At 36.9% G+C, this 72,089-nt stretch overlaps 1 protein-coding gene and 2 long non-coding RNA genes across 4 annotated transcripts; 2 read left to right on the forward strand and 1 right to left on the reverse strand.

Annotated features, from left to right (window-relative positions):
• Positions 1-22,913: 22,913 nt before the first annotated feature.
• On the reverse strand, positions 22,914-25,940 carry LOC141623730 (uncharacterized). Of its 2 annotated transcripts, XR_012533555.1 has the most exons (6): positions 25,728-25,940; positions 25,531-25,628; positions 24,956-25,110; positions 24,689-24,758; positions 24,535-24,595; positions 22,914-23,192 (listed from the first exon to the last, which is right to left on the reverse strand). It is a non-coding gene; the product is annotated as an uncharacterized LOC141623730 (long non-coding RNA). The 2 variants fall into 2 exon arrangements; XR_012533554.1 differs by lacking the exon at positions 25,531-25,628 and having other exon boundaries at positions 25,728-25,932.
• Positions 25,941-26,988: 1,048 nt separating this feature from the next.
• LOC141621660 (uncharacterized) lies at positions 26,989-28,691 on the forward strand. The gene is made up of 3 exons (XR_012532549.1): positions 26,989-27,188; positions 27,324-27,586; positions 28,268-28,691. It is a non-coding gene; the product is annotated as an uncharacterized LOC141621660 (long non-coding RNA).
• A 17,545-nt stretch (positions 28,692-46,236) lies between these two features.
• On the forward strand, positions 46,237-47,910 carry LOC141618822 (protein FAR1-RELATED SEQUENCE 5-like). The gene is made up of 2 exons (XM_074435891.1): positions 46,237-47,394; positions 47,683-47,910. The coding sequence occupies exons 1-2, from the start codon at positions 46,237-46,239 to the stop codon at positions 47,908-47,910; spliced, it is 1,386 nt and encodes a 461-aa protein (XP_074291992.1).
• The last annotated feature ends 24,179 nt before the right edge of the window (positions 47,911-72,089 follow it).

Below are 72,089 nucleotides of genomic sequence, written 5' to 3' on the forward strand. Positions count from 1 at the left end.
TTAGCTAGGAAGCTTAAGCTGACCCGTTTTGCTATCACAGACATGACAGTTCAGATGGCTGACCGAACTGCGGTCGAGCCTATAGGAGTCCTATAGGACATACCCGTCCAAATAGGGAAGTTTTTCTTCCCTGTTGACTTTGTTGTCCTTGACATGCCTGAGGATGCCCATATACCGATCATCCTAGGTAGGCCATTTTACGCACACCTTCTTTGGTGCGAGTCATTGACGTTGGCTCGGAACTTTGACCTTCAAAGTTGGGAAACATTCTATCATTTTCGCCCAACTTTGCTAAAAAAAGAAGGACCCCATGTGGCCTGTTACATGTAATACGGTTTCTGAAAAGAAATCGTACTTTGTACTTCCTGAATTGCCTATCTCTATTACTACTCCTGTGCTAACCCCTCCGCCCCAGATTGGGAGCAAAATGGAGGAAGAATCTGTTGTTTTAGACATTGTAGGAGCTGGTTTGGGGAAGGATGAGCTGCAGGTCACTCTTGTCGCGACAAAGCCTATCATTCAAAGAGGAGGTCTTGGTTGTCTAAGCTATGGGATTGATGAGGAAGTGGAAGATGAGCCAGCCAAGGTGAGATGGGCTGATTTGGATTCTGACGATTCCAAGGAAGTCCTTGATTGGGGAGATGACAAAGTTGATCCATCGAGCTCTCCAACTGTTGAAGCTGAGAAGGGTGCAACTGATAAGATGAGCACCATTGAGGCTACCTCTAGTAGCCAGAAGCCGACGAAGTGGGCCATACCTTGGCCTTTCTTGATCAACTACTAGTTGATCAAAAGCTTTACAAACATTTTATTGCCTTCGAACAACTTTTCTTGCTTTTGTGTGCGTGAAAACTTCGCATTTTCTTTTGTTTATCTAGGATTTTAAGCACTTAGACTTTTTTCCGGGTTTTGCGCAATTTTGGGCGCGTATTATTGTGTACTTGCAGGTATTTACAGCTTGTTAGCTCAAATCATTGAGCAAATACGAAGAAATAAGGAGTACAGCAGTACTTTCAGTCGATCGACTGGCCATCATGGTCGATCGACTGAGTTGCGCTTTCTAGGAGCTTCTGTTCCTGTTCATCTAGTCGATCGACTGCCCGTGTAGGTCGATCGACCATAGACACTGCTGTATTTGTTCACGACCTCTCCCCTGCTGTGTTTGGTCGATATGCGGACTTAAGGGAGTTTTCTACTCCACTTTATCTTCCGTCGTTTTATTTATTTCTTCTGATTTTCCCATTTGTGCACAATTTTACCGCTTCATGATTGTCTTTCTCGGTTTTTTGCGTGGTTTTTGTCTGTCTTTCAGGTACTTAATGGTAGCACTGCTGGCTACTGAAACCCCCTAGCTCACGCTGGTTTGGGGAGGTTTCCTTTGCTGCGCTTAAAGTCTTGTGAGTTCCTTGCGTCTACTTTAAGTCATATTTTTATTTCATTTCTCGCAAATTCCCATTTCTCTTTTCTTCATTACATGATTTTGCACAATGGGGACATTGTGCGATTTGGTTTGGGGAAGGGTTTTGCGTCGCATATCATTTGCTTGCATTCACGTTTACATTTTGTTTTGCATTGTTTCATTTCATTTCTCTTATACACATCAAAATTCAAAAAAAAAAAAATTGAAAAATTTCAAAAATTCCTATAAAATGCACGTTTATTTTAGCATATAGGTTGAGTCGGAACGGTAGTATTTCCATGATGATATTGCATTTTCAGCTGTTTTCGCCTAAGCCTTGCTAGATTAACATGTTATTAGTAGAATCGTAAATGCATATCTACGAGTTTTCGTTACATTCTTGCTGAACTTGAGACTTGACTTAGAAAATTGGCAAGCTACATCATACATTCTGAGATTCAGAGCCTATAACTGGTGACATCTATGACCGGTTTATTTAGGAATGTGAGTAGTACTCCTTATGAGACATGTTTCCTTAATTTGCATAAATATGAACTTGATCTACTTAATACCTGTATGCATTCGGTTTGTGGTTTGTTGACATATGTGGTAGAGGTTTTCCTTTATTCATTATGCCCATAAGCTCCACACTGCCAAAAATATCCCTTTTTGTCCCATTTACTACATCCTACATTTAGCCTGTCCTTTGTCAAGCTAGTAGTTTAGTTTTTGGGATTGTTACTCATTTTTGGTGGCATATGCTCTGTTGAGATGATGATTGGAAAATGAAGGAGAAAGAAATAGAAAAAAAAAGAAAAAAAAAGATGAAAAAGATTCGAAAAAGAAGAAAAAGAGTTCTCAGATTGTTCATAGCGATCGATCGATCGCTTAATATAGTCGATCGATCAAGTTCGAGAAAGAAAAAAAAAAAAAAAAAAAAGAGAAAAAATCAATTCGCATAATTCAATCCTTATCTTTTGGCGATTTTTGCTCCCATGATTCATTTATATCTTATGGGGAGTTTATTGATTTAGTATTTTGGAGACTGTGAGATTTGTGCTTGATATAGCACTGTTTCGTTTGATTATGAGCAAGAAGTTGGATGTTGCCACTTGGTTCCGTTTTGGTACTAGCTTGATCACTTGTACCTCCACTTTACCGTGAAATGTTTTGCCTCTTCTTACCCATACCTCACATATCCCATATATACCTCGGCATGTGTCATTGGTCATCTGTTTGGTTGGAATGCATATGTACGGTCATAGAGATCATTTTCATATTCTATTGCTGGCATGTTTTCATAGGTCGTAGTTAGGTGAGAGTCACTACAAAATTAATTCTTTCTATCTTACATATTTTCACCTGTACTTATTGAGTGATTTGAGCGACCCGTGAGAGTCCAATTTGATAAGTCTCTGCAGTGGCGGTTCAGTATGTCTTTGACGACTACATAACTCGTTTGCATGATTCACATTACTAATTGATTGTTGGTTGTGCATTAAATTGGTTTAGGCTTAACAGTTTACATTTCGCTCTGAGATTAAACTCGTTCCATTAGGTCATTAGATCGAGTCTAGTTCTTGCTTGGGGACAAGCAAGGGTTTGGTTTGGGGAAGTTTGATGCGTGTCTTTTATATGATGTTTTGCATCCCTTTTTACACGCATTTCAGAGCTCATTCATGTAGTTTATGCTGCATTTCTCCCTATTTCCGTCTACTTCCGTATTTTGTACATTATTGCAGAAATGTGAAGAATCCAGCGGAAATCAAGCTAAATCCGTCCCCGAGTATCCTGCATTGCATGTGACGAGAAGTATTTGCTTAAGGAACGAGCTTGGTGCGCATTTCAAGGCCCAGAAGACAAAATCCACGAGTCTATAGAAGTCAAGTAGCAGCTCAAATGATCGATCACCGGTCAATCGATCGATCGACCAATGTTCGGGTTCCAGAAGCTACTGTTCACTGCCAAGCAGTCGATCGACCAGTCCTATCAGTCGATCGACCAGATTGCTATTTCAGACGTGAATTAAAAGACCGTGAATCTTGAAGCCCGTGAAGTTTAGGTTTTGGAATAATTGTTACGCTTGTTTGCTATATAACGTAACACAAACTTTCAGTTTAGGGATCTGAATTTTTATCTAAGTTTCATACAGTAACCTTCAGTTTTTGTTCATTCGAGTAATTAGGGTTTGGAACATCGTTTTAGCATTGGATTTCTGTTCTTGTTCTTAATCTTTCCTCTGAAATCTCGGTATTCTTTCTGCCCTAATTACAGTTTATTGCTTTATTTTCATCATTAGTATAGATTTGCTAGTTAGTATCCCAAAGCCAATTATCGCATTATCGCTATTCGTTATCTACTTTAAGCATGAATTCAGTAATCGTTATTAGTTTTATTGTTGTTTTTACCCTTAGCATGAGTAGCTAATTCTATAGTGCTAGGATGTAGGCGATTTATGGCATAGGCGGCAATAGATCATACACGGACTGTCTCGCGTGTTGGTCGATCGACTGACATTGTAGGTCGATCGACTGACCTCGTAGGGTTTTATATTCGTTTTAGTTGTTTTAATGTTGTATTTAACAAATCGAATGCATGCGACCAGTTAGATACCTAATTTATGATTGACCCATTAGATCGAAAGATAGGGAAAGTTATTTGACCATCAACTAAATCGACTAAACTGTGCTAAGATCGAAAGATAGGTATAGTTTAGACCGTTAGTCACTTTTCAGGACGAAAGTTAATATTAGTGACGTTAGGGACCTATAGCGAGATCGAAAGATGCTATTTGTTAAGAGTGGACTGAGAGGACCTCTTTATCTCCCGCCTTACCTGTGTTTGATTCAGACCGACTTAGTTTCTTTGCCCTTGAAGCTATAATGAACCGACCATCCTAGTACCCTTCTTTTATCTGTTTAAATCGTTTATTTAGTTTATTATCTTTATTCACTTTTAGTTGTAGACCAATTCAATTCAACCCCCACAATAGTTACCTCAGACTGAACATAAATCAACTAAAATTTACATCTGCCTCCTTGTGGTTCGACCCTGTTACCACTAGCCTAGGTTAGTCTTAATAGGAATTATAAATTTTATCTTTGGTACTCACAACGACGGGTATCAGTATAAAACCATAAGCCACAACATATAAATTGTAAAACTCTATTGCCTCCTCCAACTTTACAAACATTAATCCCAGGGGAGGCTTGAAACCATTTTCTACCACCCTACTCCACTCCTTACTACCACCTAAAGTATATCTCAATCCAAGATTATGGATAGTATTTTCTCTTGTTTCGGATGCACTGTGGATGTAGACAAATTTGCTCCATTGGTATTATTAATTTCAATGTCTGAAAACATTAAAACATTGAACATATCTTAGATTCTATACAAAGAAAAACAATACAATCTATGATACAACAATTATTTTAAAATTGTAATGCAGTTATTGTATTATAGAAGTCCGATTATTCAATCAAAAAAGGGACAATTTTTACTGAAATTGGTAGTCAAGTCCACCACAATGCGCCCACAGTTATTTTAATGTAATAGTAAAGTTATTTCACTATTAACTAGTAGTTATTTTAAAGATATATGTTAGATCATATAAAATAATCTTTGTGATGGAAAAAAATAATCTCTGTTGCAGCAGTTATTTTAAAACTATAATACAGTTATTGTATTATACAAATCCAATTATTCTATCAGAAAGGGGAGGTTTTTTTACTGAAATTGGTAGCCTAGTCTACCACAATGCACCCACAGTTATTTTAATGTAATAGTAAAGTTATTTCACTATTAACTACTAGTATATTGGCAGGATATATGTAAGATCCTATAAAATAGTCTTTATGATGGGAAAAAAACAATCTCTATTGCAGCCGTTATTTTAAAACTGTAATGCGGTTATCGTATTATACAAATTCAATTATTCTATTAGAAAAAGGGAGGTTTTTTTACTGAAATTGGTAGTCAAGTCCACCACAATGCACACGCAGTTATTTTAATGTAATAGTAAAGTTATTTCACTATTAACTGGTAGTTTATTGTAAATTTGTAATGATATTTTTCAGATCCTATAAAAATAGTATTTATGATGGAAAAATATAATCTCTGCTGCAGCAGTTATTTTAAAAATGTAATGCAGTTATTGTATTATAAAAATCCAATTATTCTATCAGAAAGGGGAGGTTTTTTACTGAAACTGGTAGCCTAATCCACCACAATGCACCCACAGTTATATTAAAACTGTAATGCAGTTATTGTATTATACTAATCCAGTTATTCAAATACTAGATATTGACTGATATCATGAATGAAATGTACATGCAATTATTATGATGTTATGTAGTAGTTATTATAACGACTTTTCTAAACAACATAATGAGTAACAGTATGAAAGTAATCAATATAATGAGCAAAAGTTTGAATATCAGTAATATTAACACATAACTCAGCAACCTAATAACAGCATTTCTTATATCAGCATTATTACACAAATTTATACCTGAATTCATCGATTTTTGATTATCAGCAATATTATCAAGCTGAGTAAGAGTTTGATCGTCTGAATTCATCATAGTTTAACCTGAAAATTACAAAAAAAAAAACATAAAAATCATATTAGAATTTGTTATTTGATTCAAATACTGCAGTTAGACGATTATTAAATAAGAAATCGTAAGAAACATTCATACCTTCGTTTTGACTTGAAGAATTAGGGTTTTCCGGAGTATTAATTGAAGAAAAAATTGATAGTTTTAATTGAATCAATCGTAATAGTGAATGAGTTTTTGTGTAATATTGTTGATTTACAAAAAAAAAAATGTGAATAATCGATGAATTTGTTGATCAATTTTGGCGAAATATTGCGTGATATTTTTTTGATCGTAATAGAGTGTTCTTTTTATTGTTATAGAGAGAGAAAGAGAGGAAGAAAATAGAGAGAGAACAATTTAGTTATGGGAACATATGATTGTGAACAATAAGTTTTGTTAGGTTAATTGCTTATATACGCGGAGGTAACTCACGAAAAGTGGCAAACTCACCGGATCTCGTCTCTCTCTCTCTCTCTCTCTCTCTCTCTCTCTCTCTCTATATATATATATATATATATATATATATATATAGAGAGAGAGAGGCGGGATCTCGTGAGTTGGGGTCTTATGGTGAGTTGTGAGTTGGGGAAATCAAGGGCTGAGATTAAAAGAAATCAAGGGCTGAGATTGAATGATAAATTAGGAAAAAAAAGGGGAAAAATCGAAAAATACAAAAGCTGCTGAAACATGAAAACAAAACTTCATTCAAACGATATTCTCTCTCTCTCTCTACATCTCTCTACAAATCAGAAACAGAGAAACACAAAAATCAGAACGCCGACTATAGAAATCTCATAAAAAACCTAATAAGATTACACAAATTCGTTAATTTTTAGCTGCAATCGAATTACAGGTAATGTAAATTCGTTCATTTATAGTGTATTCAATCGTATTTTCGAAATTAATGTAAAATTCGTGAAATTCGTTGATTTTAATTGAATTGAATACTTGAATTTACTATTTTTAGGTATAAAAGATGGACAATGATATTAACAACAATTGTAGCGAAGAAAACAACTCGACAGTAAATATGGAAACAGGTAATACTGTTATTGATTCTTATCTCTTTATCCGCCGTTGTTTATAAATCAATTATTGATTTCTATGTGTTTCTCAGCTGTTATTCTGATATTATTGTACTGTCTGGCTTGTATTAGAGTAGAAAAAGAGAACTGTTATTCTGATATTAATGTACTATTATTGTAACAGTACATTAAGATGATTATATTATTGGACTGTTATTATGATATTATTGTAATATTATTGTGCAGTACCATGAAAATATATGGCTTGCAAAAGAGTAGCATAAAAAATTCAGTATTATCTGTATGTAATAAAGTAGAAATAGAGAACTGTTATTCTGATATTAATGTACTATTATTGTAACAGTACAGTAACATGATTATATTACTGGACTGTTATTGCGATATTATTGTAATATTATTGTGCTATTATTGTGAAGTAGCATGAAAATATATGGCTTGCAAAAGAGTAGCATAAAAAATACAGTATTATCTGTATGTAATAACGTAGAATCGTAGTAATCTTGTTATTTCGATATTATTGTACTATTATTGTAAAAGTAGATAAACATGATGATATTATTGTACTGTTATTCTGATATTATGGTACTATTGTTGTGATATTATTGTGCATTAGCATGAAAATATACGGCTGATAAGAGAGTAGCATAAGAAAAACACATTTAGTGTTATTGTGATGTTATTGATTGTCGTCTGTTTCCCAGCTGCTTTTATCATACTGTTATTGTCCACATTACTGCAATGTTGATCTCTCCCCCATGCTACTGTTATTCTGATGTTATTGTCATTTTGTTGTCCACTGACTATACTCATTATAATAATTTACTGTACCAGATCTTTCTACTGTCTCTATTGTTAAAGACAATGCAGTCTTAACTATTGGGGATTTTCTAATAACAATATATTCACCAGCCCAACCTGTTCAGACGAAGAAAACGATGAGTTTGTTCCAACTCTTCATTACAGATGTACACCCGGGGGTACTGAGCAGTGGGTAAGGACTGTTGAGAGTGATTTTACGCCTAAACGTGGCATGTTCTTTCTTACCTTGGACGATGCAGTACAGTTCTACAACATATATGCATTGGCTTGCGGATTTGATGTGAGAAGGTACACAAATGCGAAGTATAAAGGGGGCATCAGCGTCAAATCATTGGTCTGTAACAGACAGGGGTATAGAGATATGAAAAGAAAACTGCGACTTGAAGCAACAAATCACGAAGCTGGTAATTTGAGTACAGCAGAGAACAAAGAGCGAAGAATTAGACAGCCAAAGAAGCATGCTCTGACAAGGTGTGGCTGCAAGGCACACATGAGGTTGAGAACCTGTGAAAAACCAGACGACAGACCGGCTGGATATATTGTGGACGTCTTTGTAGACGTTCACAATCACTCTCTTTACTCTGTCAAAAACAGAGAGTTTCAAAAGCTCTCAAGGGACGTCCATGACTACATTAAGAGGACCATTATTGATCATACTAAGCTCAACATAGGTCCAACATTGAGCTTCAGAATTCTCAAGGAATACTCAAATGGTTATCACAACATCGGTGCCTCTTTGCTAGACTTCAAAAACTTCAAACGAAATATCAAGTGTTACATTGGGGATAAGGATGCTAAAATGTTCATTGGGCATTTCAAAATGCTGGCTGAAACAAACGGGTTCTATTTTGCATATGAGAACAAATGCTTGACGAAGGTTATTTGGGCTGATAAGGAAGGGATAAACAACTACAAGTTATATGGAGACACGATCTCGTTTGACCCTACTTATGGGACAAACAAATATTTCATGGTGTTTACTCCGTTCACCGGAGTAGACCACAACAAGAAGACGGTAACTTTTGCAGCTGGGTTACTTGACTTCGAGAGTCAGGATTCATTTGAGTGGATTTTTAAAAAATCCCTCGAAGCAGTGGGGCAGCAGCAACCTCAGGGTATAATTATAGACCAATGCCCTGGAATTAAAAAGGCATGCTCAAATGTCTTCAAGCATTCTGTGCACAAGTACTGCATGTGGCATATCATGCAGAAGATGCCTAAGAAGGTAGGAAGGGCAATCTGCAACGACACAAAATTTATGACAAACACAAATGCCGTTGTTTGGGATGTCGACTTAGAACCAGAAGAATTTGAACAAAACTGGCAAACCGTTATTAAAGCACATGGTATGCAAAGCAACCGATGGTTGAAGTATGTATTTGCAATCAAACAAAAGTGGATACCGGCTTACTTTCGCGATCTGCCTCTAGGTTGTTTGCTGCGGACAACACAGAGATCCGAAAGTTCAAACAGCTATTTCAAACGGTTTGAAAGCCACTTTGGAATCCTTCTCGAGTTCTGGATGAGGTACAATTCTGCAATAGAACAGAAAAGGCATTCACAAAGGAGGTTGGACACTGCCAATGAGCATAGTATGCTCGAGAAAGTAGGGCCGATGAAGGCAGAGATGCATGCCTCACTTGTCTACACACATCCTATCTTTGCAGACTTTCAGAACGAAGTCAAAAATGCGATATGCAGCATGGGAGTCGGGGGTTTGACAATAGTAGGAACAGTGGAGTACCATGACGTTCGTGATGGACTGAAGCACAGAAACTTCCGAGTGGAATTTAACACCAAAACTAACGAGAGCAAATGTGCATGTAAGCTGTTTGAGAGGCATGGCATTGTCTGTCGGCATATACTGTGGGTGTGGAATGGTAGGCAGGTACACAGGATACCTGAGCCTTATGTCCTTGCTCGATGGACAAAGAAATCCTACAGGCCAATTGTCCGAGATGAAAATGGAAAGGTCATAAAAGACATTGACGAAGCTGACATCAAGAAAGCTGAGATGTCAAAGGTTTGGTCTGAGATTTATGCAACTGTCGGGGTGATGGACAATTATGCTACGGTTAAACAGATGAAGCAACTGCAGAAAACCCTGACACAGTTCAGGGAGAACATCACAGGACCAATTGAACCGAAAACTAAAAACCAGGAAATCGAGGCTCTTCTTGGCATCACAGCTTCAAATGATATTGACCTTCGACCGCCAAACAAGGCCAAGAATAAGGGTAGTGGCAAAATATTGAGGTCGTCGAAAGAAAAGGCCAAGAGTAAGCCACAAAAGAAGAAGCGAAGATGCGGTAACTGCAAGAAGTGGGTGAACCACAACAGTAGAACTTGTAATCTTCCATTTGCTGAAAGTCCCCCTTCTGATGACGATGATGAAGAAGAATCAGAAACTGAAGAGGTATGAATCTGAACTATTACTCTCCTATTATTCTAATGTTATCCTCTTATTCTACTGTTATTCCCCTATTATTCCGGTGTTACTCTGCTATTCTGCTGCTGTTGTGTTATTCTACTGCAATTCTGCTATTAATGTGTTGTTATTTTTGAATAGAAAATGGATATTCTTTGTGGAAATGGATAGTGTTCGTAAAGCTTAATTAAACTAGTGGAATAACACCGGAATAAGTGTAGACTAATAGTACAATAACAGCAGAGTAGCTGCTTATTATGCGGAAAATATGCAATAACAATGAGAATAATGGTAGAATAACAGTGGAATAAAAAGCAGTCTAAACGACTGCTTTTACACTTGACTAAAATTACACTTGAATAAAAATGAATAGTTTTAACAAAATAATGCTGGACTAATAGTGGAATAACAGCAGAATAAACTAGTCCTTTTGTGGAATAATACTGCAATAACAGCAGAATAAACTACTTGTTATCCGGAATAATAATGCAATAACAGCAGAATAACGGTGCAATAAGAATAGAATCACAGTTGAGAAAAAACAGCCATTGACAGTTGAATAGAAAATGAATATTCTTTGTAGAAATGGATAGTGTCTGCAATAATAGCAGAGTAGCTGCTAAATTTGCTTTAATTATTATTCTACTTCAATTAATGTTATTCTACTGTTATTCTGCTATTAATGTGTTGTTATTTTTGCTCTAATTGTTACGTTACCTAAATGACAAATACTAAGCAAACATTGCAGGAATATGAATCAGATGCATGAACTAACAAAGACAAAAGAGACGCAAAAGACAGCGGCTACGATGAAGACCTCGCCTAAAAATGTCAAAGACTTTTACTATTTGTCATTGTATGAATTACATTTTATCCTAAAATGTTTCTTCTACATAATAAAGTGAGACCTACATTATATGAGAATTAATACTAGTTACTTTAATTTTTTTTGTTAATATTATCTGACTGTTTTCCACAAACCACCCACAAAATAAAACTGCATTTACACACTACAATAATAGTTGAATAATAACAGATTAGTAATATTTATAAAAAGCAGTTCCACTTTTCAGTTTTTACTAAAAACAGTTACCTAACCTAATCTAATATAATTACAGGAAAACTGTTTATATTCCCCAAGCCCCTATAAATACTGCTATTGCGTGTAAAAAAAACACACACACACACTGAATAAGTACAGAAAAACTGTTTCTATTCCAGAAAAAACTCTGCATCTCCTCTGCAAAAGGTAATTTCTTATCTTTTTTTTTTTGGTAGGCAGGTAATTTCTTATCTTTCTATACTTTATTACAGAAAAACTGTTTGTATTCCCCAAGCCCCTATAAATACTGATATTTCGAGTAAAAAAACAAACAGACACACACTGAAAAAGTCCATTCCAAAAAAAAACTTTATCTCCTCTGCAAAAAGGTAATTTCTTATCTTTCTATTCTTTATTTTTCTTTGATGTTTATTTTTCTTATCTGTCTACATTATACTCGATGCTGCAGAAAAGGTAATTCTCTTTCTTCTGCTTTGGTATGCTTTTAATTTGGTTGAAATATTTTAAACATCTTTTTATAATGCAAAACGTTTCATACTTCCAATACTGCAGAATGAGTGACGTAACTGACGATAACCGAAGGTCCCCGACAAGAGAGGAAATCAATGAAGCGAAACGGAAGATAGAGTCCCATTCGATAGAGTTGATCGAGACAAGGACAAATGTAGAGGCAGCAGAAAACCGTGAAGAGGCCTTAATAAGAGAGGTCGACAATGTTAGGACACAGTTGAAGGTTGCTGAACTTCAAAATGAACGTATGCGTAGACAGTTGAAGGAAAAGAAAAATAGGAACTACACAGAAGCCGATATGGACAATCAATTCATTGCTGGTGTGAATGTTTTGAAGAAGTATTACACTGAAGTCTATCCTTCAATCTCTCGCCGATTGGACACCGGGTTAAAGCCATGGAACTTATGGAAGGATACAAAAATCCTTTTCAGGATGAGTCGGTGGAAGTTGAGAGCATTGTCCAAGGACCTGCGCGCAGGCGTCAGAGAATAGAATAAAGATATAAAAATCTAACGATGATTGTCCAGGGCTGCTGCTTTAAAATATGTTCGGAAAATTCACGTGGTACCCTCGAACTTTGCCATTTTGCACGTGGTACCTAACTTTTTAAGTTTGTGTATATAATATACTCCATGTTTTATTTTCATGTACAACATGCCCTTTTTGTCGCTATAAAAAAAACTCAATTGCGCATAACTCCTAGACCGGAATTCAGAATCGGACAATTTTTTTTCTTAAAATGATTATCTCTTCATAATCTACGATTTGAGAAAAAAAAATTGTCGATTGACATTTTATAGGGTTTTTTTTAAACGAAAATCTCAAATCAACCACATTTTCGATCTTAAATTTCCGAATGACCATTTTCATTTTATAAATCTATAGATCGCGAAGAGATAATCAATTTGAAAAAAAAAATTAGTCAATTCCGATTTCTGGTCTATGATTTATGCTCAATTGAAATTTTAATAACGATAAAAAGGGTATGTTGTGCTTCAAAATCAAATCTCAAGGATAACATCTGCACAAACTTAAAAAGTTGGGTACCATGTGCAAAATGACAAAGTTTGAGGGTACCACATGAATTTTCCGAAATATGTTTAAAATATTTATTGCTTTAAAAATAATGGCTTTAATATTTTAGGACGTTAATGTTTATTAAGTAAGAACTATCTTTAAGTACTATTTACTACTATGTTTAAGTAATGTTGGAATAACAGAAGTCTTTACCAGAATAATAGTGCAATAACAGCCTAATAACTGCTAATTATGCAGAATAATACTGCAAAAACAGCAGAATAATGGTAGAATAACAGTGGAATAAAAGCAGTCTAAACCACTACTTTTACACTTGACTAAATTTACACTTGAATAAAAATGAATAGTTTTAACAAAATATTCTTTGGACTAACAAAGTGGAATAAATGAGAATAAACTAGTCCTTTTGTGGAATAATACTGCAATAACAGTAGAATAAACTACTTGTTATGCGGAATAATAGTGCAATAACAGCAGAATAATGGTGCAATAAGAATAGAATCACAGTTGAGAAAAAACAGTCATTGACATTGAATAGAAAATGAATATTCTTCGTAGAAATGGATAATGTTTGTAAAGCTTAATTAAACTAGTGGAATAATAGCAGAATAAGTGTAGACTAATAGTACAATAACAGTAGTGTAGCTGCTTATTATGCGGAATAATACTGCAATAACAGCAGAATAATAATAGAATAACAGTGGAATAAAAATAGTCTAAACCACTGCTTTTACACTTGACTAAATTTACACTTGAATAAAAATGGATAGTGTTTGTAGGAAACAAAGGTAATAGGAAAGCTTAATTAAACTAGAATAACAATCGAATAACTGTAGACTAATTGTGCAATAACAGCAGAATAACGGCTCATTATGCTGAATAATACTGCAAAAACAGCAGAATAACAGGGGGATTAGAGTAAAAATGGATGGTGTTTGAAAAAAGTACAAGTAATATGAAAACTCAATTAAATTAGAGTATACACTGGAATAACACCAGAATAATACGGGAATAACAGCACAATAAACTAGTTATTATATAGAATAACAGTGCAATAAGAGAATACTAATTGTTTAATAAACAATTTACACTAACTTAGTCTGACTTTCCTGGATACACAACAGTCAAAGGTACAGCATTCACTACGACGCCTGATTCTTCACTAGCAGCAGATGATTGGGGTTTCAATTCTTTCAACATGTTCCTAGCTGACCCCAAACCCAACGTCTTCGACCTTTGATTGTCACAAGCCGTCACTTTATCAAGAAGTACTTGCCTATAAATATTAATATCCGCCAAGATCAGGGAAGCCGATATTTCAACACAGAAGCTTGGACGAGCAATCTTGCTGTGAAGATTGGACTCAAACACGCTTCCACCATATTCGACCATCGTGTACAGCAAGAAACACCCAGACTCGGAATTCAACAGTTCCTTCTTTTTCCATTTAAAAGGAACATCGACGATTTCGAAATTGCGGCAATCTTGATACTTCATAACATTACGACCCTCCATAAAAACATACATATAGTTTGCCACAATCTCGGCCAATCTTCTGTACTCGCCTAATTTTTTGGCATCGTGAGTCATGTTGTCCAAAAAATCAATCGATTCATTAATAAAATTGATGCAGAAACAAGAGCAGTGATCATTGTACAGAATCGGCACAAACACAAGGTCCGAGTTCAGACGACATCTTCCATTGCAGGAATCGAAAAACACATTCCAGAATTTCAACAGCTTCTTACCCGGACAGTCAAGAGGGCTTGAGGAATCAAAGTTCTCTAAGTGTGAATAAAGAGCATCCTCCTAAACAGAAAGCATAAACAACCAAAAATAGCGCATAAGTGTTAAATTTATATCACTACTTGTGAGTAAATATGTAGCTAATAACGCAAAATAGCAAAGGAAAAAACAAAATACCATATGACGAAGTCCAAAAAACATTGAGCTTGGTTCTGAACGTTCCTCAAACTCAAACGAATTCAAAAGAATCGACCAAACATCGACTACTCTTGTTGACATCATAGCAGCTGCATCTACAATGGAAACAATATCCCCCCTGTCCAAAAACACGCCGACGTCGTCGTTGTACAACACTAACATCTCACTGCATTCACAAAAAATAACATATGATAAGAATAGTGGGATTACAGTGGTATAACAACAGAATAACAGTTCAATAACAGAACAATAACAGTAGAATAATAGTGGAATAACAACGGAATAATAGTGGTATAACAGTAGAATAACAAAAGGTAATTAACAGTGGGATTACAGTGGACTAACAGCGGAATAATAGTGGTATAACAAAGAGAATAACGATTCAATAACAAGTGAGAATAACAAAAGGAATTAACAGTGGAATTACACTGGACTAACAGCAGAATAATAGTGGTATAACAGTAGAATAACAGTTCAATAACAGCAGAATAACAAAGGGACCTAACAGTGGAATTACTGATACTAGTTTGACAAAATAACAGCATAATAACAGCAGATTAACAACAGAATAACAGTGGGAAACATAAAGACTAACTGAAAAGGAACACCACAATCAAAGAAATGAAAATCGACACATACTCTTCTTTCAAGTGAGCGTCTTCACGAAGAACAAAGTCCACCACTTGCTTCCGCACCTTCAGCATCTTAGAGAACCGTTTTTTGTTTTCCGAAACAAATCCGACACCGCAACAAAACTACTGTCCTCTGGCCCGTAATCCATAGAGCAACCCAGCCCATCGTCTGCCTTACCCCTTTTACGGCTACCCAAAGCCGACTTTGGACTCACGGTGCTATCCACATCCATGCTTCCCACTTGACGGCTGGCAGTAGAGGTGTTTGTAGAGAATTCAGTGCTATCAATGACAGTAGGAGAAGCGACAGGCTCGACAACAGGCTGCGTCGTCTTAACCTTCTTACCAACAGTTTTCACCCTGCCAGAACCACGACGTTTCTTACCGCTTTGAGAAACCCTCGCTTCCGTATCCTCAATACGCCGTTTCTCTTCAAGCACACTCAGGGTTTCCTTTCTCATCTTGTTCAACTCCTCCAAAGTTTTCAACACATCTTCCCTGGACTCGTTCATATCGACAAAGACCAACAAGGCAGCGATCTCGGTAGCGGTAAAGGACTCTTGAATCAGAATTACCCAAGTCACAATCAAAAACAGTTCCACGGTAAAAGAACATGTGCAACATTGTATATACACCGCAGTCCAAATTTTCAATCGCAGCGGTTTGCCAGGTAAAAGGGACGTTGACAATTTTATAATCTTTAACCTCCCCGCCTCGGGCAACTCCTTTTTTTACCAGGAAATCAGACATCAAGCTCACCTTCAAATAAGCAAGGAAAAAGAAAACATAATTAGTAACAATACTTAAACAAACTAGGCTAAACACCAAGAGAAAATTAGGCACAATAAATGACTTACAGCAGTTTGACAATACACCAAACGTACACACAGTTGTTGATCATCAGCAAACATCGCCTCTTGAAATACATTATCAAGATATTTAACCCTCTTCGCATTGAAGTTGATGCACAAACAGCTGAAGTGCTCATACAAAAGAATTGGGATGAAAATCTGGGAAAATATTTGGCCAAAAAAATTGTTACTAATTATGTGGTTTTTTTTAAAAAAAAAAAAAGCAGAAACACAGCAGAATAACAACAGAGTAATAGTAGAGTAACAGTAGAATAATAGTAGAATACACACAAGTACAGAAACATACCATATCAGAATTAAGATCACAATCTCTCTTGTTGTTATTTACAAACACAGTAAATGACAATATGACTTCCGCACATAAATCACTCCTGGAAGCCTTCTCATGTTTTGACGGCATACAAATTCGCCCCAATGGACTCTAAACAAAAAGTGGAGATAAGAGTTGAAACGTGATGCAAAATGAAAAATAAAGTAAAAGACACGATAAGATAGAATAACTAACCGTTGCACCCATCCCAAAGAAAAGTCGACTTGGACTTCCTCTTATACAAGTATCATTAAGAAAGAGGGACCACTAGTCCACAACACCAAGCATTATCATTGAGTTTGGAACCATGGATTCTATATCCTCTCGATTCAGGTAACTATGAACACCCCAAGTGACAAGATTCTCCCTTCAAAACCGAATAAACAGGAAAAATAAGAGTCACATAAATATATTTTTGAAGAACAAAAAGCAGTATAATTTGTTAAACAGAACGCGGAAAATTTTTACAATAAAAACGAGCTCTTACCCTTGCGAAATGTTATGATCATTCAAGAAACAGTAGTCTGCAACCTCTTTCCGCTTGGATAGCATTTGGTTGAAAACATGTCCCATTGTTATCATTGATTTTGACAGGACAACTAGCTGAGGATCCACAGTACCACAATCATAGGTGCATCCGAAATTCTCAGGCGCAACGGACAACATCAGCTCCTCCTGTGCAGCAGAGTGCAACAAATAACTTGTACCGATATTAGGAGCATTCAACCCAGCAATGCCATTGTCCTCTACGACAGCCTCACCAACAACAGTACCAGCCTCCAACACAACCTCGGAATCCTGTTTATCAGATTTATCTATCTCAGACGCAGCCCCAAGCAACAAGTCTGCATGACAAGACATCACCACATCCGCTACTTCATCTTCTGCAGTCACAAATGATTCACTGCCAATTTGAGTGGAATGTTGAGTGTCATTAGGCAATGAAATGTCAGCACCGGTATTCGTCACCTCTGTCTTAGGCAAATAAGCATCAGTCTTTGGAATTTGAGTTGCTTGAACCTCTACCGGTGTACACTCAACAGTATTAGGCACGTCCTCTGGCGGATTATCAACAAGATAGTCTTCAACTTGAATGTTCACGTCCTCCACATCATTTTTAACATCCTCCACGTCAATGGTAATGTCCCCCACATCAACTACTTTCTCACCAACATCATCTGGCTCTCCATAACGAAACTGAATGTCAGCACAGATATCTGTCGTAATAGAATCTAAACCGAGCGGTGACAATTGTGGAGTCCCCACCTTTGCACTTTGTTGAATGACGGGACTATGTTCAACACCCTTGTTTTCAGCTATAGTCGGCTGCACATCCGAAAGCCCGACACACTCCTCATAAAATTGAGAAAACAGATTAAATGATGGAGGTTCAATGATGACATCTTCATGTCTATCTTTTTTGGAAGCTGGTTCTTCAGGAACAGTTGATCGCGATTTATTTGCCGCTTGTATAGCCAATACATGCTTAACCCGTTCGTCCAACTCACGGATAACTTGATCCGTGAAGAAAGATGGGGTGGCAACCAAATTCTCTGACCCTTCACAATGAACTTTTTATGACTGTTCAGTCGTGCTTTCTTTAGCAGCTCGTCGGGTTACTTGGCTGGGCAACTTAGCAGCAGGTGCTTGACCCATAGCCTGCTGGTTCTTCTTCATCATCTTCGACTTTATAAGTTCCGCCCCTTCCAAGTATCGACGGCATAAAATCCGAGAGTCCCTCTCATTAAGCAGTATAAGTTTATGAACATCCTGTCAAGATAAAATCCCAAAATTTTACTTAAAACTGAATTCCAAAACATAATAAAAGTACAATAATAGTAGAATAACAGAGGAATAATAGTACACTAACAGTAGAATAGATAACAGTGGATTAATAGTAGAATAACAGTAGCATAACAGTGGAGTAATAAAATAACAAAGGAATAACAGTACACTAACAGCAGAATAAATAACAGTGGAGTAATAGTAGAATAACAGTAGAAGAACAGTGGAGTAACAATTAGAATGAAAAATAGAATAACAGTGGAATGACAGCAGGAAAACTGAGGAATAATAGTGGAATAATCGTAAAATAATAGCAGTTGGACAACTAATACATTAAGACAATAACAGAATAACATTTTAGAATGATTTGTTTGAAAACAATCAAACAGGTGCTTACGTCGACCGCTGCGGACTGTACTTGCTCATCCGTAAGAATATCATCAGGTAGATCCAGCACAAGACATCGACGGTGACTACGTTGACCAGAGCCAACGATGTTTGGACGAGAAAATGGGAAAGCAACGTCTGAACGTTCCCCAGTGCCCAGAGCACCAGCAGCTGCCTCACGCTGCAACCTCTCACTGAAAGACTTAAAATCCCAATGTTTAATGAGCGGTAGCTCATTATTCACCTGATCACCGCTAAAGAAATAACGGTGAAAATAGGTGATAGCCAACAGCACTAGACAACAACGAATATTTTTCCTCCCGTTAAGGGTTTCACGCACAGAAGTCACCAAGTCTGAGAAGACAAACTGACACCAATTAACTTCCTTGATCCTAGAAACATCTTCCACGGCGCTTAGAAGTCTAAGATCAACCACAAAACCCGACACAGGAGCAACGAAACACGACATAGCAAACATAACAAAAGTCTTCTTAAACTCATCATCCGCAACCAAAGACTCTAGCAGGGTCTCCTAAACTTTATTAAGTGGTATCCCACTTTTGTTATTGGCGATACCATACTTCTCACGCCAAGCACGCTTCAAAGCTTCTCCATCAGCGTCTGCAGAACCCGGAAACCCAGTAATAACCAAATTCAATTTTGGTCCAGAATTTGGTAAACCAAACACATCGTGCACATCATCTGCAGTCAACTCGTACTTCTCCGTTTCAGATATTTCAAAAAACTTCCCACTTCTAAAAGCATATATAATCTCCCGGAACATGGTATGGGGGAGGGAAGAAAGCTTCAACTCAAGTAAACCTCCGAATCCCATTTCCTTAACAGCCTCCTTCTGCTCCTCGGTGAGGGCTTCAATAACTCTGAGAAGAAAAGCAGGCCGACAGCAGCTAACAAATGGATCGGCACTGTGCACACAAAGGGGAAAAAATATGCAATGCATTAAAACATTTAAGATAACAAAAGCAAAGTAGCCGAATAATAGCAAAATAACAGGAGAGCAGCAAAAAATAACACGAAAAGTAACATATTAATAGCAAAATAACAGCAAAATAAAAGTAGAATAGCAGTAGTACATACACTGGGTTATTTTCTGCGGCATCTCCAGACTGAGGTTGGTTGCTACTTATCACAATTCCCTTATCATGCTTAACTTTGCCAGCCAACTTACTACTAGTCTTTGGTGGACTAGACGACAACTTCGCAACTTAGGTCTCAGCCTTTCGTTTGTTTTTTTTAGTGGGTGGTTCGATTGTAAATATTTCTTGACTACGAGTACTCCTTCTCTGAGAAGTAGTGCTCTTTGATGGAAGTGTGACAGGGGATTTGGATGGAGACGGGCCCGGAGAATTTGATGATGACGGTTGAGTAGACTTTGATGAAGCGCCGGATTTGATTTTTAACTTCATTTTCAGTTGTACTATCCAGAAAATAAAAATAAGGATCACTTTCAATGATAAATAGGTATTCAGCTGGACTTTTTAATAATGACGGTAGAATGAGAGTACCGTAACAGCAGAATAACAGAACACTAACAATTAGTCAAACTAATAACATAGCCGTTATAATACAGCAGTAAAAACACAAAAAGAACAACACGGAAGTGTAAAGAAAAACACAAAGAGAATCAAAAGAAAGCCTCTTTGAATAAAGAGTCAAAGACAGTTTCAAAATTACATACGGCTTACATAAGCCTTCATAAAACAAAATAACGTATTAAATTACAACCAGAGGCAGTTTCAAATTACATAATACCCAAAATACATTCTTTCCGAGAAAGAACCAAAATGTACTTCCGAAAATACATGACATAACGTAAAAAGTCAGTCAACGTCAACAACATCGACTGACTTATAATACAATTCGTAAGCAAGATCATAAGAAGCAGGATAGTCCCTAAGTGTTTCAAAGTACTCGTGAATTAGCCTGATCCGTTCAGATACAGGTGCATCAAGGATCGAGTCATGATCGTGTATATAACGGCAAGCATGCAACACCGCCTTTGCTGGCTCACTTGCAAGCATGTAGCACTTGCATCGTTTGGAAACTACTTTCGAGCCCCTTGACAAAATCTTAAAACCTTCACTGTGACTTGTTGTTAGAACTTTCATTTATTCGGCGTGAACACCGGGCGCACTTTTATGAAATAGGAACATTTGTGACCATTTCTTACAAACAAGACACATATTGCTCTTGTCCAAAGTAGTCTCTACATGATCGAATACTCTTTCCATTAGGTCCTGGCTATTTAAAACTGCTGACATTGATTGATTACGACGACGAACTCGTACATTAACTTCAAAGCACTTATCACTCTTATCTTCCAATAACCAACCCAATTTTTTTTCTTTTCAGTAGCTAACTCTCTAGCAAATAACAATTTATCTTCATTCACTATATTTATTGCCCATCCCTCACAAACTAAGTCCATTAGTGATGCTGAAACCTACAAACAAACAAAGCCAAACAAACAAAACCACAAGAATAACTGCAGAATAACACAAAAAGAATAACAGAAAATAAAAACAGGAAAAACACTACAATGACAGGAAGAGTAACGCTGCAATGACACCATAGGACCAGTATAACAACGGAATTACAGAAGTACTGAAAAGTGAAGACAACACGAACAAACACAAAAACCCTAGAAAAACACATTAAACAATTAAAACATGACAAATAACTTGACAACAAACTAAGCGATAGAATAATGTTGAGAATAACACAAAAAGTAAAGTGTGTAGAGATCAATAGTAAAGTACTCAACACAACTCGTCAACTAGAACATGCAAATCACTTCAAAACAATAGAAAACTGCAGAAACGACTAGAACATGCAAATCACTTCAGGAAAAATCAGAAATTCAAAAATGCAGCATAATATTACAATGAAGAAACTGCATAAACGCAATAACGACATTAAAGTACTCGATTAAGTAAACCTAACGATAATTAAACTGAAAAAAGGAATAAAAAAGCATACAAAAGCATGAAATAAAACAATATAACAGAATAAAAGAGGAAAACGTCATGAAATTACCTTCAATCGGAAGAAAGATGATCAACGGCGAAGAGAAAACAGGAGAAAACACGAAGATGACGAACGGTTGAAGAAGAATAACACTAGAATAATAGAAGAGAGAGAAACGCTTTGCAGTTAAGAATGAGGATATAAACGGTTTTGCAGTAATAGGGAGTATTAATTAGAGAGGGAAACAGTTAGACAGTAAATGACGGAAAGAAGAGAGAGAGAGAGAAAGAAAAAAAATAAACTAAAAAACAATGCTTTTATATGACAACTAAGATTAATCTTGGCCACTCATCTCTAATTTAATCTAATGGTTGAGATTCCCCCAACTCACAACTCACCATAAGAACCAAAATCACCAAATCCAATCTCTCTCTCTCTCTCTCTCTCTCTCTCTCTCTCTATATATATATATATATATATATATATATATATATATATATATATATATATATATATATATATATATATATATATATATATATATATATATATATATATATATATATATATATATATACTAGTTTAGAACCCGTGCAAAGTTGCACAGGTATATATTTAGGCCTTGTGTAATTTCTTGTTTTAATATTATCTTATTTTAAGTGTATAACAATGAGCATTGGCGTGAGAAATTAAAGTTAAAAATATGAGAGATTTTTTTAAATTGTTTTGAGTTTACGTTAGGTCATTGAGTATATAAATAAGTAAGGTAACACGAAAAAAATTCATTTTAATATTTAGGTACGATGTATTGCTATCTGATTTAATTTTTTTACGTTTATATTAGGTCACTAAGAACATAAAATTAATTTTAGAGCGCTTACAGCCCGCACTTTTAAAACTCGATAATTGATTTCGCCAACGCTCAAACTACATTCACTCGCATAGCGCACATAGATTTTGTTTAGTTGCATTTTCTTCTTTGTAAACTTTAAAAAGATTCATCAATGGCAATACATAGATAAGATAAACATTGAAAAGTGATGCCCGACATTTCAACAACTTACGTAAAAAAAATAGCCCAAGCATGTAAGTTTAGTAAAGAATCAATTCAAAATTCAATAATTAATTCAACGTAGATCAACTATGATATAAACAACCATATATAATTAAAGAGACTAACTTAGTCTCCTTAGCTTCAACCTTAATTTGTACAATTATTTACATCCACAAAACTGCGAATCTCCTAATTATGCTATGTCAATGGACAGTAGTTATGCTGCACCAAGGGGCCAATAATCAAAGTATATATGCATTGCCTTATTGTCTTTAAATCCTTTCAACCTTTTGATGCATTGCCTTCTAATTACTGCCAAAAACTCAAATTTCATAAAAGGAGATCATTAGCAGATATGTGCATGATGAGCGTAAATATCATAAATGAACTATTCGTATGTAATTAGAACACGAAGAGGAAATTACAGAAAATTAATTCTGAAATACTATGTATAAAGTCAAAGTACACAAATTCTCATTAAAGACGGGCACTATCCGTCACAAGCTATAGATGGATAGTGCCCCTCTCACAATATGCAAGTGACACTATCCATGGGGTGTTACATGTCCCCCTCACTTGCCCTCCCACTTATCTTATTGTAAGAGGGGCATTATCCGTCTTCAGCTTGTGATGGATAGTGTCCATCACAAGCAAGACGCTTTGGTCAAAGTAAGAGTGAAACAAATTATGTTAGTTTCCATTCAGTGCAAGTAAGAGTACTAATATGTCACCATAACTACATGGATGTAGTCTCCGTACAAAGCAACTTGAATAGAAGATTTGATTCAACACTAAATAATGGGAGCTAGATAAATATAGCTAATTCACAATGGCTCAAGATAAATAAAGCAAAAAATGTTCTATCTCATTCTATGTCCCTATTTCTACGGAGTATATAGTCTACCTAATGTTAAACCCTCTTTCATTTAAGGCGATCAAAAATTTGTTAAATTTATATGTAACATAAGTTATTGGACCCAAGGAAAAAGAAATGTCAGCAAAAGAGATAATGAAGTAATTTAAAAAATCATGATTAAGTAAGCATAAATAAAACTCAACTTAAAATAAATAGTAGTAACAAATTGATAATAGACTTTTACGGTTTTACCAAAGCTGTATAACAATGTCAAAACTGGCCTTCTTTAGAGGTGAAATTCAATGCAAGACACGGAACATTTAATAGGAAATAAGTATAAAAAACATTTTGCAGAAGAGAGAACATCGGACAAAGAATGAGGAGTGCTCGAAATGATAGGGGAATGAAAAAGAGGAATTTGCGACGCATAAGAGAGATGGGAACCAAGAATTTCACAAACTTGTGATCCTTGGATGACAAATTAAGAAAGACCAACCAACAAAATTACTCTCGTGACATTTATCATAACATAGATGTTTAGCATTAAATAATTGAAAGAATTGAAAAAAAACCTACTGAGTAAATTGATAAATGATAAGTTCTACGGTCCACAATCAAATCCTCTACTTTCAAGGAGCGCATGCGCAACCACAATTTTGGGTTTCATATCGAACAATGAAATTGTTTTTTAAAATATGGTATCAAAATAAGGAGTCGTGCATGCCTCCTAATCTCCTATATGACCAAATAATATACTCACGAGTAAATAGATAAAAATCAATAGATTACTATACATACCTGGTTATATCATGTATACGCCCTTGAAAATTTCTCTCAAAGAGATGCAAAGTTCGAGCACCTGTTATCATGATTTAAGAAACTCACGAGTAAGACAACACGGGGTAACTTTGTTTAGGATAACGCATAATCATTATTAGGAGTTTAGACATACCCCAACGACATAACATGGCTAATTACTAATTAGCAATAACAAATTCCCGACATCTTTGAATTTCTACATCCTGCAAATCAAAAGTAAGCTATTTTAGAAATTACAGAGTATAATCAGTGACTTGGTGTCCAAATTCAAGGTATCAATAACTGTTTCAAACCTTTTGTGTATGGATATATAGCATGTTGCAGTGCAAAAACTGTGTCATAATTCTAAACGAAAGTATAGAATGAGTAATATAAAAATATCACTAATCAAAACACATACCTTGGTGCAGAATAACAAAATTGAACTTTGGATGAGATAACTAAACTTGACAACAGTACGGCCGATAAATTTAGGGAAAAAACGGCACTGTTAAACTAATAGGGAATTCCTACTTTACAGATTCAGGATCACCAGAGAAAAACTGAAACATACGCCTGCAATTCCAAAACCAAACAAAATTCATGATGAACAAATCAGAACATAAACGACAAACATCAACAAAGCCCACGTATGTAATTCTGCCACATAGTAAACATATAACAAACTCATCGAACTAACACATTAAACCCTCAATTTCCTTCAAATTATAAAGTGATGATATTTGAGAGAAAAAAACTAAAAGGCCAAGTACTTCAAAACTTATCCTGTTGATGAAAGTCGGTTAACTACTTCGAAATTGAATTCGCTGATGAAATCAATTCAGTAATTGAAATGAATGGATTAACATAAAGAAGTTGATTAGGTTGAGCCCAATACCAACATCTTTATAAATACTTGAATCAAATACATGAATTGAGCAACAGATGATAGGAACAACAAATTACATTACATCAAAAAATATTGAAAGAACTTACGACCAAACATGTAATTGTTATATGTCATCAAATCTAAATCTCGATAAATTCGTATCTAAAGATGATAGGCATGTTGCAATTTAGGCATAGTCTTCTTACTGCGAATTGAAAAGATCACCTTTTAATAAATTGAAAACACGCAAACTTTAAATCTAGAAATAGACAAAGATCATAACTCAATAAATTGAAAAGATCACCTTTCAATTAGCAGATTTTGGGTGGAACATTTAATAAATCTCATTTCGAATTAGAGTGGAGGTCGAATTTCCTTTGGGGGAAAAATAATTTGCGATATGAGAACATGTAAATAGGAAATTTCTGGATGAAATATATGAAAAACAATTTATAAAAGTAGCGTATGTTTGTGTATAAAGATGACGGCTACTGCGAATGAACAATAGGAGCATTCATTTAGGGCTTTTGGAGTAGGCGGGAAAAAACTCATGAGAGCAAGACACGTGTATGGTATGACGTGGTATGGTTATTATTTTATAAGTTTACTAGTGTTAGACCCGTGAAAAATCACGGGTTGTGTTTATTCATTTTGTAAGAGGATGATAATTGCATTTTATTTGTTGAACACGTTAATTTTTTTAAAAAATGTTAATAATAAAGTTAAAAAACTCAACAAATATTTTTATAATTAGTCTTATTCATAGGATGACCGCAAATAATTAAATACAAATTAAAATAAAGTTTGATGGTGTTTTCATTAAAAGGTGTTTTAATGTATTAATAAGAAGTGTTTTAATTTTTTAATGTGTTTTCAGTAAATCATTGATCTTAAATTGAGCAAAAGATTATACGTCTCTTAAGAAACTGTCTCTCAATTGTACATTTTTGACTAAAAATGATAATGAAATTAATAAAAAACAATTATAGATCATGATTAAGATTACTTATGTTAGCTAAGTAAATATTATTGGGTCCGTCTAATGGGCTCCGTCTTAGCCCATAGTGAATTCTCCTTTTGCTCCATCTGATAATGGCTAATTGAAGAGATTGAAGAGACAATGAATTTAATCTTAAAAAAAAGGAGAAGTAAAAAACAATATTAATCGAAGGCGAATTGAAAATAATTATATAACCAATTTTAATTACTGAACATGTGTACTATTTAATAATATATATATAGAAATTATAACATTGAAATTTGAGAAATTTGAGATAAGTAAACTAATAAAAGAACACATGATAATGTTAATAGGAGTAAAAATTGTAAGACGGGATTAAAATAAAACAATTAAGACATAGTTGAAAAAGGAAATTATAACTTAAAAATTTAAGTACTTTAAGTTTCTATGTCGTGTTTAGAGGTCGGAAATACCTATGCAACAATTTCATTTTAAACTGGGCCGTGGTTAGGGCCCAATTTAAAGAACCCAAACAAATCTAACAATTTCACCATTTCGTCCAAGTTTCTGGACATTTCATTACACATTGATTAAGCATTGATTATCAAAAAATCTGAAAAAAAAAAGACAACATTTCATCCTCGTCTTTATCGCCTTCTCAAAAATGTCCTCAACCTTCCCTTCAATCTTCATCAAAATGAACAGATCCATCATTCAAACTTTGCGATTGAAGATTATTCAAGATTCTTCTATCCTTCGTTCTCAGAAATGGTGAAAATGGTTGATTTATTATTGAATATCAAGGTTTGTTTACTCTGATTTACAATTTTGTCTATTTTTTTTTTATTTTTTTTTAATTCCGGTAAAGTAGTAATTCTTTTTTATTTTGTACTATAATCGTTTTTTTATTATTGCATGTTGTTGGATATTGTTGCAAAGGAATTCCAGATCTACTAAAATGGAGGATCGGTTGATATTAAGGTCATTATTGTAGATCAAAGTTTGTTTTCTATGATCTACAATTCTTGTCTTAATTTTTTTTTTAAAAAAAAAAAATTGCCGTAAAGTAGTATGGGAAGTTTTTAAATTTGTACTGTAATTGTTTTTTTTTAATTGCATGTTGTTGGAAGTTGTTGAAAAGGAACTACACAACTTCTAAAATGATGGATCTGTTGATATTAAGGTTATTATTGTAGATCAAGGTTAGTTTTTTCTGATTAACATTTTTGCCTTAATTTTTTTTTTTTTTTTTATTTCCGGTAAATCAGTACTGCTTTTGAAAGACACATGATATGTTATGTGCTATGTTAAGGCAAAATGACTGTGTTTGTTAGTGTAAAATTGACTTACATAGGAATAATTGTGTTTGTTATGTTTTGGTTTGATTAGAGAAAGGAGTTAATTTTGAGTGAATTGTTATTTAGTGAAATGATTCCGTCTCACATTGTGATACCGTCTAAAAACAGGCGGCTGGTGTAATGTATTTTTATTTTACTCTTTCTTTCTTCATCTTATATTGTTTGATTTATAGCTGCGGAGTTTAATTATACATTCTTGTTTCAAATTTAATCGATGGTTTTTATTTTTTGGTACTTCTATGTCTGTCAAGGCTTGTTGTTGGTTGAGAGAGCTATTTAATGTCGTATACTTTGTTTTGTGGTGAATTGAGACGATATTAGAGTTGACCCTAACTGTTGACTTGTGGTGGATGATACCTGAGAAAATAGGCCGAAACTGTGTTCTTTCAAAACGGCTGGGGGTATCAAAATGAATATGTGATTTGACTATTTGACAAATTTAGCTATGTATACCGTCAATTGTCCTAACCTTATCAAATTGAAGTAGATCTTGCATCAGCCCAGATAATAACTATGTTGCTGCAGGTTCTGCAGATGGGTCTGTGTATATTTGGTCAATTCAGAAGGGAGACATAGTTGCTACTTTAAAAGAACACGCGGCTCCTGTTTTCTGCTGCAATTGGAGTGGTCTTGGAAAAATATTGGCTACTTCTGATAAGGACGGGGTTGTCTGCGTATGGTCGTGAGTTTGACGGGTTTATCATCGTCAGTTGACGTGGTATTTCTATGCAACCAATTCCTATAAAAAGGTTAGATGGTGTGAATATGATCTCATTTTCTTCTACTCTGTTTTCTGCTAATGTACAGTTGGTTTCCTGAATATTCCGTTTATTTTTTGAACTATATGGCAAGCTTTTAAGTATCTCATTCTTATATCTTCGGATCCTTTTGGGCACTTTGTGTATGTTTATGTGCATCGCTACTAAACTGTTGTGGAATTGCAAATTAACTCATGATACATTGAAATTTGGCCGAGTTGTGAAGGCTTTGAATGTTTCCATGTGAAAACTCATACACAATTGTAGTGTATGAGTTAAGCTGGTCATTTTTAAAGCCAGTTTAATATAAACAATTTGGTCATTGATTTTTAATTGCGTTTTGATTTATTTTCTTCGGAATATCGAATCAATTTACATCTCTAATGCTTGGCAGTTACTCATAGGTGAGTCAACCCTAATTTAAGGAAGAAGTAGTTAGCTGAACTACATTATGACTTAATTGGGTTGCATGATTCCATATGAATTCCTTCAATCAAACTTGCACATTATCTGAATCGGAAGCAGAATCGGAATTGGAATTAGAAAAGCGAAAAAATTTAAAAACTTTGTGCGTACCTAATTTTAGCCTTATACATAGGATGTATTGTAGCCTTATATGGTTTCAAATATACATAGGTTTTTTCCTTTTTGTACTAAAATTACTACTAAAAAATTGTTTGTGAAATAGTTGCATTACTTTGGAGCTGTTATGTCAAATTGAAAAGACTTAACTTGGTAGAAGATGATTATTATTCATGATGAGTAGACTTGGCAAAAGTATACCGAATCCGAAAAACCGATCGAAAATACCCGAATCGACACCTGACCGTACACCCGAAAGGTATAACTGAACTTCACCCCGAAACCTGAATCGACCTGAATTTATTCGAAATCGAACCGAATTTGTAATATCCGAAATAGACCCAAGATCGAATGAACCTGAACTGTTTCAACCTGAATTGTTTTAATCCGAACCGATATATACCTGAACCGATTTTAACCCGTACATTGATTACAGAAACCCAACATTGAAACCCGAAATGACCCGAATGTACCTAAGCGTCACATTTAGGGTGTCTTTTTGTACATGAGTGTCACCTCTTTGACGTCAATAAATTAATATTATATCGTAGTTATGCAAAAAATACATTATTTATTACTTTTTTAAAAAAAATTATTCGTATTATATCCAATCTTTTGAATAAAGACCTAATCCCTTGACATCCGATTCGATAATGACCTGACTCGAATCTCATCTGCTCTGATATTGACCCGACTCGAACCTTATTTGCACCCATATTAACCCAACTCGAACCTGAACCAACCCGAAATATCTACAACCGATTAAAAGTGAAAACTGAATCCAACCTGAATTGAACCGAACTGAAATCGAAAAAAAAGATAAACCGAAATAACCCGATCCGAAAGAACCCGAACCGAAACTGATCCGATTGACCTGTTTGCCACCTCTAATGATGAGCAACGTAGAAGAAGGATACAATACATACTAACAGACCTCCCTTAATCTTCTCCTAAAATATGGCAACTACTCCTAATTATATGACAAATAATTGATAAACTTAACATATACAAAAGATACATGATATATTTAATTATGGTAAAGATCAATATCCATATTAGTATTATTCGTATTCTATTAATTATACACGTAATTATACTTCCAGTTCAATTAAAATTTGTATGAAATAGTTCTAACCTTTTTTAGCTTCATTGCCATTCCTCCTACTTTTCTTTGATACTTGCTGATGAGAATTAGATGATGTCATGGATGAAAGTAACGTTTTTGATGAAATATAATTTTGAAATAACTGAACAGAAAAAAGGATGAGGCAGTATTCTGAGATTTATAGGGGTAACAATAAATAGAATTGGAATAGCCACTTTTTTATTCAATTTAGGTTTTACACTATAATCAAAATAGTATAGATAAACGAAATCTATGAGCCATTTAATTTCTAGTTTTTCGAAATTGAAATAATTAAATTTTAAGAGCCAAGTCTTGGAACTTTAATTTTTAATAATGTTTCATGATTTACACTGTCAATGACAATATGTATAAAATTTTTGATATGTTTTGTAAACCCACCGTGATATTTTTTTCTTATCAAAAATTTACTTGAAATTGATGAAGTTTGGTTTTTTGAAATATATACTGTTTGATTAAACTATAAATTCATAGGGCTAATGAATAATGTGTGGGTATCACGTTTTTATTAGTCAATGTGTCACGTTTTTTATCTAAGCCCTAATAAAAACAAATATTTTTTTTATCTAAGCCCAAAAAATTCTAATCATTCCAAAATACTTTCACAGTTATCTAAAAGACAAATAATGTGGACACTCTAATCTAAAAGTTTATTTAAAACGTGACACATTGACTACATTAAAATTTAAATTTTATTTTCAATTAGTGTTTCTGATTTTAAAAAGTTTGTCTGGTAATACATGGGTGGGTATCAGTTTGTTATTATTTTTTAAGTTAATTAGAATATCATTGTTTGGGAGGGAATTTATCCGAGACAGGTTCTTTGGGCTGTCTAACGTTGATTAAAATTTTAAAAGTGGTACGTAAAATAACCTTATCTGTAAATAGGGTACATGAGACACTGACAATGTATCTTATCAGTAATATATCAGTAATGTATCTTTACCAATTTTCAAAATTTAACAAAAATAAATTTCTGAGTAACTGAAGTAATGTATCTTTACCAATTTTCAAAATTTAACAAATAATCGTCCAACTGCTCTTAAAAAAATTGTGACAATTTTAAGTAGAATAACAATAAATTAGAGGGGTCTTACGTATTTGAAAACAGACATTAAAAATCGAAATTCATCACACAAAACACTCAACTTCAATTACCAAGACATTAAAATCAAATTTCAACACACAAAATCAACCAACAACTTCAGTTACCAAAATCCGGCAACATTCAACTTCTAAGTTCACGTACGTACCAACACATATCAAACCAAAAAGTAGTACTATAAGAAAATAACAGTCTTCCAAAATAGTTCTCAAATTTAATTAAAAACATCTCAAGTTCACTTCTCCGTCTTCACAATAGAGGCCTTCTTAGTTGTAGAGCTTGCATCAATTGTTTGAGAGTCATCATTAAATGGCAGAACCCTTTTGAGAGGAGTTATTGTTTTTGGGCTGTTATCTTCTGGATGGGACTCGTCCTCCTCGCATTCCTGCCAAATATTTCACGTGTTATTACTCAAAATTTACCCATAACATTTGTGAATTAGAAATTTGTAAATTCTAACCTTCGAGCTTTGGCCTTGGATCATGGGTGTATGCCTTGATTTAAATGAATTCATCTCCGCCTAAGAGTAACAAAAAAAAAGGCGTAATAATTAACTATTTTTTCGTATGAAAAAAAGAGGTTAAACTTAATTGTAAATGTAAAAGTACCTTGAAAATTTGTGTATATCTTTGAAGCCATTTGTCGGCCATCTCAGCGTCGTCGGTCATAGTAACAACAGTATAATTCGTAAGACCTTTGATCACATTGTACTTGTGATCTATGTGTACTTTGAACAAAAAGGACCTGTCGAGAAAAATTAGGCTGACCAGAATTGATCCAATTGCTCTTTTAACAGCAAATTCAATTGACATTTTGTCGGTAAACAATTAAAAAAAAAAATCAAAGGGCTGCTCTGAAATATTGAAAGGGTACTCTGAAAATAATGAACTGAAGCTTACTGTTACAAACTCACGAAAAAAAAAATCTGAATGCAAATTTATATATAGGCAACAATAATACGTACTTTTGAATCCACAAACAATAATTCAATTGCTTCAATTGCGTCCACGGGTTTCTTCTTATCGTCGTTATTGTATTTGTTGGCTAAATTGTTTTTGTTGGATAATTCTGGTCTTGACCACTTGTGAGCAACTCTTACGTTCATCTGAGTGGCTCTAACTCCGTATTTGAGATCGCTAATGGTAAGAAAATTTGTCATAGCCATATTTGCAATGGAGATTAAGTTGTTGAGAAATTAAAGAGTTTTTATTTTTTTTTTGTGTTTCACAGGTATTTTTTTTGGGTGTTTCACGTTTCACAGGTTGATGTTGTTGATCCAGGTTTGAAAAATAATTTTATAGGAGAAATTATAAGAACAATAAAAGAGGTGAATGTCGATTGCAATTCTCGATATACATTGAAAATTTAAATTAGGGGTAATGATGTATCTTTAATAGCATTTTTAATTGATTGTAATTTGAATAGAATACTGGTTGTAATTTAATTAGGTTTATTGGTATTAGGATTTTATTTTGTCAAAAAGTTATCCAGGGAAGCAAATAGAAGATCAAAAAAAGAGGTGAATGGCTTTTGATATTTTCGAAAAACCTTGAAAAAAATAAACTTCATTATGGCTTCTGATATTTTCGAAGCAAATAGCAGATTCATTATGGCTTCTGATATTTTCGAAGCAAATAGCAGATTCATTATGGCTTCTGATATTTTCGAAGCAAATAGCAGATTAATTTTTTTTTTTTTTTTTTTTTTTTTATTTATTGGCTGATGTGGAGACCTCCATGAAAGGTAATTGGTTAAAACAAAGATGTTTTGGTGAGATGCATTGTGAGGCCTCCAAAACACTAATTCTTGCACCACATTGCGCCACATCAGCGGTTTTACCTAATTCTTTTATATATATATAGATATATAATATATATATATATATAGAGAGAGAGAGAGAGGTCGGATCCGGTGAGAACGAACACTCGGTTAGAACGGTGAGAACGACCGTATTTATGACTTATCACTCCCGCCATATATAATAATAAAAATAAATAGTACGTAAATATCCTGCTATGTTCACATTCACCAATTAATTTCTCTCTCCACTCAACAAGTCAACAACAGCATATTGTCGATCAATTAAAATTTCCTTTAATAATGTTCGCTCATATTCATCATCTTTAAAGGTCCACTTCTACGACCAAATTTTCGATCAATTAATCAAATTACAATTGTAAATCAGATTCAAGTTCCGAAAATAATTCATCGCATTCACCACCACTCATAGCCTGCCGTAGTCACCGCCTGCAATCATCAGCAACCGCTGGAGAACATCCTAGACGTCGTCGCAACTCGAGCGACACCATTGAAAATCATCAACCCCGACATTTCACCAGCACCATCAATGTCAACCCACTCTCAGCGGCGTCAGGCCTCGCAGCACTGCTTTCTCCGGCGACACCATTGAACATCGAAATTAGTGTATCTAGTGTATATATTGATGTACCTCAAACCGATTTGATGTACCTAGTAACTGATTGTGTGTATCTATGTTAAGATACATTAAAATAGTGGCTAGATACATCAAAGATTAGTGTACATACATTAAAAATTAGTGTAGATTAGATGTCGTCGGTGACTTGTGTGCCATTTGTGTGAACGCCAGTTTATTACCGGTGTGTGGTCATATTTTCGGGTGAAAGATGGAATGTGGGAGGTGGACCCGGGAGAAGATAATAGATCTATTGGCGGCGCGTACTGTGTGCGGCGATGGCAACGAATGGGCGAATCTCCGGCGAGGAAGGAAGAAGTGTTAGAAAATATTAATCTCATTAATTTACATATTCATATATGTGACATATTAATTTAGTCATAAAATTAAAACTAGATCTTATGCATGCAAACTTGAACAAAAGTAGAGAAGAAATCGTCTTTCTTACAATGGGATTTCGGATATTATGGGCACAATGGAGATCTCCTTCTCACTTGTTTTTGAGCTTCCTTATAATGGATGAACAAGGATCCAAAATAGAATCTCTCCCAAAAGTTTATACCCAAGGTAACCTCTTAAAAGACTAATATTGTTAGAACTAGAACAATATTAATCTTACTAAAATTGACCCAAAATATTTGTTTGTTCTCTTGTAATTTCGGCTAAGAGAGGAAGAAATTGAGAGATTTTATTTCTCTAAGCTTTCACAAATTATAGAGAGAATTTCTATTTTCTTACACTAGAAAAATAGTTAAAGTTGTGAATGAATAATTAGAGAGAAAACCTCTCTATAATTCCCCTTTGAAAGCCGGTGGGGAGGGTGGAGGAGAGCCAATGCATGGGCAAGTTTTTCTACCCAAGAAATCATAGGTATTGATACCCGTCGTTGTGAGTACCAAAGATAAAATTTATAATCTCCTATTAAGACTAACCTAGGCTAGTGGTAACAGGGTCGAACCACAAGGAGGCAGTTGTAAATTTTAGTTGATTTATGTTGATCGAGGTAACTATTGTGGGGGTTGAATTGAATTGGTCTACAGCTAAAAGAGAATAAAGGCAATAAACTAAATAAACGATTTAAACAGATAAAAGAAGGGTACTAGGATGATCGGTTCATTATAGCTTCGGCGGCAGCAAACTAAATCGGTCTGAATCAAACACAGGTAAGGCGGGAAATAAAGAGGTCCTCTCGGTCCACTCTTAACAAATAGCATCTTTCGATCTCGCTATAGGTCCCTAATGTCACTAATACTGACTCTCGTCCTGAAAAGTAATTAACGGTCTAAACTATACCTATCTTTCGATCTTAGCACAGTCTAGTCGATTTAATTGATGGTCTAATAACCTCCCCTACCTTTCGATCTAATGGGTCAGGCACGAAATAGGTATCTAACTGGTCGCATGCATTCGATTCGTTAAATACAAGATTAAAACAATTAAAACGAATATAAAACCCTACGAGGTCAGTCGATCGACTGGCAATGTCGTCGATCGACCAACACGCGAAAACAAAGATCCTTTCTAATCTAATGCCGCCTATGCCATAAATCGCCTACATCCTAGCACTAAAGAATTAGCTACTCATGATGAAAGTAATAACAACAATAAAACTAACAGCAATTACTGAATTCATGCTTAAAGTAAATAAGAAATAGCGATAAAATGATAAATGGCTTCGGGATACTAATCTAGCAAATCTTATACTAATGAAGAAAGTAAAACAATAAAATGGAATTAGGGCAAAAGGAATACCGAGATTCAGAGAAACGATTAAGAACAAGAACAGAAAATCCAATGCTAACCGATGTTCCAAACCCTAATTACTCGAATAAACTAAAACTGAAAGTACTGTATTGTGATAAAAACTTGGATAGAAAACTGATCTCAAACTTGATTGTTTATGTTACGTTATATAGCAATCAACGTAACACCTTATTTCCTAAACCTAAACTTCACGGGCTTCAAGATTCACAGTCTTTTAATTTACGTCTGGAATAGCGATCTAGTCGATCGACTGACAAGGCTGGTCGATCGACGGCTCCTCAGCAAACAGTAGCTTCTGGAACCCGAGCATTGGTCGATCGACTGAAGGTGACGGTCGATCGACTGGATGAGCTGCTACTTGACTTTTAAAACACGTGGACTTGTCTTTTGGGCCTTGGATTGCGCACCAAGCTCGTTCCTTAAGTGATTCCTTTACGTCATTTGCAATGCAGATTACTCGGGGACGGATTTGGCTTGATTTCCCGTTGAATTCTTCACATTTCTGCAATAATGTACAAAATACGGAAGTAGACGGAAATAGGGAGAAATGTAGCATAAACTACAAGAATGAGCTCTGAAATGCGTGTAAAATGGGATGTAAAACATCATATAAATAACACTCATCAAACTTCCCCAAACCAAACCCTTGCTTGTCCCCAAGCAAGAACTAGACTCGATCTAATGACCTAATGGAACGAGTTCAATCTCAGAGCGAAATGTAAACTGTTAAGCCTAAACCGATTTAATGCACAACCAACAATCAATTAGTAATGCGAATCATGCAAACGAATTATAAAGTCGTTAAAGATTGCTGAACCGTCAACTGTAGAGACTTATCAAATTGGACTCTCACGGGTCGCTCAGATCACTCAATAAGTACAGGTGATTATATGTAAGATAGAAAGAATTAATTTTGTAGTGACTCTCACCTAACTACGACCTATGAAAACATGCCAGCAATAAAATATGAAAATGACCTCTACGACCGTACATATGCATTCCAACCGAACAGATGACCAATGACACATGCCGAGGTATATATGTGGGATATGTGAGGTATGGGTAAGAAGAGGCAAAACATTTTATGGTAAAGTGGAGGTACAAGTGATCAAGCTAGTACCAAAACGGAACCAAGCGGCAACATCCAACTTCTTGCTCATAATCAAACGAAATGGTGCTATAGCAAGCACAAAACTCACAATCTCCAAACTATCAAATCAATAAACTCCCCATAGGACATAAATGAAACATGGGAGCAAAAATCGCCAATGAAATAAGGGCTTGAAACATGCGAATTGATTTTTCTTTTTTCTTTATTTCGGACTCCAGTCGATCGACCAAAAGGAGCAGTCGATCGACTGCCTTGAACAGTACAGGACATTTTTTTCTCTCTTTTTCCGAATCATTTTTTCATTAATTTTTTTTATTTCTTTCTTTCCTTTCCTCCTTTATCTTATTTCCCAACCATCATCTCAACAGAGCAAATACTACCAAAAACGAGTAACAATCCCAAAAACTAAACTACTAGCTTGACAAAGGACAGGCTAAATGTAGGATGTAGTAATGGGACAAAAAGGATATTTTTGGCAGTGTGGAGTTTATGGGCAAAACGAATAAGGGAAACCTCTACCACATGTGTCAACAAACCACAGACCGAATGCATACAGGTATTAAGTAGATCAAATTCATAATTATGCAAATTAAGGAAACATGTCTCATAAGGAGTACTACTCACATTCCTAAATAAACCGGTCATGAATGTCACCAGTTATAAGCTCTAATCCTCAGAAATATGATGTAGTTTGCCAATATTCTAAGTCAAGTCTCAAATCCAGCAAATAATTTAACGAAAATTCGTAGATATGCATATACGATTCTACCAATAACATGTTGATCTAGCAAGGCTCAGGCAAAACAGGTGCAAATGCAAAATCATCATAGAAATACTACCGTTCCGACTCGACCTATATGCTAAAATAAACGTGCATATTATGGAATTTTTTGAATTTTTTCAATTTTTTTGAATTTTCTGTATATATGAGAAATGAAATAAACAATGCAAGACAAAAATATAAACGTGAATGCAAGCAAATGATATGCGACGCAAAACCCTTCCCCAAACCAAATCGCACAATGTCCCCATTGTGCAAAATCATGTAGTGAAGGAAAGAGAAATGGGAATTTGCGAGAAAATAAATAAGCAAGACACAAAGGAAAGATATGGAACTCACAAGACTTTGAGCGCAGCAAAGGAAACCTCCCCAAACCAGCGTGAGCTAGGAGGTTTCAGTAGCTAGCAGTGCTACTAAAAAGAGTGCCTGAAAGACAGAAAACACCACGCATAAGACCGAAGAAAACAATTTTGAAGCGTAAAAATTGTGCACAAATGAGACAATAGAAGAAATAGATAATTCGACGGAAAATAAAGTGGAGTAGAAGACTCCCTTAGGTCCGCATATCGACCAAACACAGCAGGGGAGAGGTCGTGAACGAATATAGCAAAGAAGAATGGTCGATCGACCACCGAGATCGATCGATCGACCAGGTGGGCGTGAACAGTAGCTCTGTGAAAGCGCAATTGGTCGATCGACCAATGGTGCGATCGATCGAAAAAACATCTGCAGTGCGTCTTATTTCTTCGTAATTGCTCAATGATTTGAGCTAACAAGCTCTAAATACCTGCAAGTACACAATAAAACGCGCCCGAAAATTGCGCAAAACCCAGAATAAAGCCTAAAGTACTTAAAAATCCTGAGCAAATAAAATAAGAGCGAAGTTTTCGCACACACAAAAAGCAATAAAATTATCTTGACAAAGCAGATAAAAAGAAGTTCGTAACGAGATTGATCAACTAATAGTTGATCAAGAAGGACCACGGTATGGCCCACTTTGTCGGCTTCTGGCTACTAGAGGTAGCCTCAATGGTGCTCATCTTATCAGTTGCACCTTTCTTAGCTTCAACAGTCGGAGAGCTCAGCTGATCAACTTCGTCATCTCCCCAATCAAGGACTTCCTTGGAATCGTCGGACTCCAAATCAGACCATCTCACCTTGGCTGGCTCATCTTCCACTTCCTCATCGGTCCCATAGCTTAGGCATCCAAGACCTCCTCTTTGAATGATAGGCTTTGTCGTGGCTGGAGTGACCTGCAGCTCATCCTTCCCCAAACCAGCTCTTGCATTATCTAAAACAACAGATTCTTCCTCCATTTTGCTCCCAATCTGGGGCGGAGAGGTTAATGCAGAAGTAGTAATAGAGACAAGCAATTTAGGGAGCACAAAGTACGACTTCTTTTCAGAAACCGTATTACATGTAACAGGCCACATGGGGTCCTTCTTTTTAGCAGGTTGGGCAAAAATAATGGAATGTTTCCCAACTTTGAAGGTCAAAGTTCCAGAGCCTACGTCAATGACTGCACCAGCAGTGTGCAGAAACGGCCTTCCTAAGATGATCGGTATATAGGCATCCTCAGGCATGTCAAGGACAACAAAGTCAACAGGGAAGAAAAACTTCCCTATTTGGACGGGTATTCTTGAACAAACTAAAACCTTTTTCAAGTCTATGGGGTTAAGTAAATTGTTTACAATGCAAGAATTGACATACCCCTCCCTTACCTTGGAATTTTTGAGTTCTTTGAAAGTGACAAGGGTGGAGAATCGAACCGTCATCGAGTTTCATCTTGAAAATATTGATAGAAGCTTATCTTATGGCGAATTGGGTAAGATATTTGGCCTTAGTGATGACCCGACATATACAAAGACTCCTATCAAGTATGACCCCGCTCCTCTTTGGATGGCGATTTCCGGAAGGAAATTCACACGCTTTCATGATTGTCGTGCTCTCTTAGTCCACCATCCGGGCATTAGAGTATGGCATAAGGTCATTGGGAATACTTTGATAGCTATAAATGGCACAAATCATCTTACCAAACTCGATTTTATTCTTCTTGAGTCGGCTTTGAACATTGGGAGAGAATTTACCAAGCCTTTATTGTCAATGGAGGACTAGTTACCTATTTGGCTAAGCATTTTAACCGGAATTTCAACAAAGACAACACTTATGTGTCGGTAAAAGGAGGCCATCTTATCGATTTGCCCACCATGGTTCTAAAGTTTAAGTGGGTCAAGAACGACACTCTTGACAACAAATATGGGTGGTTGACAAATGAGGCTAGATCCTTCACTTTGCCTAGAAAAATTTACCGATTGAATGTTCACCGACCGAACTACCTTCTCCCACTCTCCGAAGAGACCGAGTACATCACTCAACACCAAGGGGATGAAATTGCCAAGCTCTTCTCCTTCATTATCACCCCACCTTACCCATTTGAATACCACGAGTTCAACCCCAAAGGTGCCAAGGCGGGAAATGATTACTGGACTCTACTCGTGAGGGAAATGCATAAACAAGCTTACAATGAGAGTTGATGCTTACAAGGCCCAATATCCGCCCCTCCTACATCTAGCTAGGCAAGGACTTCTTGATCCATCTTTTTCTTTGCCTAGTTGGGCGGATAGGGAAGTATTCTTTCCAGCACTTCTAGTGGTGGTAGACCGGGTGGAGAGGAAATGGTTGTTGATGAGAGTGGTGACCAAGAAGGAGAAAAAGAAGAAGTTCAAGAAGAAGAGAAAAGTGAGGAAGAATAAGAAAGTAAAAGTGAGAGTGGACATGATTCCACATCTATGGAGGTTGATGATTCCTCAAGCGAGGAAGATGATGATAATGATGATACGATGGGTGAGGAATAGCAAACTTTTGGAGGCTCCTACATTCTTGCACCTCCTTTATGGTTTGTCTACTTCTCTTGTTTTTATTTTATCTTGATCATTTTAAAGAGTCCTAAAAACATTGGAGGACTAACACCTTGGCTTCATTAAGGTGTTCATTTTTATTGTTCCCGACTTGAAAAATCCAAAATGACAATTTTTAGTTTCATGCATTGCATTCTATGTGCATGAACTCCCCCGAAATTCTTGACATTAAAAATAATGTCTATTTTGGTTTGGGGAAGTCTATGCATATGCATTGGGAGCTAATCTAAATTATGCTCTCCGCCATAACAAAAACACATGCATCATGTAGTGTAGTTTAGTGTAGTTTGCATTTAGTTTAAAAATCATGCATATTCATTGCATAATTTCCTATCGTATTGGCCATTGAGGACAATACCCATATTAGTGTGGGGATGGGAAATTCTAACTTGACTTTTATACAAAATCCAAAAAAATCAAAAAATTTCGAAAAAACCAAAAAAATATTGAAAAATTGAAAATCCAAAAACAAGTTCATTTCCCTTTGTAGTGTAGTCTTGTATTTATATTGTTTTGTATATATTGTGTTTGTTCATCCTTGTTCACATTGATCGACTACGCCACATCCGAGACATGAGGATATTGAAGACCGCATGGTATGATCTTTCCAATCTCCTTTTTCCTCTTTATGTTAATAACTATGTGGCTTTATTTTGATTGATGCGGTATAAACAATGTGAATCTAGGACTTGCATTCAGATTATTTGCCATACTAGTTGGTAGAAGCATATGCATTAGGTTGTATAAATGTTAGTTGCATCATGGCATATAGTTTGCATGTTAGAAAAATTTTGCGAAACCGTCTATTTGGGAAGCTTGACAAATGTACATAGGCCCTAGTAGATGCTTTTTCTTCTTAAGACTTTACTTGTTAGAATACTTGTAAAACACCCTAGGATGTGTCATGCTAGTATCCTTTGACCCATGGATTAAGGCCTAGTCAAGAGTACCTTGTGGTGTGATAACTCCTTGGCTACCGTTTATTCCAAGGTGACCCTTGAAACCATGAAACCATCATTCATCCATATTCTATCATATTTTGTCATCAAAGGGAATGGGCACAAAAATTGTTCAAATTTGAGTTCAAGAAATGAAATAAAAGTTGAAAAAGTTTGCAAATTACATCAAAAGAAAAGAGGAGAAAAAATAGACTCTTAAGCACCCTCCCTACAAATGGGGTGACTTTGAAAATGTTCAAAAAGAAATGTAAAGAAAAGTTGAAAGTTGTCAAGTATTGAAATGCCAAACATCAAAAGAAATGGCAAAAAGAAAGTGTTCTCAAATGTCAAATGCCACAAGAAAGTGGGGGGGGGGGGACCAAACAACAAAAGCAAACTCCCAAATAAAAATCAAATCCTATTGATCCCTTTATCCATCATATCCATTTTTGTGCATGGTAGAGAGGGGACGACCCTTCTTCTTGTCTAGGCAAGAAGGGGAATTCCGCGATCCTCCAGTGTTTCTAACACCATGGGGAGTCTATTCTTGATAAAAGTATTTAACTATTGAGGATAAAGGTACCCTAGCTTGACACAACTTGGAGGTGATTTATTGGTATCCTTCTAGGCTTAGTAGTTTGAATAAACCATATCTATAAAGGAGTGTTTACCCTTGAATTGCTTCCCCTTTAGATAATTTCCGCCACTTAGATAAGAAAAGTGGCTATTCCTTTTGTAGATGGATCCATTACTTGATTTTGTGTGCTTTAATGATTGGATGTGTCGCCATTTTGGCAAGACCCACCTTGCCTTGCTAGAAGGCATCCTATCTCATGGTTATCTTGTTGTGAGTTGAAGGGGCGGAGTGAGACCCGCTAATTATCTCATATCGGCTATATTAGTAGGTTAGTTTAAATAAGGGTCCTAGTTTTGTCACCTCTTTACTCGGGACGAGCAAAGGTTCGGTTTGGGGATATTTAATGTGACCAATATTTGAGCATATTTAGTCCCCGAATTAGCCACGTTCCTATGCTTTTTAGTGCATATTTGGGTCATTTACTATCTTTAGTCCTTTGTTTTGCATATTCTTTGAGGTTTTGTTTCTTTGGTAGGAGAGGAGTGCAAACCTTGCATTTTCATGGCAAAATAGAGCTAAATTGATCGAATCTAATGACCAAGCATCAAAGTGAAGAGAAGACTAGAAGGCCTTTGTAAATAATGTAGTAGATGGGCAATGATGAAGAAGATCCTTGCATCTCCGACAAGATCCCTGAGGATTGTTGGAAGAAGAAAAGAAGGAAAGAAGAAAAAGCTCGCTGGACTGGAATCCGCTCGTCCCAGCATCGGGACGCTCGTCCAAGAGCTCCACAATCCGAGCGTCCCATCTGCCTGGCCGCTCGTCCACCGCATGCACAATCCGCTCGTCCCGACCTTTTGGACGCTCGGATTGTTCTCCAGTGCAGCCCGGCTTCTTCTTGTTCTACTCGGGATGCACATATTTTCGAAAGACTAGCAAAAAGGAGACTCGCATCTTTCTTCGAGTAGAGCATTTCCTCAACTTTTCTTAAGGACTTAATCGTCATTTAAGCCTTTAGTAACTCTAATTTGTGCACTTAATCCCCATTATAAATACCCCATTGTACTAATTAGATTATCATGTTCTTCTTATCAATCTTTAGTATAGTTTATATTATTCTATTCTCTCTTTAATCTTGTAATCAACTTTTAATCAAGTATTAATACAAATCTCATTTCCTTAATTTCTCTATTGTTCATCCTTTATTTTGGGTAATTGAAGATTATTTGGGTTTATTTGGAGGATTGACAACCTTCCAATCATTCATCAAGTACTTCTATTATTCTTTGCTTATTATTTTGGAATCATCATTAGATATAATTCTCTTAATCCTTTTTTAGTTAATGTTAATCATCTTTACTCATTCATCATGTTTTGCTTTGTTGATATGATTGACAACCTTGTTAACATGTTAAACTTGGTAATGAGTGAGTAGTTTCCTTAACTAGGGTTAATGGGGAATTAGGGGAAACCAACACGGGGATTGATTCATGCTTAATCTAATATGCTTTCATAATTAATTTGCTTGCTTGTTGTGATTTCAACTTATACACATGTTATGTTTGATGAAATGCGAGCCTATGAATCCTTGCATTTTTTACCCATCACTTATCTTTTCAATGAGACGTGTAAGACATAAACCAACTCGAGTCTCATTAGACCATGCATATTGTTGGATAGGGAGGATTAAGTCGACTTGTAGGTGTTGTACAATCTAATCGATTCGGCTCCGGGACCCAAACCTTCCTAGGGATTGTAAGATATACACTAACTCGATCCCATCACAACAATAATTGCTTGCATCTAGTTGAAAACATGTTTGTATGATCAAATCCCATGAATCCCTTATGAACCCATGACACCCTAGTGCTTTTAATCAATTGTTTACACCTCTTTTTAATCATCTTGCTTGTTTACTTTTATTGTTATTTAATTTAGTGATCTTCTTATCTCAACCCAAATTGTGACATCCCTAGACACCACTACTTGCAATCGAAAATCCTACATCAATAACCATCCCTTGGGATCCGACCTTTACTTACCTCTTTACTAATAGTAGAGTTGTTTGTGAAGATTATAAATATTGTTTTGGACTAGATACTCCAAACGACAAGTAACCGAAATCTAAGCTAAGAAAGCGACCGACCAGAGAACCCTGACTAAATTTTCACTAAAACTTGCTTCGAATGTTTTGATAAATCATTTACGCTTAGTTTAGTTTATTCAAACACATTTTTTTAGTTAGTTAAACAAAATTTATCGATTTTATTAACAAATTATAACTTAATGTACAAAAATACAATTAGGTACACTAAAACGGACATAGATGCTCCAAAACGAATACTAGGTGCATGAAAATTGTTACATGCATGGAAATGAATACTAGGTGCATGCAAATTGTTTGATACATGAAAATGAGTAGGAGGTGCATGAAAATAAATAAAATGTATTTCGGCTCGATTTCCGTCAATAGTTTTTAAATTTTGGTCTAAGAAATATGTTTTCTAGCCATGAAATTCTATGCCGAATCGAAATATGTCGTTAATTTATTTAAAGAAACTTCGTAAGGTGGATTTCTCGCGGTTCTCATTATGTTGGCGGTTCTCACCGGATCCCAATACTATTTACTCTTAGTTTAGTTTATTGAAACACATTTTTTAGTATAGCTAATCAAAATTTATTGTTTTATTAACAAAATATAACTTAATACACAAAAATACAATTAGGTACACTTAAACGGACATAGATGCTCCAAAACGAATACTAGGTGCATGAAAATTGTTACATGCATGGAAATGAGTAACAGGTGCATGAAAATTGTTAGATACATGAAAATGAGTAGCAGGTGCATGAAAAAAAAAATTGTATTTCGGCTCGATTTCCGTCAATAGTTTTTACATTTTGGTCTAATAAATATGTTTTCTAGTCATAAAATTCGATGCCGAATCCAAATATGTCATTCTTTTAAAGAAAATCCGTAAGGTGGAGTTCTCGCGGTTCTCATTATGTTGGTGGTTCTCATAGGATCTCAATTATATATATATATATATATATATATATATATATATATATATATATATATATATATATATATATATATATATATATATATATATATATATATATATATATATATATATATATATATATATATATATATATATAGAAATTGCATCAAGTGAGTCTAGGTATCTTAGGTGAGTCTAGCATCTTAATCTCATCCATTAGATCTACTCCTAATCAACGGCTGAGATTAAATCTCAGAAATTATAACAAACGTATAAAAGCTCAGAATTCAAACCTCCCCCTCATAATTCAGTTTCACTTTCTCTCTCCTCCGTCTCTTTCCCTCGCTTTCTCTATCTCTCTCTCTAAGTCAAAATAATCCTCTGAATCAAGCAAACAAACCCTAGGTTCTTGTTTTTTATTCGCTTTTATCAATTCATTCACAAATCAATCAAATTCGTGTGTTTTACAGGTTCTTGTTGCTACAATGGATGCAGATTCTACCGACATTAACATGCAAACAGGTAATTTCCGTAATCCTTTCGTTTTCAGTTTTCCTTTTAGCGATTTCATCTGGATTCTATGTCGCTGATTATTCGCTATTGTAATTTCATTATTCCGTTGCTTTTCAGTTTTTTAGGTTAATCGATTTTATGTTTTCTTCAATTTTAATGACATTCGTTCACTTCTACTTCAATTTGACGGTCTCCTTTCCTTTGATTATTCTCGTATTTGCTTTTCTCTTAAATATTAGGTGCAATCTCCTTGTATTTGTTGTTTTTCCTATCGAATTTTCATATTTGCGTTCTCCACTTCTTCTGCTTACAATCGCAGTTGCTTTATCGTCACATTCCGTCAATTTTGATTATATTTGTCTTTATTCTGTTGCTTTTCAGTTTTTTAGGTTAATTGATTTTCTGTTTGCTTCAATTTTAATGAAATCCGTTCACTTCTACTTCAATTTACGGTCTCCTTTCCTTTGATTATACTCGTAGTTGCTTTTGTCTTAAATATTAGGTCAAATATCCTTGTATTTGTTGATTTTCTCGTTCAATTTCGGTCAAAATTCATTATATTTGACCTCTTTTCCTGTCTTGTATATTCTGTTCCCCGTCTCGTATATTCTGTTCTGTTGTCAATGCTTACAAGCTCAGCTTGTTACAATATCAATGTTACTGTAACACAATCACATATATTCATTTCCATTGCACATATAACATATGTTGTACCACTTCTGGATGTCCTCTTGTTCTGCTGTTACTTCAATGTACTTTAGTATCTTGTTCTAAATTGTAGTCCAGCCTCTTCGCATATTTCCTGTTCTCCCGTCCATCCTTATGTAACTACATTGTCATAGTACTAGTATTACTGTAACAATGTTACTCTTTGTAATACCACCGTTGTATTTCAGGTCACTAATACTCGTATTTTCCTTTTTGTATTACGAGACTCAAATCTTTGTCACTCAACCCCATTCTACGCCAATTGTCCAAGAGCAACCCAATCCTCAACCAAATAATCAGCTTGTTCTGTCTCACACGCCTAATGGAGGTGAGCGCTGGATGCGTGTGGTTGAGCACAAGTTTAGACCTACCATTGGTGCAGTTTTCGCCTTCCTTGAGGCTGGAATCAAGTTCTACGAGGTTTATGCTCGGGCATGTGGATTTACCCCTTGGAAGCACAGTACGAAAACACTACGAGGTGGTGTTGCACACCAAAAATTCGTAGTCTGCAACCGTCAAGGGTTCAGGGAATCTAAACCGAAACAGCATCCCAGAACCAAGGATGATGAGAATATGGGTGATGGTTCGTCCACAGCTAGTACAGTTACACGACGAGTTAAAATCACAAGAATTGGATGCCGAGCGTACGTCAGATTTGCCCTTCTACATGGCCTTGATGGCCCAGCTATGATTGACGAGTTTTCTGAAGTCCACAATCATCGTCTCACCTCTGTCTGTAACAGAGATCTCGATAAGATTTCACGATCCCTTGATATGTTCCAGAAGACGCTTATCTTGGACAACTCCAAGTTGAATATTGGCGCTGGATTGACCTTTAGACAGGTTAAGGAGCTTGTCAATGGGTATGAAAATATCGGTGCTACATTGATAGATTTTAAGAACTTTCAAAGAGATATCAAGTGCTACATTGGGTTGAGAGATGCTGACCTCTTCATCGATCGACTCGAGAAACTCAAAGCAACCCAACCCCAGTTCTACTTCGCCTATGATGTTGATCCGCAAAACCGTCTAACAAAGTTCTTTTGGGCTGATGCTACATGTATTAGAAACTACTCATTCTTTGGGGATGCTGTGAGCTTCGACCCTACTTACGGAATCAACAAGTATGATATGGTTTTTACACCATTCACAGGTGTTAATCACCACAGAAAGTCGGTGTTGTTTGCCGGTTGTCTCCTGTTACACGAGGATGACATCTCCTTACAATGGACCTTTCAGCATTTCTTGACTGCCATGGGACAAAAAGAGCCGCAGTTCATGATCACGGATCAATGCCCTGGCATAAAGAAGGTAATAGTGTGACAATGTTACTGTAACAGAGTTACTTAAATTTATTGTACCACAACATTCTGACTCCAACTACCACTGTCCCATCTCTTCCTCTTTTACAAGGTTGTTCAATAACAATGTTACTGTAACTAAATTACTAACATATAATTTACTCACTTGCTCTTTCCCTATCACTTTGGTCAATATCACGTTCGACTTTTTGTTTCATTATGATGGCATACAACAGGCTTTCCTTCTGTTTTCAAGACAGCTAGGCATCGTTATTATATGTGGCATATTACATAAAAGATCACGGACAAAGTTAGTTCAGCACTCTGCAGAGACACGGACTTCCTTGCTCGCTTCAACGCTGTTGTTTGGGACCCTGATATGGAGCCATCGGAGTTCGAAGAGAAGTGGCAGAAGGTCATTTCAGATTTCGAGCTGGAAGATAATGATTGGTTGACTACAATGTTCGACGACAGACACCATTGGATTCCTGCCTACCATCGTGACCTTGCCTTGGGCTGCATATGAAGAACAACACAGCGATCAGAAAGTACAAATTCGTTTTTCAAGCGCTATGAGAATCACTTTGGTACACTGGTCGAATTTTGGATGAGGTAAACAACTCTTTTTCATTCCTTACGCATTGCGGGAACAAGTGTATGTTACGGTACCATTGTTTCATTGTTACATAAATAATTTGTTGCCGAATTCTTGTTGCATTAAAACCAGGTTCCAAACTGCTATGGACCAGCAACACTATACACGAAGGTGCGATGATTATAATAGCGACCACTCATTCCCTGAGCTTAAGACAGAATTACCTATAGAAAAGCATGGCGCTATTATATACACACATGTTGTGTTCAAGGTGTTTCAAGAAGAAGTAATGGCTGCCGATTCATGTGGTGTTGATGACTTTGAGAAGGAGGAGCATGTGCGCATAATTCATGTAATCGATGCTGAGACAGACAGAATTTTCAAGGTGAGGTTGGACCTTAGAAGCACAGATGCAGTATGCGAGTGTAAACTGTTCGAAAGAATTGGATTACTCTGCAGGCATATTGTGTGGGTGTACAAGGGCAAAGGAATTGGGCGAATACCAAGCAAGTACATTGTAGATCGTTGGCTAAATAACACACACGCAGCGAACAGGTTTGATTCGAAAACATTATTACAGTGACAGTTTTGACTAGTTACTGTAATTGTTTTACATTAACATTGTAACCATAATTTCTTATAGTAACATTGTCACCATGATAAACAGTAACCTGCTGTTTTACTTCTAGGCTTGATTCGAATGGGAATGTCATTGAGGATTCATATATGGCTACTTCTGATAACAGTCATTTGTGCAACGTATGGTCAGAGTTCCGTCAGATAGTTGGTGTTCTCAAAACTTTACCTGCTGAACACACGGAAGAGTTAACATCCCTCGTAGTTGAGTTCCGGCAGAAGTTATGTATTGAACCGCTTACAAAAGACCAAGAGATGGAGATGCTGTTAGGCTGCAGCTCGTCGTCTGAAGTCACTATCCACCCTCCGGAACAAGCACGCAACAAGGGCAGCGGAAAAAGATTGAAGTCAGCTAAACAACAGGCCATTGAAAAAGCAGCCAAGCCAAAGAGGCTATGTGCATACTGCAAAGAAAGAGTTACCCACGACAGGAGAACATGCCCTCTTCGCATAGCTGATATAGCTGCTGAGAAAGCAGCTAAAAAGAAAAAAGTTTGATACTGTTATGATGTTACAGTAACAATGTGACCTTAGCAATAATTAGTAGGATTTTGTGTTGTTGTGACAATAATATGTCACAGTAAAAATAAAAAGTAGAATTGTTTGTTGCTGTGGCAATAACATGTCACAGTAAAAAGTCATTCGATTTTCCTACATCATAGTTAACATTTTATACAGCACATACAACATTTTATACAGCAATAAATATTGTTTTAGGACCATTTTCCGTCCCGTTTTTGGAGCATATTTCCTAAGTTTTACAGTAACAGTGTTATACGATTTGTTTTGTTTAAGAAAAAGGGTTTAGGGTTGGATTAGGCGGCTCCGCTTCGCGGAGCCGCCTAATCCAACCCTAAACCCTTTTCCGTCCCGTTTTAGGAGCGATTTTCCCCAAATTTAAATCCTGTCATACGTTTTAGGAGCGTTTTTCCCCAAATTTAAACCCGTCCACGACGGTATCACCCGTCCTTCCCTAGGGTTTAGTTTTGGTTTTTCTTGTAACACTTGTTGTACTACGAACAACCTTTGTTTAAGGAAAAGGGTTTAGGGTTGGATTAGGCGGCTCCAGCGAAATTCGCCTAATCCAACCCTAAACCCTTTTCCGTCCCGTTTTAGGAGCGTTTTTCCCCAAATTTAAATCCCGTCCACGACAGGGTATCACCCGCCCTTCCCTAGTGTTTAGTTTTGGTTTTACTGTAACAGTGTTGTACTACGAACAACCTTTGTTTAAGGAAAAGGGTTTAGGGTTGGATTAGGCGGCTCCGCGAACTTTTCCGTCCCGTTTTAGGAGCGTTTTTCCCCAAAGTTAAATCCCGTCCACGACAGGGTATCACCCGTCCTTCCCTAGGGTTTAGTTTTGGTTTTCTTCTGTTTCTTGTTGTACTACGAACAACCTTTGTTTAAGGAAAAGGGTTTAGGGTTGGATTAGGCGGCTCCGCGGCGGCGGGATTTCGCCTAATCCAACCCTAAACACTTTTCCGTCTCGTTTTATAAGCGTTTTTCCCCAAATTTAAATCCCGTCCACGATAGGGTATCACCCGTCCTTCCCTAGGGTTTAGTTTTGGTTTTACTGTAACACTGTTGTACTACGAACAACCTTTGTTTAAGGAAAAGGGTTTAGGGTTGGATTAGGCGGCTCCGCGAACTTTTCCGTCCCCTTTTAGGAGCGTTTTTCCCAAAGTTAAATCCCGTCCACGACAGGGTATCACCCGTCCTTCCCTAGGGTTTAGTTTTGGTTTTTCTAACACTTCTTGTTGTACTACGAACAACCTTTGTTTAAAGAAAAGGGTTTAGGGTTGGATTAGGCGGCTCCGCGAGCGGTTTCCGCCTAATCCAACCCTAAACCCTTTTCCGTCCCGTTTTAGGAGCGTTTTTCCCCAAATTTAAATCCCGTCCACGATAGGGTATCACCCGTCCTTCCCTAGGGTTTAGTTTTGGTTTTACTGTAACACTGTTGTACTACGAACAACCTTTGTTTAAGGAAAAGGGTTTAGGGTTGGATTAGGCGGCTCATGAAGTTGATTCCGCTAATCCAATCCTAAACCCTTTTCCGTCCCGTTTTAGGAGCGTTTTCCCCAAATTTAAATCCCGTCCACGACAGGGTATCACCCGTCCTTACCTAGGGTTTAGTTTTGGTTTTTTTGCACCACGATTTTTTAAGGAAAAGGGTTTAGGGTTGGATTAGGCGGCTCAGAAAGCGGTGCCGCTTAATCCAACCCTAAACCCTTTTCCGTCCCGTTTTAGGAGCGTTTTTCCCCAATTTTAAATCCCGTCCACGACAGGGTATCACCCGTCCTTCCCTAGGGTTTAGTTTTGGTTTTTTTTTGCACCACGATTTTTTAAGGAAAAGGGTTTAGGGTTGGATTAGGCGGCTCGCGAGCGGTGCCGCCTAATCCAACCCTAAACCCTTTTCCGTCCCGTTTTAGGAGCGTTTTTCCCCAAATTTAAATCCCGTCCACGACAGGGTATCACCCGTCCTTCCTAGGGTTTAGTTTTGATTTTACTGTAACACTGTTGTACTACGAACAACCTTTGTTTAAGGAAAAGGATTTTGGGTTGGATTAGGCGGCTCCGCGAAGCGGTTCCGCCTAATCCAACCCTAAACCCTTTTCCGTCTCGTTTTAGAAGCGTTTTTCCCCAAATTTAAATCCCGTCCACGATAGGGTATCACCCGTCCTTCCCTAGGGTTTAGTTTTGGTTTTACTGTAACACTGTTGTACTACGAACAACCTTTGTTTAAGGAAAAGGGTTTAGGGTTGGATTAGGCGGCTCCGCGAACTTTTCCGTCCCCTTTTAGGAGCGTTTTTCCCAAAGTTAAATCCCGTCCACGACAGGGTATCACCCGTCCTTCCCTAGGGTTTAGTTTTGGTTTTTATGTTCTTGTTGTACTACGAACAACCTTTGTTTAAAGAAAAGGGTTTAGGGTTGGATTAGGCGGCTCCGCGAAGCGGTTCCGCCTAATCCAACCCTAAACCCTTTTCCGTCCCGTTTTAGAAGCGTTTTTCCCCAAATTTAAATCCCGTCCACGATAGGGTATCACCCGTCCTTCCCTAGGGTTTAGTTTTGGTTTTACTGTAACACTGTTGTACTACGAACAACCTTTGTTTAAGGAAAAGGGTTTAGGGTTGGATTAGGCGGCTCCGCGAAGCGGTTCCGCCTAATCCAATCCTAAACCCTTTTCCATCCCGTTTTAGGAGCGTTTTCCCCAAATTTAAATCCCGTCCACGACAGGGTATCACCCGTCCTTACCTAGGGTTTAGTTTTGGTTTTTTTGCACCACGATTTTTTAAGGAAAAGGGTTTAGGGTTGGATTAGGCGGCTCCGCAAAGCGGTGCCGCTTAATCCAACCCTAAACCCTTTTCCGTCCCGTTTTAGGAGCGTTTTTCCCCAAATTTAAATCCCGTCCACGACAGGGTATCACCCGTCCTTCCCTAGGGTTTAGTTTTGGTTTTTTTGCACCACGATTTTTTAAGGAAAAGGGTTTAGGGTTGGATTAGGCGGCTCCGCGGCGTGCCGCCTAATCCAACCCCTAAACCCTTTTCCGTCCCGTTTTAGGAGCGTTTTTCCCCAAATTTAAATCCCGTCCACGACAGGGTATCACCCGTCCTTCCTAGGGTTTAGTTTTGATTTTACTGTAACACTGTTGTACTACGAACAACCTTTGTTTAAGGAAAAGGATTTTGGGTTGGATTAGGCGGCTCCGCGAAGCGGTGCCGCCTAATCCAACCCTAAACCCTTTTCCGTCCCGTTTTAGGAGCGTTTTTCCCCAAATTTAAATCCCGTCCACGACAGGGTATCACCCGTCCTTCCCTAGGGTTTAGGTTTGGTTTTGCTGTAACACTGTTGTACTACGAACAACCTTTGTTTAAGGAAAAGGGTTCAGGGTTGGATTAGGCGGCTCCGCGAAGCGGTTCCGCCTAATCCAACCCTAAACCCATTTCTGTCCCGTTTTAGGAGCGTTTTTCCCCAAATTTAAATCCCGTCCACGATAGGGTATCACCCGTCCTTCCCTAGGGTTTAGTTTTGGTTTTACTGTAACACTGTTGTACTACGAACAACCTTTGTTTAAGGAAAAGGGTTTAGGGTTAGATTAGGCGGTTCCGCGAAGCGGTTCCGCCTAATCCAACCCTAAACCCTTTTCCGTCCCGTTTTAGGAGCGTTTTTCCCCAAATTTAAATCCCGTCCACGACAGGGTATCACCCGTCCTTCCCTAGGGTTTAGTTTTGGTTTTACTGTAACAGTGTTGTACTACGAACAACCTTTGTTTAAGAAAAAGGGTTTAGGGTTGGATTAGGCGGCTCCGCGAAGCGGTGCCTCCTAATCCAACCCTAAACCCTTTTCCGTCCCGTTCTAGGAGCGTTTTTCCCCAAATTTAAATCCCGTCCACGACAGGGTATCACCCGTCCTTCCCTAGGGTTTAGTTTTTGTTTTTTTTTGCACCACGATTTTTTAAGGAAAAGGGTTTAGGGTTAGATTAGGCGGCTCCGCGAAGCGGTGCCGCCTAATCCAACCCTAAACCCTTTTCCGTCCCGTTTTAGGAGCGTTTTTCCCCAAATTTAAATCCCGTCCACGACAGAGTATCACCCGTCCTTCCCTAGGGTTTAGTTTTGGTGTTTTTTGGACCACGATTTTTTAAGGAAAAGGGTTTAGGGTTGGACTAGGCGGGTCCGCGAAGCGGTGCCGCCTAATCCAACCCCAAACCCTTTTCCGTCCCGTTTTAGGAGCGTTTTTCCCCAAATTTAAATCCTGTCGTACGTTTTAGGAGCGTTTTTCCCCAAATTTAAATCCCGTCCACGACAGGGTATCACTTGTCCTTCCGTAGGGTTTAGTTTTGATTTTTTGCAGCACGATTTTTAAAGGAAAAGGGTTTAGGGTTGGATTAGGCGGCTCCGCGAAGCGGTGCCGCCTAATCCAACCCTAAACCCTTTTCCGTCCCATTTTAGGAGCGTTTTTCCCCAAATTTAAATCCCGTCCACGACAGGGTATCACCCGCCCTTCCCTAGTGTTTAGTTTTGGTTTTACTGTAACAGTGTTGTACTACGAACAACCTTTGTTTAAGGAAAAGGGTTTAGGGTTGGATTAAGCGGTGCCTCCTAATCCAAGCCTAAACCCTTTTCCGTCCCATTCTAGGAGCGTTTTTCCCCAAATTTAAATCCTGTCGTATGTTTTAGGAGTGTTTTTCCCCAAATTTAAATCCTGTTGTATGTTTTAGGAGTGTTTTTCCCCAAATTTAAATCCCGTCCACGACAGGTTATCTCCCGTCCTTCCCTAGGGTGTAGTTTGGTTTTACTATAACAGTGTTGTACTACGAACAACCTTTGTTTAAGGAAAAGGGTTTAGAGCGTTTTTTGACAATTTTAAACATAGTTACATAATCGTTGTTCAATTTAATATACCACAATTCTAATAGTAAATTGGACAATTAACCAAATTAAGATGTCATTCATTAAAAACAAGTGTTACAAACACTGATTAAAAACGAAATACTTACAAAAAAGAATGATGAGTTAACTTAAATATAAGTCATGTCAAGAAGCATAAATCGAATAAATAAAGGAAATATTAAATCTTTTACTCCCTTCTTAGTCGTTTATTCACGGGAGGAGAATGAACGGCACTGCTTTTCGCCCTCTAGCAACTCCTTTTTCGATTATTCCGTAACCTTCCATCTCTTCAATAGCTTTGACAACAAGAGGCCACTTCCTGTTAATCGAAGGGTTGAGTTTAGCATATGACTCCCTAAGAGCTGTAACACCAAGGAGAAATTGACGGTCTAAATCAGTTTCAGTGTATTTCTTCAGCTTATTTTCTTCTAGCTGTTTCCCAATACACTTGTTTTCCGCCTTCAGAAACTTGAGATGAGCTTCAGCATTGTTCAGGTCATTTTCAAGCACTTGTACTCGTTCTAGCATTTCTATTACCTTACTATCAGATGATATAACCTGCTCAAGTAATGAATCTTTATGCCTTGTCATTTCTTCCAATTCAAACTTGGTGTCTTCTAGTTTCCTTTGAATTCGTTCCATTTTTCTCTTGCTGCAACAAAAAAAAAAAAAAACCTATTAAAACAGAAAAATAAACTGTTTTCCCTAAATTAGAGAAAACAAAATCTATTTATAAACAAACATAAACTGTTTTCCCTCAATTAGATCAAGGTAGTCATATAATAAATGAAGTTTTAGCAACAGTTGTAATATTAAACCATCCATAATCTTTATAGATTTTTAATATTACAAAAGATTAAAAAAAAATTAGACATGGAAAACCTTTGAATTTGTCTTGGCTTATTTTTTTGTTTAGAAAATGAAGTGTAAATGTGGAATGAAAATGAGATTATTTATAGATAATTGAAAAAAACAAAACAGTTGTAAAAAAAAATTAAAAAAAAAATAACTGCCTTGAAAAATGTCACTTTGAACAAAGTGAAAAACTGTTTTAGAAAGATAACTGCTGCAGATTGTAGAATTCAAAGCGTCAAAACCGTCTGTTACAGTAACATAATTGTGTTTTTTTAAAATGAGATTATTTATAGATAATTGTGAAAAACAAAACAGTTATTTTTTTAAAAAAAGAAATTAACTACTTTAAAAACCACTTTTATTAACTGCTTTGAAAACTGTTTTTAAATGATGATTTATGTTAACCACGTGCATGTTCCCCATAATTAAGTCCAGTTATAAATGCTGCACAGAGTGGAGAATTCAAAGCGTCAAAATCTTTTATTATAATTTTCATTTATTACTATCACAGTGTTACAGTAACATTATTTTCATTTTGTCTCGACTTTTTTTGTTTAAAAAAAAAACACTAACATATTAAAAACTGTTTTCAAAATTAAATGCTTTAAAAAAACAGTTAATTTTAGAATTCGAAAAGACAAAATAAGACATGAAATTTATCCAACCCATGTTTCGTTTTCCCTATGAAGTGCAGTTATAACAGCTGCAAGAGTGAAGAATTCAAAACGTCAAATTATGTTTTCTCTTTTCACTTTTGCAATCACCTACATTCTGATAACATAGTTAATGAATTCTGCATATAATAAGTTACTGTCACAGTAACAAACTTATTTGTAATATATTCCAAAATATTCCAAAATATGTTCCACTGTCTATGACAGCCACTATTACGTTGTTAAAGTAACATTGTTTTAGAGTACATCACTTGATTTTCACTTTAAAACGAAGTACAAGCATTTCGGTGTTGAGTGGCTTCGGTTCATTCTCAATCGGTGGTTCTTTGTCTGACAATTCATCTTCCGTTCCCTTCCCTTTGAGCATTCTAGCGGCTTCCCTCCTTGCAGCTATATCAGGCCAGATTGTTTTCTTTGATTTTTTGAAGATTTCAACAGCGTCCAACAATTCAGCCCGTATTTTGTTGATGTCAGCCATGAGCAAACATGCAGCAATTTGGGAAGCACATGCCCGCCGATAAAATGTGTTGTTGAGCAAAGAAGACTTGTTTGCATATCCCAAAAAATTGGAGACTTTGTCATAGTGATACAGTGACTCTTCAAATACGGAAGCCCGTTTCGCTATTTAAACTTCACATTTACCACAGGATAGCGGAGCATTTCAGTTACCCTCACGCCGCCCTTTGTGTCCAGGTAGTCACTCATGCAACCGGCCCTGTCGTAAAGCAGTAACATTAATTTCCTTTTACTATCAATTAAGAAATCGAGTAATCAACAATGTTACAAAGATAGGTGTAATAAAGAACTGAAACAACATAAAAATGTTACAAGATAGGTATTATGTAACACGAAATGAAATCAAATCGTAAACATACAATTTGACAACTCAGGGGACTTACTGCTGCCATTGCGATGTCGTAAGTGAATGAAGACTCCCAGTTAGCATACGATTGACTGTCGATCACACTAATCTCTTTGTTGAGGAAATTAATACACACACAGAAATAGTGATAGCCAGCCAAACAAGGTATAAAAATAAGTTCGGCATCAAGTCTGTAATTTGCCTTGCTCGCGTTGATGAAATTATCCCAAATTTCAAACAACTCGTTCTTTATATCAGACTGTTCACTATCCTCCTGCATCACAGCCAGTAGAGCATGCTGTAGTTTTAAAAAAAAAAAAATGTAAGGGTTAGATTTCCCTTGTAAAAGAATCATATGTTATTGAACAGAAGCAGACATTTAACACCGATGCAACTTACCATGTGACCTAGTCCTAAGTAAAGTATGGTTGGCCCTTGTGCCTCTTTTGCTGTTTTCGACATAATTCAAAAGTAGAGACCAGCATTCAAACACCATCCAATTTGTGTGACTCCTAGGACGTAGTGAGAGTATATCAGCTCTTGTCAACTTCCTGTTGTCTCCAAACGCAGCCGGGATCTCACCGTTACGGTAACCATAAGAGTCGATTACTCAAGAGTTTTTAAAATGAGTGTAACATAAAAAAGTGTTTAAAAAACACTTTTACTGTAAAAACAGTGTGTAAAGAATAACACTTTTTACAAGTAACAACAAGTATTTTACCTTTTGTGGAAGTCGATATCATCCATAAACGCATAATCAAGAACGTGCCTTCTCGGATTAGTTGTCTTTGGATGCATTTCGATTTGCTCTCATAAATTCAGAGACTAGGAATATATCACCGTCAATTTCACCGTGACCTAGAGAACATCCCATAGCATCATCTTTATGAAATTTAAATATTATCTTCTCATCTTCACCAATTGCTCTAGGAGAACGCTTGTAAGCAACCGACTTCACCCTCGGCTGTTTGGGCTCTTGCTCATTTTGTTTTTCCTGTGGCTTCTTTGTTTTTTCCTCTTCCTTTTTTTCCTTCTTCTCTTCCAGCCTTCTTTTTTGCAGCAGCTTTTCCTTCAAATGTTCCCTTTCATTCCTGAATTTTGATATCCTCCCTTGCACCTCTTTTCGTACTTGATTCAAGTCGCTAAGAACAAGTATTGCACATATTTTTCAAAGACGGTACAACATTCTTTTCCGTTCATCCCCACTCGAGTCAAAAACCTTCCCCGTGTAGAAAGCCATGTGCATCATCATGAAAACCCCACAATCCACATTTTTTGCAATGCTCTGCCATTTAAATTTCACATTCTGCAGTGGGAAACTTTCCACTTTTGAGCCTTTTGCAATTTGCATTTCTGACAAAATTTTCCCCATGATATTTGCCTGCACAAAAAGTAATACTGTTACTGTATCTATGTTACTGTAACAATGATTTCCAAAATTTTTAATGGAAATTTAAAAGTATAACATTGTTACTGTAAGTAGAGAAACTTACCGCAATTCTTGCCATTTTTGCTTTTCGGGATCTGGCATATAAGGGTTTGTTGTCTAGGTAGTCAACGGTTTGCGACATGAAATTTATGCAAGCACAAAAAAGTGGTCCTTCGAATGAGTGGAATGAATATCCGCAATTAAGCGAGATATATATCATTGCTAAACGGTAACTTCGTACACTCTACTTATATAAGAATAAAAAAAAAATATTAACAGTAATGTGGTTTACCATATCACGTCGAAATTCAAAGTGGACTCGGGTTGTATTTGATCCATTGTGTGAAGGACAAAGACAAAACTTCACCTTCTAAATGTCTGTTTTGAACGGGTTTTCCAATAGACATAGTTGCTAATGCGTCCTACAAAAATAAATATAAATACAAAGTCATTAAACATTATAGAAACACAAAATCAATAAGAATAAAAATTTATTTATTACAAGAACATACTGATTGACCCAAGCCCATGAAGATCCTCAATGGTGTATCACTTGCTACCTTTCAGGAGATGAGGTCATTGAGCAACATTGACCAACATTCAGTCACCATTATATAAATAAGCTCACCAGGAGCCAATGAAATTAAATCTTCCCTTGGAATGAAGTGATACTTCCCATACGAGACAAGCCTTTCCCTGTTGGACAATGAGATGTAATAGTCAGAACACCTTTTAATAGAGTAACAGTTTAACAAAGAACAACTATTCGGTTGAAATGTATTCACTTGCAAAGTAAAACGTTTTGTTTATCACGGTGCAAGAGTAAATAAAGTACTCACGTATCCGAGAGGTTCTCGTCATCGTCGATAAAACAATAGTCAATTGTTTCTTTCCTAACTTCAAGAATAGGCGCCATTATCTCCTTGTGTTTTATCATAGTCTTGGACACAAGTGTTAGATCCGGAGTTGGTAGGCCACATTCGATTGTGCAGCCGTAGCGAGGATCCATCACGCGCATCCGGTGTTCGGTTGTTTCGACATGTAACAAATAGTGGTCGCCAGATCTTCGTCGTAATTGTCATACGGGATCTCATCACGCAATCATCGACAATATCAACTTCATCATCGTCGTCATCTTCTCGCTACTGACCGCACCGAGTAGTTATTGGTTCTTCGTCGCCAACCTGTCTCATCATCGGCCTCACTTTGGGTTTTTCTCCTTCCTCGCCTTTGTCATCATTCCCATCGGCGTCTTCATTACCAGTTGCTTCATCCTCCTTACTATTATCTTCGTTTATATCGCCAAAGATTGTCTTCATCTTTATCATCATCATTCTCTTCATCGGTTTTTCATTCCCATCATCCTCTTCTTCATCTTTATCGTCATCTTCCTTTTTATTTCCCTCCTTTGGTTGGTTGGTCATCAACCTGGCACGATGCATCATCATCGGCCTCTTCCTTGTTATCTCGTGGGCACAAGTAATTGAATTGAATATAAATTACTAATGTTTTTCGGACCAACAATGCCTCATAGTTATACTAACAGTGTTACCGGTAAATTTCTTATTTCAATTACCTTAAGAAGATCCTTCTTCACTTGCCTCGTTCGTGGGTTCTCTTCAGCTTGGCCCGATGCATCATCTTCGGCCTCTTCCTTGTCATCGTGTAGAGATAATTGAATATATATATCATTTGTAAACTTCGATAAAACTACGACACAGTAACAGCGTTACTATAACAGTGTTACAGTAACAGTGCTAACAGTGTTACATCAGCTAATACAACGAGTGCAAATAGATTTCTCTATTACCTTCGGGAGATCCTTCTACAGCTGCCTCATTGGCTGGGTTGTCTTCAGGCTTGCCTGATTCATCAACTTCCGCCTCTTCCTCGTCATCTGTGTCACAGGTAATTGGATTCAATATATATTAACAATTTTTCTTTGAACCAAAAAAGGCACAATAGATACACTGTAAATTTCTGTTAAAATTACGTCACAGTAACATTGTTACAGTTACATCCTCTGACACAACGAGTTTAAATAGATTCCTCAATTACCTTCAGGAGATGCCTCTTCACCTGCCTCACTAGTTGGGTTATCTTCAGGCTGGCCTGATGCATCACCTTCGGCCTCTTCCTTGTCATCTGTGTAGCAGATAATGAATGAAAATATATTACTAAATTGTTTGTTAAAAAAGCACCCAGTAACAGAAAGCGTATAACAGCATTACACTATTACCTTCACCAGATCCATCTTCTGGCTCGCTAGTTGTTTTGTCACCCTGCCCTGACGCATCATATTCATCAGCATCATCGTTTTCATCTAAAAGGAAAGTAATTGAGTATTAGTAATTATTTGTAAAATGAAAACTCTATAACAGCGATGATGTAACAGTGTTAGTGCAAGTGATTAGATTATTGTAGTATTGTTACTATATTACCTTCATCAGATGCATCTTTATCATCCTCGCCACTCCACTCTTTGTCGTCTTCATTTTCTTCTTCTTTATCATCCTCTTCCTCTTCATCTCCGTCATCCTCTTGACCTTTGCCAGATTCATCCTCTTCATCTGCATCATCGTCTTCATCTGCATCATCCTTTTCCTCTGCATCATCCTCTTCATCTGCATCAGAAGTAAGTAATTGAATATTATATTACTAACTATTAATATATATAAAATATTACGATAGAATGTGTTATTGTAAAACTATAACTAAAAGAAATAACAGTAAAAATGTTACTCGATCTATTACCTTCACCAGATTGGCTTTCAACATCCTTTACATCCTCCTCTTTCTCCTCTTGGTCTTCTTCCTCTTCGTCCTCCTTTTCCTTTTCATCTTGTTCATCGTCTTTCTCCTCATCGGCACTTTCTTCATCGTTATCTATGTCCGTGCCACCCTCTTGAAGCCTCTTGTTTTTAAGACGACTCTCAACATCACCGCCATCGTCATCCCCGTCCTCATCATCATCCTCTCCATCATCAGTCCCGTCATCATCATTGCCATCATCAGTCCCATCCTCATCATCACTTTCCACTCCGTCCTCCATCTCATCTTGCATGTCCTCTTCATGAACCTCCTCATCCTCTTTATCATCTTCTTCATGGTGTTGCTCACTTAAACTGCTCAATACTTCCTTTACCAGAGATTCTGACTTAACTGTCTTAGGACTTTTCTCTCTTGGAAATGGTTCCAACTTCCTACTGACTTTGGACCTTGTATATATCGGGAAGTCATTCGCCCTCCTCTTCAACGATTCAGCCTTTCGCACAACATCTTCGGCATATTTAAGGTATTCGGGCTTTAGTGGTGATTTTTTTTCGCTTTGATTCGAAAACCTTCATTCTTTGAGCAAATCACTCGTGAACAAGGTTGGAATCCCTTCTATACATCAGCAACATCAGGTCGGTCTCCTAAGTCAATAAACCAGGCATTAAAGAAACGAATTAGATACCGGATTTGGGAGTTGTAACAATTGCAGACAATTAAATTTATAAAAACAACTCACATCAACAGCTTTTTCCTTCAACTCGGCATCTGTTTCAATGCCAGGAAGCTTCTCCATCAAGATGTACTCCCTTCCCTCACTACTCTTAAGAAAAAGCGGCTCGTCATCCTCACCTTCATCAGATTCGCGCCCATCCTATTTACGAAACATATTAGTAATTAGTAATTAATATTAATAATTAACAATATAGTAAGGTAATGATAATGTTATTACAAAGTAAAGCCATTACAAAGTAATGATATTACGGTGACCATATTACAGATGACGATATTACATCGACAAAGTGCCACATTACCTTCGGTGGGATCCCTTGCCAAGGCAAATAGGATAGACAGTTTCGACATCTCATCGGCTCCTAGACAGCCAATCTTTCCTTCGTCTTTGACTCTTTTTGAAAGACTTTCATCTGTCCAATCTTTGTATCAGAGGTAAGTCAGTTGGTTGTACCTCGCCATGGAACTCAAATCGGTGAATGTAGGCCAACAAAGAAGCACCACAATACACCCACAAAGACACTTAACCGTTCTGTCTTCAACCCTTTGACACCCTCAACTACCTTCTCATAGACATACTTTGACCAATTAAAACCTTTTATTTTTTCAACATCGTCCACTGACCTTCAACATCTGAAATCAACAGAATAATTTGGAGTCGGCGCTAAAAAAGTGGAGAGCGCATAAAGAACGAACATCTGCTTGAACTCATCACCGCAGCCACCCTTGTTATTCTTAAACCAACTAGTCACCAAATCTAGCTTGATGTTCTGTCTTTGTAGAGATGTTGAACTTCCTTCTCCATTTGTTTTTTTAACTCGGTGTCCTCGGCTGGGATTCGCGACCGATCGCGGTCAAGACTACATTATTACCCTTCACCGGCAAAGTAAAAATAGGTCATGAACATCATATCTGCGACAAAGACAAACTCCTCTGTTTCAGATTACATGAACCTTCAAACTGTCGTAATCAAAAGCCTCAACAAGCAAGTCTCGTTAGCCGGAAGGGACTACGATATATTTATCTTCAATAGTCCTCCAAAACCAATTTCTTTAATGGCTTTATTTTGCTTTACGGAAAACTTGCTCATAACATCAACCAACGATTGGGCCCCGCACTTAGTTGGGTATTTATCCGGCTTTGTATTAAGGAAGTGTAAATTAGCACCCGCTTAAACAAGTGTGACACTATTTTATGCCAACAAACCAGCAGTAAGAAAGCAACAAAACAAGGATACGAAAGGTGTTCGTAACACCGAAACTTTAAACAACTAAACACGACGAACAAATAAATCAGTAGAAAGGAGAACGGTAACACACATTAATTGCTCATTTATTACAAATTATTAACCCTAATTTTGAAGCGAAAAACTAGAACGCAGAAAATCAATTACTCACTTCGAGCAAAACAGTTAGGCTAAATTTATTACGAATCAGTATAATCGACAAAAACAACAACAATAACAACAAGAACAGCAATAACCTAATTTTTTAATGGAAAATTAATTTCCTTCTAAGATCAATTAACAAACAAGTATAATTGACAATGTTACAAAGACATCCGTTAAGTAGCACTTAAACAAAGATAAAAATGTTACAAAGATAGGTGTTATTCTTTGTAACACCGAAATCGAAATCGAAACTTTAAACATACAAGTTTTGGCCACTAGAAAGACACATACTTTTTAAGACCTCTTCTTTTTCAGCCTTCACCACCGTCTTGGCTGGTCTCTTCTCTGTTTTAGCCCTCTTCGACATTTTGGAGCTGACGCTCGAGTCATCCGAAACCTCATAATCTCTATCACTTTCATCTTCAGATGACATGGGCTTATCTCTAGGTCTCTTTTTTGTTACTCGTACTGGTTTCTTTGTTTCTGCCACCTTTTTTGGCACTGCGTTTGTCGGTTTCTTTTTTACAGACACCTTCACGCTCTATTTCTTGCTTACTAGCTTTTCTGGTATTGGCTGTTTTGCCGCTGAAACTTTCTTTTTTGGTACAACCTTCTCCGCCGTCTTTTGTTTGGGCACCTTATTTGCCACCTCTTCTGTCACCAACTCTGCAGATTTGGCCATTGCTGTTTTCGGGGTCTGACCCTTTGTTACAGTAACTTTTTTGGGCACCTCTTCTTTTGTCTCCTTTGCAACCGATTTTGATTGCTTAGTCGCTGCCTTTGACGTTGGCACAGTTGCTGCCTTTTGAGGAGGTGCACTTGCTTGCTTCTCAATGGGCACCGATTGCTCCTTCGACAACACTGGTACATCATGCGACGGCTTTTCTGCTGCCTTCTTCCTCGGCACATTGGTTTCTTTTTTACTTTGCTGGATCGGAACATTCGCACTGCTCCTTTGGTCTCGCTTTCTTCGCTGGTGGCTTAAGCACCTTTTTAGTAGGCACCTTACTTTCCTTCACTGGCACCTTTTTTGAAGGAGCGGTGTTTGGCGCGTAGACTCTCTGTAGGCACCTTCGTCGCCTTTTTTTGTAGGATTTGTGACTTTTCGGTCTCCGCATCTTCTTAGTCGGCTTTGGCACGTTCTCTGTCGGCACCTTTTTGCTCTGTGGCTTCTCTGATGCGGCCACTTTAGCCTTCTTAGTGGGAGCTGGTTTCTCAGGTACCTCTTCTTTCCTGACATTGTTATTTTCAAAAATTAAAATCAGAAGTTTACAATAACAATATAACAGACAACAATTAAATTGAAAAGGAATGATGGTAGTCAAGTCGTTGAAGAAATGACAAATGGAATACGAATAATGGCGGTCGAATAATTTTTTAAAGATCAATTGATTTCTTTTTCTGTAACAATGAGACAATATATCATAAACCCTAATAGTAGTGACTTGCGGTCGAGCAAAGATTTGTTGACACATACTCAGATGCATGAGATGCTTCGACTTCCTTCTGTGCTGTTGGTTTTGATGGCTTATGTGTCGGCACCTTTTTGCTAGGTGTCTTCTCGATCTTCGCTACTTTTGCCTTCTTCGTCATGGTGATTTCTCGGGCACCTCCGCTTTCCCGACATTGCTTTTCCAAAAATCAAAATCGAATAAGATTAAAAGTAAATCAATTACAAACTACTACACCGATAGGTAATGATCTTTGCTCTTTAAAAGGATAGGGGGTAGTATACTGTTTATTATCGTATCGATATTACAAGTAACATTTGAGAAATATTATAAACTTCAGGAAAAAGGGACATTTCATGCAAATCACTAACAACTCAACACAACGAAGAGTCATAGGGACATATTGATCCGCATGAGATGTTTCAACGTTTTTTCGTTCTTTGGCATTTTGGAAGGCACGTGTCGGCCGCTTTTTGCTCGTTGTCTTTTCCGAAGCTTCCACTTTAGCCTTCTTCTTCGACGGCAAATTTCTCGATTACTACGTCCGCTTTCCGACATTGTTTATCAAAAACCAAAACAGAATAACATTAAAACTAAAACAATTACGGACTATTAAACCGAAGCGAGAATGATGGTGGACGAGTCGACAAAGAATGTGGAATGGAACAAGAATGATAGTATCCTCGGAGAATGAGACAGAGTGTTACGAGTATTGTCAAACAATTGTTTTGATATAAAACTACAGTAACATATTTGTTATTGTGAAGCAATTCTTTGCTCTTGAAAAGGATAGGGGATACACTTTTACTCGATAGTGTTAAAGTAACATTGTTAATGTAGATCTGTTGAGAAATATTATTAATTTCAAGAAAAGGGACATTTCATGCAAATCAGCTCAACACGACGAAGAGTTATAGGGACATACTGATCAGCATGAGATGCTTTGACGTTTTTTCGTGCCGACGGTTTGGAAGGCTTCGTGTCGGCGCTTTTTTGCTCATTGTCTTTTCCGATGCTTCCACTTTGGCCTTCTTTCGACGTCGATTTTTCAGTACTACCTCTCGCTTTCCGAGATTGTTTATCAAAAAACCAAAACAGAATAACATTAAAACTAAAACAATTACGGCTATTAAACCGAAGAGGAATGATGGTGGACGAGTCTGAGAAAGAATGTGGAATGGAATAAGAATGATAATATCCTCACAGAATGAGATAGTGTTACAGTATTGTCAAACAATTGTTTTAATATAAAACTACAGTAACACTGTTACAGAAGCAATTGCTGCTCTTTAAAATGATAGGGGATACACTTTTACTATGACAGTTTTCTGATAATATTATTCTTGTAGATTTGTTCGAGAAATATTATTAACTTCAGGAAAATGAACATTCCTGCAAATCACAAATAACTCAACACGACGAACAAATAAATCAATCGAAAGCAGAACGGTAACACACATTAATTGCTCATTTATTACAAATCATTAACCCTAATTTTGAAGCAAAAAACTAGAACGAGAAAATCGTTACTCTCTTGAGCAAAACAGTTAGCCTAAATCAATTACAAAAGCAACATTAACAACAAGAATCGTAATAACCTAATTTTTTTTTACCGAAAACTCAATTTCTTTCTTCGATCAATTAATAAACGCTTCAAATCACTATAATCGAGACTAACAACAACAACAATAACAACAACAACAACAACAGTAATAACCTAATTTTTTTACTGAAAACTCAATTTCTTTCTTCGATCAATTAATAAACGCTTCAAATCACTATAATCAAGACTAACAACAACAACAATAACAACAACAACAATAATAACCTAATTTTTCGCGGAAAAATCAATTTCCCGCTTTGAGCAAAATAGAAACCCTAAGTCGATGATTATTTGAAGAAAAAAGAGTATAATCAACACTAAAAACAACAACAATAACAACAATAATAGCAACAGCAACAACATGCAGTGGCGAAATAAGTTTAAAAACAATATAATGAAATAGAGCGATTTTATACCTCTTCGTCATCTTCGAAACGATTGTTCTGAGTAAATATAATAATGATCTTCACTTGATTAGTGCGATTTTGCTTGATGTAATAAAATTTACGGAAAAAATTTATAATTTAGTGAATTAACTGCCAAAGAAAAAGAACGTGAAGCGGTTTTTAGAGGGAGAGACAGGCGTTTTAGAGAGAGAAAACGAAGTGAAAATTTATGAGGAATAATGAATGTGTCGTTCTTATTATATCAGCGCGCCTACTTTTTTTTTTTTTTTTTTTTTTTTTTAAAATTAAGACACGTGTCATAATCAGGACGGTTGGATCAATAAGATCCAACGGTTCTTATTGATATGCTAGACTCATGGGATGCTCACTCTATATATATATATATAGGCAAGATCTGGTGAGTCCAGCTATATTTTTGAGTCTCATGAGTCCACTTATGTATCACACGCTGTACACAAGAATATCACGGAGTATAATTGTAGTATAAATGCTTATAGCTTGGATCCCTATACAAAAGTGTTGAGTCGCTCGACAGCGAGTATTTTGAGCCGAATCCTAGCAAACATTCAGTACTGAACTCCTAAATGCCTGTCACTGTTCCCTTGTTGTCTGTCAACGATGAACCTAGTAACATCACCCTTTGCACGTGTCATGTTCATCAGATTACTAATTACGAACCAAGTGCAGATTGTTGTGCTAGAGGAAGGAGTGCACATAATTTTACTGTGAAAGGAACTTCAAGAAATGCAGGATTCGCAAAAGCCGTCTGTAGCTTATAGGATGATGGATGATTTAGAAGTGAAACCCTTGTCCATTACTGTCAGCAAGAACTATATCAATGACTTTGATTACGTCGAGGAGATGAAAGTTGAAGGAAAGGACGTAGATAGAAGTGAAATGAAGAGAGTAGTTGATATAAGAGTATGTACCATGAGAGCTCTTGTAGGTGCTCTCCAATAACGGAGAACAAAATTTAGTGTTTTGTCTTCGTAATTGGGTGCTCTTTCTTTTGCTCTATGTACTCTCTATCCCAAAAAACTCGATTATTAAAGAAAAATCATTAAAAGCTCAATTATTAAGATACTAATGTTTTAGTAAATCATAAGAAAGAGGAGTTAATGTTTTAGTAAAAGTTTTAATTTTAGAAAGATTTGATTATTCTTAACAGGTTAGTCAGATTTACCGGTAAATCAGGTTGGTGAATTGGTTGGATTGAATGTACAGGCCAAAAGGTGGTCATCTCGAAGGCGTGCCAATTACTAGCGGATCCACCTTGGAGCTTTCGAGATCACGAAAAAAACTTTATAATGAAGATGGTGAAAGGCGGAGTGAAAGGCGGAATTAGGTTCAGTGGTGTGATATTGTATAATATAAATCGTTATATTGTTTAGTACAAGAAGTGATATTATTTATCATAAGGTGTGATATTGTTTTGTATAACTGTGGACACGGGCCCACGGAGGCGAAAAGCGTTCGAATACCTCTTTGTTGTTTTGCATTTGTGGAGTCGCCACCAATTTATTGTGGAAAATTGGAAACCGTTCGAATACCTCGTGTCATGTCAAGACACAAAGTAATGACATGAACATTAAGCACTCGTTACCCTTAGCATTCTATATCTAGAATGACTCTCGTGGATGCCAATGAACACGGATGTTCACAGAGATCTGCAGTAAGAGATGAGGATACGTATTAGGAAGCTCTTTTGGTCGAACACCTAATCCCGCCCGCCTCAATAGCGGCCTCTACTAATGATTAGGGAAATTGTCTATACTCGATATGTTGTCAATTTATATGCATGCAATGCAACATCCATTAAATTAATCCTAGCATGTGAGAATTAACTAAGTCGGTTATCACGTAATTTAACATACAATAATGTCGAGGTAGAAATTTAGGTTGATTACATGTGAGAGCATACAAACAATACAATAAAAGAAATACAATAATAATACAATAAAGGAAAATTACAATAATTACATCGGATTAATTGATTTATGTCGAAAATACATTTAAAACGGATGGTTTTAGAAAAGAAAGAATAAATGAATAAACGAACAGATTATGGATGATAATACGATTAATAGTAAATTAAATACGTAATTAATAAACTAGGTCAAGGCAGAAACGGGAGTTCAGGGACAAAAATCAACCGGGAAGAGGCGCAACAGAGCTGCGTCCCTTGGAAGAGGCGTAGCAGTCGCTGCGTCTGTTCCTGGGTTGAGTTCTGCCTGTGAAGCCGGAACCGCATCTCGTTAATGTTCATTGGTGAATTTAATGGTCGATTAATGGTATTTGACTCGGATGAAATTGATTAACATATTATTTACATGTGAATGAGATCATGAAAACGATAAAACACGAATGAAACTCATTAGAACGAATTATTTACAAGATGAGACTAATTAAAGAATTAAACAAACCAAACAAATTAATTAGGTTAAACAAGTTATTAATGATGAATTAATGATGGTGACGGTAAATAACAGATACAAGTATATCAAAGATGAATTCCAGAGATTCAATATGGGTAAATCGAATCTCTAAAAATCCGAATTGATTTAAATGACGAAAACCCGCAAATATGGATTATAAGGGATTTAAGTCGGGATTTTGAAAGATGAATTAATTAATGATGATTAATGAATTACAGGTCAAAATTATCATATTCAAATTGTTATGTTAATGAAAAAATGAACAATTGATAACAAAGCGAAAAACAAAAGGACGAACAAAAGACGAAGGAAGAAGAAAGGAAGCAAGAACTGCGGCAGCCTCACGAAGAGGAGCGAAAAGTCTTTGCGTTCCTTCAAGAGGCGCAGCGATTCTTTGCGTCCTTTCTCGACGGTTGTCTTCTGATAATCCGTAAAAAAGGTTTTTAAGCAAGGTTTTACAAATCGGTTTTGAGAATACTTTCGACATAAATCTTACAATATTAATTACGGTAATAAATAACAATAAACAAAAGAAGGATTTACACCCTCAGACTTACATGTTTGACGAAACGAGATGAACTAAGTTAACGTTTAGTGATGCTCGACTCGAATGTACGACGAAAGTGCCCTCTAGGAGGAAAACGAATAAGATTGATTAATGTTGATTGATGTGGAGTTGGTCAAATTGGTCGGTCATGCAAAACGAGGCTGGTACTCAGAAAGATCCGAGCTTACGTGGTCGAAAGTTCAAGCACGTAGACGCCAAAAAGTAAGAACGTGGTCTAGAATGCAAAGGGAGAAGAGAAGGGCGGACACTCGCGTGAGAAAAATGTGAGACTGAAGGTCTCTATTTATACTAATCACACGACGGAAATTAGGGTTTTCGGAGAAACTTTGGAAGTGAATCTAAAAAAGATATGAAAAATACACAGAAAAGGACTGAGGAAGAGGCGCAGCACTTGCTGCGTCCTTTCCTCAGTGGTTTCCTCCTGCGGAAGAAAGATTTCCACGTTTCTATTATGGAATAGCGGATTAATCTCGTTTCCTTAATATTTTGTGTGAATATTAGGGGAGATATTTTACCAAAGATCAAAAGATTGGAAAATATGGAATAGAAATATCCGGAATATTCCAGAACATTCTGACTCGGTTATTAGAAAATGAAGACGGTTTTTTTGACCCGGACTCCAAATGTACTCTACTTACTGCCAAAACGACCATATCGGCATGTAGATGACAATTAAGAGGTAGACACAAGTGTTTGAGCGATCACTTGACGATAAACTTACGAACTGTCACAAATCGTTCCGTATACCAAACATGCGGCCCAATCATCACCGGGTTGTTTGCAGAAGGTGCAGAAATGAGGTATGTACAGAGCCCCCACTTTGACTGAGGCTTGGACTAGGCGAAAGTCAAAGAATAGCCATCAGGTCAATTGAAGATTACAACCTGACGACTATGGCGACGCGAGGCGGCTCAAGGGGTCTGAGCCAAGGACCTGTCGTCGGGAACATTTTAGAGTATGTCGACTATCGGGGAGGGTCGTTTAAAGTCCATTAGACTAAGTAAGGAGGCTCGCCAGCCATAAGAAGAGACCATACCTGAAATTCCTTGAAACTCCAGGGGAAACAAAACGCAATATTGGGAGGAGGCAGCAGGACGTAGTCAGGAACTGTTGGGAGAAATCTGCTTGGGTCGGCTTCATCGGAAGAGCTTGGGGTCGATGTTGATCTCCATGTCTCAAGAGGGACGATTGCCTGTCCGTGAACTCTCGCTGGGGGAACATAATCGGGAACTGATCTCCATGTCTCGAGAGGGACGATTGTCTGTCGTGAACTCTCGCTGGGGGAACATAATAAAGGTGTGTCGAAACACCTGTCAGAGAATATTCGCTCGTTGTGACAAGTAAGGTCTTGGTAAAAATATGGCGACAGTTTGCAGTTGGCTTGGAAATACGGGCCCGGGCGAAGAATAAATGTCAAACGGACCAAATATGTGATATGACATCAAGAAAGAGGCGCACCGAAAATGGGCCCACAAAATAACGAACTTATAACGAATCTTCAAAAATTCATATGGAGGGAAACTGAGGAAGAGGCGCAGCAAGAGCTGTGTCCCTTGGAAGAGGTGCAGCACTTGCAGCGTCTTTTCCTGGGCGTGGCATTCCTGAGTAAAAACCCGATGAAATAGGGGTTTTGTTTCATTATTTCGAAGCACAAAATCCTAATTTCTCTCTCAAATTCCAACCATTTCTCGTCAAAATTTGATCAAAAGTTTGCATTTTCCATCGCTAATCGAGGTATGTGTATTATTTTTGCATTAATCTTCTATAATTGATCAAATTGGATCGACAAATTAGGGTTTTCAACCCTAATTATGTCGAAAAGTTGGGGCTTTTCCCCCAAATGATTTTGCCTTGCAAAATTGACCTTGTAAATGGCTAATTGTTAGTATAAGGATCATAACCATGTATTTGTTTCGAATTTTCATTGAGGTTTGAGCATTTGAGTGAAATTGAGACGGTCTCACAGCTAAACCGTAAATCGCTTCAGAAATAGCCTTAGGATTACCCATTTGTGACGAAACTTGATATTTGGAATCCTTGTATAATGGGTAAACTTCCCATCATCTCGGAATTTTGATTTGTGACGGCTTTTTCAGAACACTTTCCTAGGGCATAATCACCGTTATAACGAAATGCTGTCGAAATTCCGACTCGAACCCATGACTAGGCTTTAACTTCGGCTTGACTTGACCCAAATTACCACATGAGCGGTCATGTTTGTGGGAAAATGGCCAAAGATGGCGAGTAAAGAGCGATTTCGTAGCTTTGAAAACTCGAAAATCCCCTAATTAAGGCTTGTCGTCATTTGACGCGGCCCAAATTCACTTTAATTTTGTAGGTGATGAGGCTTATACGTCAGGGTGAGCTCCCATGGACGTGGATACTACTATTAACCCTTCTCGTTCACTTAAGGAGGCGTTAGAGCATGCTTTTACCGCCGCGGTGACGGTTGTTGAGGACGATGTTCTTGAGGAGGAGGAGGCCCCGAGATGGGCCAACGTTGGATGAGGTGGTCGTCAGATTAGGGGAGCACCTGCGTGGGCTGAGACTTGGGAAAGCAGACACCTACTTTGGGCTGCTGAGGGTCACCTGTCCTACAGGACGGTGAAGAGCTTGGTAAATCGAACTCATCACTCTTCACTCATCTTCTTTCATTTCTTTTTGTTATTTCTTTTCTTCTTCATTCAAGCTAAAGATAGCTTTTGTTTCGAATCCAAATAGGAGGCCGGGAACATCAGATCGTTCTCGGGCTACACGACGGCGATGGGGTGCTATGAGAGGCTGTCGGTTGAGGAGCGAGCCATCATCGAGCGGGGAGCGTTCGGTGCTTTGGTGCAGGCTTGGAGGGATATCACGAGGAGGAAGCTTCGGGCTAACCTCAGCCTGGTCCGAGCCTTCTTGGATCGATTTTG

This window comes from Silene latifolia, chromosome X, assembly GCF_048544455.1.
Source record: "Silene latifolia isolate original U9 population chromosome X, ASM4854445v1, whole genome shotgun sequence".
In the NCBI taxonomy this organism is placed as follows: Eukaryota; Viridiplantae; Streptophyta; class Magnoliopsida; order Caryophyllales; family Caryophyllaceae; genus Silene; species Silene latifolia.

Excerpts from the sequence above, each read along its gene's own strand:
- LOC141618822 (XM_074435891.1), top strand. The coding sequence starts at position 46,237 with ATGTTACTCTTTGTAATACCACCGTTGTATTTCAGGTCACTAATACTC. Across the intron at positions 47,395-47,682 it reads AATGCCCTGGCATAAAGAAG|ATCACGGACAAAGTTAGTTC; the intron begins GTAATAGTGTGA and ends ATTACATAAAAG.